Genomic DNA, 72,089 nt, shown 5'->3' with positions numbered 1-72,089 from the left:
CGATCGAACGATCAAAACCCTAAGTGGCCATTTGGTGTTTCTTGTTACTGAAGCTCACCAGGCTTGGTTTGAGCTTGGCAACGGCATCGGGGAAGTGCAACATGCATTCCCCAACCCCAATAGAGTTTGTACACTAAAATCTCATCCAACCCTAGCCCTACTTAGGTCAAAATGATGGGAGAGAGTTGTATGGGAGGTTGTACTTACCTCCGGCAACGATTTCGGCAACAAGACGGCAGCCGATACCAAGGTAGGCCTCCAACCTTCTTTTTTTTCCTTTTCTTCTTCCTTCCTCTCCTCTTTCTCTCCTCTCTTACATTGAGCACAAGGAAAATGAGGAAATGAATCCTCATTTCCCAACTTATAACTTAAGTGGACCTTTGGGTCTATTTGGGTTGGACCCTTTTTAGACCAATTGGGTTAAAATGAATTTCGGGGTACGAGAACCTGACCATTTAGGTTCGTAAAGGGCTCACATCATAAGGAAGGTGTGGAGGATGATTTGGGATCATCCAAAACCATTTATAAAGCTAGTAGCGGGACACACGGGCATCAAAACCCTGACAGTAGCCTGTTAACCCACCGAAAATAGGCACCAGATACAGGCCCAAGCTGCTTCTGGTGGCATATTTTTGGCGGTCTGCTTACTGCCCTCTAGTTGGCCTCGTACGGTAAGCTGCCTTCGGCCATGCTCGTGGTCTTTCAATAATTTTAATGAGTGCCAAAATTCAAGTGTGGGGAGTCCGGTCACTTACCATCTGGAATTGGAAGGTATGAATCCCCTCAGTTAGATAGTCACGTAATGCACGAATATGTGGGGTCACCTCTACCCCTTCGGCAATGCGCAGCCGCGAGCCAAAACCCAATCGTAATTTTGATCTCCGATCTGAGGCCTGTCACAACAGTTCAAATTAAACCAGATTAGGGCACAGGTGTAACATTCCCCCCACCTTACAAGAATTTCGTCCTCGAAATTGAACATACCTAGTAAATCAAACAACCCAAGAAACTGCTTCATCAATTCATCTTCTTGCTCCTAGGAAGCTTCCTGTTGGGGTGGTTCATCCATTTCACCTTGACGAAGGAAATAGTGCAGTTACAAAGAACATGGTCCTTCCGATCAATAATCTTCTCTGGATACTCCACGTAGGTAAAATCATCGTCCAACTCATAGGGTATGTAAGTTAAGACGTGAGTCAGGTCGGGAATGTACTTCCTTGAAATAGATACATAGAAGACATCATGTGTACCTTCCAACTCTGCTGGTAAAGCTACCTGGTAAGCTACCAGTCCGATCCTCTCCAGTACCTCATATGGTCCCATAAACCTTGGACTAAGCTTTCCCTTCTTGTCGAACCGCATCACCCCTTTAACTGGAGAGATCCGTAAGAACACCTTATCTCCAACACCAAACTCCAGATGTTTCCTCCTAACATCCACATAGCTTTTTTGCTTGGACTGAGCTGCCTTGATCCTTTCTCTAATCACATTCACCTTCTCACTAGTAGCATGTATCATCTCTGGACCCAAAATATGCTGCTCACCAACCTCATCCCAATAGAGTAGAGTTCGGCCCTTCCTGCCATACTATGCCTCGAATAGGGACATTCCGATTGATGCCTGATAATTTTTGTTGTAGGAGAACTTGATAAAGGAAATGTGCTCATCCCAACTATAACTCATATCTAAGGCACATACTCGGAGTAGGTCCTCCAATGTCTGAATAGTCCTTTCCGACTGACCATTGGTCTGAGGGTGAAAGACAGTGCTGAAATCCAACTGTGTGCCCATAGCCTTTTACACATATGTCCAGAACTTGAAAGTGAACTTGGGATCTCGATCAGAGATGATACTAACTGACACATCATGCAATCTGATGATGTTATCGATAGACAACTTGGCCAACTTGTCCATAGAAAGTGTGATCTTGATTGGGACAAAGTGAGCTACCTTGGTCAAGCGATCCACAACTACCCAAATGGGATCCATACCCTTCTGTGTATGGGGTAGGCCTGTGATGAAGTCCATGGTAATATTCTCTCATTTCCACTCCAGAATAGGTAGGGACTATAATAACCTATGGGGCCTCTGTCTCTCAGCCTTGACTTGTTGGCATATGAGGCATCTCAACGCATACGTGGCTACATTATTCTTCATTCCTTTCCACTAGTAAGAGCCTTTGAGGTCCTTGTACATTTTAGTGCTTCCGGGGTGAATGGAGTATGGAGAGCTATGTACCTCTCTCAAAACTGTGTCTCTCAAATCACCATCACTGGGCACACACAACCTCCCTTTGAACTTGAGAATTTTGCTTTTAGTTACAGAGAAATCTAGGTCCTTTTGGGTTCCTTCCTGGCATTCTGCAATTACCTTCTGTAACTTTGCATCAGTAACCTAAGCTGCAGTGATGCTATCCACTGGACTAGGTTGTACCACCAATGCCGATAGTGACAAAGTGACACCCTCCACTAATAGTTCCAAGTCTATTTTCCTGGCCTCCTCTAGGAGGTACTCATTGGTGGTCAGTGATGCAAGAGTCAGTGATTGGGATTTCTGACTAAGTGCATCAACTACCACATTGGCCTTTCCTGGGTGATAGTGGATAGTACAATCATAATCCTTCATTAGATCTAACCAACGCCTCTATCTCATATTGAGATCTTTTTGGGTGAAGAAGTACTTAGGGTTCTTACGGTCACTGAAGATCTCACTCTTTTCACCGTAGAGGTAGTGTTACCAGATTTTTAGTGCAAAAATCACAGCTGCGAACTCCAAATCATAGGTAGAGTAATTCTTCTCATAATCCTTCAACTGATTGGGTTGCATAAGCAATGACTTTCCCGTGCTACATCAATACACAATCCAATCCCATCTTGGAGGCATCACTATACACAACCATACCACCTGTACCGGTCGGAATAGTTAAAACTGGAGTTGATACTAACCTTTGCCTTAGCTACTAGAAGCTCTTCTCACAAGCATCAGACCACTCAAATTTTACACCCTTTTGTGTGAGTTAGTTGATCGGAGTAGCAATGCAAGAGAAGTTTTCGATAAACCTCCTGTAGGATCTGGCCAATCTCAGAAAACTATGTATGTCTGCTACACTCTTGGGAGTCTCCCATTCTAGAACTGCCTTCACCTTTCCTAGGTCAACCTCTATACCCTTATTCTAAACAATGTGGCCTAGGAATGCCACCTGTGATAGCCAAAACTCGCACTTGCTAAATTTGGCATAGAGTTACTTCTCCCTCAACCGTTGCAGTACTAACCTCAGGTGAACAGCATGTTCCTCTGCACTCTTAGAGTAGACCAAAATGTCATCAATGAATACTATCACAAACTTATCTAGGACATCCTAAAAAACCCGGTTCTCATCAAATCCATAAATACAGTCGGTGCATTGGTCAACCCAAATGACATTACCAAGAATTCATAATGTCCATACCTTGATCTGAAGGCTTTCTTACTAACATCACTATCCTTAATCCTAAGCTGGTAGTAGCCCGATCTAAGGTCAATCTTAGAGAATACCTTCGCACCATGCAACTGATCAAATAAATCATCTATCCTTGGCAAAGAATACCGGTTCTTGATGGTTAACTTATTAAGCTCTCGGTAATCAATGCACAATCTCATACTTCCATTTTTCTTCTAAACGAACAATATTGGTGCTCCCCATGGAGACACACTAGGTCCAATGAATCCTTTCATTAGACGGTCTTGAAGTTGGACCTGGAATTCCTTCAACTTTGTGGGGGCCATGTGGTAAGGGGCCTTTGACACTAGTGCCGAGCAGGGGAGTAGGTCTATAGCAAACTCTGTCTCTCGGTCTGGGGGCAAACCTGTCAAGTCATTTGGGAAAACATCAAGAAATTTTCTCACCACATCAAGCACGGTCAATGGCCTAATCTCTATCTCGATATCCATCATCGATGCTAAGTGACCTTGACATCCCTTATCCAGTAGCTTCTTCATCTGGAGGTCTGAAAGTGATAGTATTCTTTGCACATAGCACACTGCTCTGTATGCGGACAACAACTCCATTCCTAAAATCAAGTCGAAGTTAGTCATATCCAACTCGATCAAGTGAGCATTCAACTCATGTTCACCTATGGTCACTGGACAAGGCTCATAAACATAGTTCAAACCCACTACACTTCCTGTAGGGGTGCTCACAACCAAACATTGAGTCCGTCTCTTAGGTGGAATGCTCATCTTCTTCACAAATGTCGGTGACAAAAATGAATGCCAGGCTCCTGAGTCAAATAACACATGTGTAGGTAATAATGATATCAATAATATACCTGTCACTACACTGGGTCTAGCCTTGGCATCTTCTCTAGTCATAGCAAACATTCTGCCCTGTGGTCTCTGCCCTTGTAGGGGTTGCACTGGTCTAGGGGCTGAATATATCTGCTAGGGCCTAGGTGGCATAGTGAAGGGTGCATCATCTGGCCTTCGGTGGGGGCATGTCCTCCCCATGTGGCCCGACTAATCACAATGAAAGCATATCAGGCTAATCCCAAAGACTGAGATACAACACTAGATCGGGAGGACTGGAAAATCAGATTAGCATTAGGCTTCCTAAATTGCACTGAAGTTGGGTTGACATAGGGCACTCGAAAAGGTTTGCTGCCTCCCCTAGAATCATTAGATCCCATTGGCCTCTTTCTCGTCCCTTGCTGGGCCGTGAAGTTGTCTCTATGTCGATCTTCAATAGATTTGGCCACTTGGACTACCTCAGCATAGGTCTGCAGTTTCAACCCCACAATAGTTGACCTAATACTTGGCCTCAACCCTTTCTCAAACTTCTTCGCTTTAGCTCTATCACGTTTGAGATGCTCAAGAGTAAAATGGAATAGCTCCTCGAAGCATTGCTGATACTCGAGCACAGACTGGGAACCTTGAACCAACTGAGAGAACTCACTCTCTCTCCTATCCCGGAAGCTTTCCAGGAAATAGTTCTCAAAGAAGGCCTCTTTGAAGTCGACCCAAGTGGGGTTCGGGTTACTAGCCCTCAAAATAGACTCGGTGGTACTCCACCAATCATCTGCTTTATTCTATAAGTGATAGCTTGCACACAAAATTTTCTGCTCATCAGTGCAGTCCATCAGTCTAAAAACCTTTTCCATTCCACCAAACCATCTTGATGGATACAACAGGTCTTGACCCACCTTTGAGAAGCATGGGGGCCTAAGCCATTGAAACTTCTCCATCATTTTTGTCAAGTCTGTCCAACACTCTACATGGGCCTGGGCTTAATCTGACATCGGGTCTTGCACCTGCCCATGCACATTTGGATGCCCTTGCCCATACACATGTGGATGCCCTCGCCCATGCACTTGTGTCCCACCAGACGTTTGAAGGGTAGCCAATCCAGTAGGTATTGAAATAGGTGCCGATGGAGTAGGAGGTGCGGGCGGTGCATTACGGGCTTCCATGGTCGCCTAGATCCTATCATCGATCTCGGCCATAAATTAGTTTTTCCTTTCCTCAACTCCCCGCATCATGTCATCCATGATGGATGCCACATCCTGGGTTGTAAGTACAGGTGGAGCCAGAGGTGCATGGTCTACCCTGATTCAGTGTAGGGGAAGTGGGAGGTGACGGGCGTGATCAAGATTGGGATAGAGTGTTCTTGCGTGACATGACTCCTGTGGAGGAATCCAATTAGTGCACATGCATATACAAGGTTGCATGTAATTGGAACACATGCATGTATAGTGGGTCCCACACATATACGATAGGAGAAATTACGGTTAGGGTATGCATAGGGGGGTCTGCACATATTTGGATCTGATCGCCCGCATATCAAGTCAGGGCACACAATTAGGGCAACAAAATAATAATTTAGATTTGAAAAATAAAATAAGTTATTTCCAATTTAGTCCACCGAAAATATGGCTTAATCCAGAGAAAATATCAGTGTTATTTCCAGTGGAAAAATAGAGAGCAATTTGGGATTTTCCACTTCACCAAAAATAGGCATCAGAAGCATGCCCACTGTCTTCAGTGAGTTGTTTCCGGTGGCTCCAAAATGGCTATAAATAGGCTCGGGTTTGGGTTTCATTGTACAAAACCCTATTTTGACTCATAGAAAAGGTGTGAAAATGGCCAAGGAGGACTTTGCAACCCATTCCCTACCTTCCTCTCACTATTTCGTGATCAATCGGTGCCGCATTCGCACCAAAGGTATGTTCCTCCTCTCTGTAACCTAGTTTTGTGATTTTATTCTCTGTGAGGTTTACATTCAGCCATTGAACCTGGTTTTTCATTCTTAAACCTTAGGAATCATATTACAATGATGTCTGGATGCCATGTGCGTACCCGACGTGCCGTTGAACAAGAGAAGCAAGATGCCGCACTCAGTTCAACCCAATCTTGTTCCACTCTATGGCTGAGCGAGACCATTGGAAACTCTTCGAGCGTCGCAATGTGGACCCGGGAGTCTATGTGAGGACCAATGACTTCCGTGCATTGTGCCTCAGTCAATGATTTAACGATGTTGGATGGTACTACATCTTAAAACCCAACAAGTACTACTACCCTACATTGGTCAGGTTATTCTACTCCACCCTGCAATGCATGAACCAGGGTACTGAAGAGATGCGGATCACCTCCTATGTGAAGGGGGTGGAGATATCCTTTGACATGGGGCAGTTGATCAATATTTTGATAGTCAACAATGCCGGTGACATGGTGTACTGCCCACCTCGGACTCCAACTTATGATTTCTAGAGTCCCGATACTTTTCAGGAGATAAATAACATGTTGACTAAGGAATAACATGTTGACTAAGGAGGGCAAGGGGTAGAACCACTAAGTCAACTACTTTGCTACTCCCAAGGTCGTTTGTCATACGATTCAGTTGAATGTTCTTTCCACTTCTGGACACTACGATGAGGTGTCCGCACTGCAAGCCTATGTGACCTACTGCGTGCACATGAGGGCACAGATTTTTCTTCCTTAGCTCCTTATGTGGACTATGGTACTTCAATCCGAAGGAGAGGATCACCGAGCGGGAAGCCTATGATATGGAAGAATACTTACTGACATCTTTCGCAACTTTGGGGTGGACTTGGAGGAGAGGCACACTTGGGTGAAGAGGTCAAAGACTTCAACCAAGATTCTCTGAGGAAGATGACCATAGATCTACAGGAGGTGACACCTATTCCAGGAGAGGGCCAGAAACCAATGAAGGTAGAGGGTGGCAGTGCTGGTGATGTTGGTGGAGGTGTTGGTGGTGCAGGAGGAGAAGCTACTGGGGTTGGTGGGACTCCACCACCAGATCCCCACACTATGGGTTCTATGGCTGCTTCTACTTCTCGGGGCACTAGGGGTGCAAGGCCTTACGGTCTCAATGATGTTATGGCCCGCCTAGACACCACCACATCTCTAATGAGGAGTATAGATGGCCGCCTCAAAAGCGTAGACAAGACCTATTATCTTATGGACAATAGAGTGGCCTCCCTAGAGGCACAGATGCAGGAGATGGTCTTCCATCTTGGCATTCCGATGCCTCCTCCCAGAACGCATAGTCCGAATCAAGCCCAGGGCCAGGCTCAGAACTAGCAACAGCAGTAGCAAGAGCAGCTAGAGTGGTGGCATGTTTGCCACTGTAGCTTCTAGGATTTTCCTTTCCATGTTTATTTGAGTTTGATGTTTTAGATTTAGTTGAATTTTCATTTTATGTCATTTGTTTCTGTCATTTACATTCTTAGTCCTTAGGCTAGTTAGGATTTCCTGTTTTTTGTACTTTAATTTTATAAAAAGTGTAAGCTATGTAATCAAGTTCTTCTTTATAATGAAACGGCTTTAACACCTATACTTGTCTCCTAATTGTGCAATTTCTATTATTATTTGTCTTGAGATTTTTATTTAATCTTAATTTCTCCAAAACCATAGTTTAGCTGAGATTGTGAGTTACGGCAGTGCATCGCACTCTGATACCATAGCTGTCACACATTAATTCCAGTAGACCCAACTTACCATTAGGAATACCGACTGTATGAGTAAGACACGTACCTATCTTACAAACCTATCAGGATCTCTAATAGTAGTACCTTAATATTTTCACAATCTCACAAACCAACATAAGCAACGGAATCAGAGTAAAGTAGCGGAATCATAATTAAAATGGGAAAATGTCTAATGATAATATAATATCAATAACCAAGTTATTCTATTGCATTCATCAATGATATATAATATAATCTCAAAAAAAAAAAAAATACAATCCACAGTTACACCCAAAAATATCAAATTATGATGTCCAATCTCATGGTGCAGTGTAAGCACAGTGGTCGCAAGCATAGTCCTAATCGTTCTCTCCTGCTTTTGGCATCCGCCAATCGCTCACACCATACTCTGAGCCAGAAGATACCTGGTCAACCGCCATTCACACCATGGTACCTACATCATCATCTAAAAAAAAAGGGTGTATGCATGGGGTGAGCTTTCTAACTTGCTTAGTGAGTGGTGGGGTCAAGCACATCCAAGAAAGACAATAGCAGTAATAATTTTTGATGCATGATTATGAAAATTAAACACATAGTCCATGATGCTCGTGATGCAATTCTTTTATTTATTATCCACCTAACAATACAAACTAAGTCTGGTAAATGCTACTACGACGCATTAGGCTGTATCCTTCGTGTCGAAACCGCCATCGAATACGTAAGTATACAAACCCTAACCGTGAATAGAAGCCTACCGATCCCTCCTGGCAGTCATGGCACTGGTACATCATCGGTCACACCAGACAGGTTCCCACCTCTAGTAACAATCACATCGTACCGGGAGTGTGGCATTCTGGAAAGACACATCGAACATACCACAATGGGTTATCCAACACCTCAACCCCTGTTGGCAAGGGTTCATAGTATAGGGATTGATACCTAATCACATATATGCTTTATGCCTTCATAGTGATACAGTTAGTATGAATTACACGATACCGATAAGACCTCGCCCACAAAGTGTAATCCATCTCCAAATACAGTCCCGAGTACACGATACCAGTGAGACCTTGGCCACAAAGTGAATCTCGAGATCGTTTACCTAATCTAGCACACATATCATAGTTAAGTATGGACTACATGACACCAGTACCAATCATCGACCACGAAGTGCATCCATTTCCAAATGCAATCCCGGGATACAAGATACCAATGAGACCTTGGCCACAAAGTGTAATCCGTGACTATAACTAACTCTAATGCACCTAATCAATGCATGAATGAAATATACATACGACAATCACGGCACTGGTACCATTATGGCCACATCGGTTTCTGTCTCGCACACACAACCAAACACACGGCGATCATGGTACTAGCATCACCTCAGCCACACCGGATCCCGTCATACATCTCCTTACAATTCATATCATAATCATAAAATGACAAATGTAACATATCACCATCGAATTTGAGAAATTACAATTAAACATATACTTCTAAGCATGTGAGTAATCTAATAATAATAAACATTCCAAAAATAATCACAGTCCATCCCTCACCTGGTTTATGATCAGGTGTATTCGGGTTCAAGTACGACCATCGATCGATCAAATCAATTCCAGCTTTAGGGCATGCGCATGTCACTATCCTAGACACAAAGGGAATCGTACATCAGTATGTGTTGGGAACATCGGGAGGGACCCACATAGGTCACCCCCAAAGGGTACAGACACTGTCCCCAAGTGACAGTATTGTCACCGAAAACAGGGCATTTCCACCAAAAAAATCAGTCTTGTTTCCGGTGGAGAAGACAGAGGGCACTTAAGGCTCATTTGTCCACCGAAAATAGCTATAGTGTTTCCTATGCCATATTTCTCGTGGTAATATAGAAAGGTCCAACTCGAATTAGGGCTTTCCAACTTAGGCCCGATCATCATGATTTGTTCTGTGGACTTTGTAGGGGATGTTCCTAGTGTCATTTGAAGCCAAAAAAATCCCAATTCCACTGAGCCATTAGGGAGATAAGTCGATCGAACGATCGAAATCCTAGTTGGTCTTTTAGCAAAACATGTTGTCGGAGCTCACTAGGCTTTGTTCGAGCTCGGCAACCCTGGGAGGGTAGAACATGCATTCTATGACCTTAACATGATTTTTACACTAAGATTCCATCCACACCAAGCTTTGACTAGGTCGAAATGAAGAAAGAGAGTGGTATGGGAGGTTATACTTACCTTCGGAAACAAGGCGGTAGCCGACACCAAGGTAGGCCTCTAACCTTGTCCTTCTTCCTCTTCTTCTTCCTTCCTCTCCTCTTTCTCTCCTCTCCTGCATTGATCACAAGGTAAATGAGGAAATGAATCCTCATTTCCCAACTTATAACTTAAGTGGACCTTAGGGTCTGTTTGGGTCGGACCCCTTTTGGACTAATCGGGTTAAAATGAATTTTGGGGCACGAGGACCCAACCATTTAGGTCCATAAAGTGCTTACATCATGAGGAAGGTGTGGAGGATGATTTGGGATCATCCAGAACCATTCACAATGCGAGTGGCAGGAACAACGGGCATCGAAACCCGATAGCAGCCTATCAACCCACCAAAAATAGGCACCAGATCCAAGCCCAGGCTGCTTCTAGTGGCTTGTTTTCGGTGGTCAAGATAGCTTGCTATCTTGACATCTTGCTATCCTATGGTTGGTCTCGCATGGGTGGTTGCCCTCGGACATACTCAAGGCCTTTCAGTAATTTTTTATGCCTGTCGAAATTCAAGTGTGGGGAGTTGGGTCACTTACTGTCTGGGATCAGAAGGTATGAATCCCCTCTAGTTAGATAGGCACGCAATGCATGAACATGTGGGGTCATTTCTACCCCTTCGGTGATGCATAGTTGTAAGTCAAAACCTGGTTGTACTTTCGATCTCCGATCCGAGGCTTATCACAACAGTTCAAATTAGACTGGATTAGGGCACGGGTGTAACATTCCCCCTACCTTACAAGAATTTCATCCTCAAAATTGAACGTACTTGGCAAATCAAACAATCCAGGATACTGCTTCAATATCTTATCTTCCCGCTCCTAGGATGCTTCCTGTTCGGGGTGGTTCATTAATTTCACCTTGACAAAGGAAACGGTGCGCTAGCAGAGAACATGCTCTTTTCAGTCAACATTCTTCTCTGAAAACTCCACGTAGGAAAAATCCTCGTCTAAATCATGGGGTATGTAAGTTAAGACATGAGTAGGGTCGGGAATGTAATTCCTCAACATAGATACATGGAAGATATCATGTGTACCTTCCAACTCTGGCAGTAAAGCTATTCGATAAGCTACCAGTCCGATCCTCTCCAGTATATAGTCCCATAAACCTTGGACTAAGCTTTCCCTTCTTGTCAAACCCCATCACCCCTTTAACTAGGGAAATCTGTAAGAACACCTAGTCTCTAACACCAAACTCCAGATGTTTCCTCCTAACATCCGCGTAGCTTTTCTACCTGGACTGAGCTACCTTGATCCTTTCTCTGATCAAATTCACCTTCTCACTAGTAGCATGTATCATCTCTGGACCCAAAATATGCCACTTACCAACCACATCCTAATAGAGTGGAGTTCGGCACTCCTGCCATATTGTGTCTCGAATAGGAACATTCCGATGGTGGCCTAATAATTGTTGTTATAGGAGAACTCAATAAGGAAAATGTGCTCATCCCAACTATAACTCATATCCAAGGCACATGCTCGAAGTAGGTTCTCCAATGTCTGAATAGTCCTCTCCGATTAACCATCAGTCTGAGGGTGAAAGGCAGTGCTGAAAACCAACTGTGTGCCCATAACCTTCTGCACACATGTCCAGAACTTAGAATTGAACCTGGGATCTCGATCAGAGATGATACTAACTGGCACACCATGCAACCTAATGATGTTATCGATATACAACTTGGCCAGCTTGTCCATAGAAAATGTGATCTTGATTGGGATAAAGTGAGTTGCCTTGGTCAAGTGGTCCACAACTATCCAAATGGCATCCATACACTTCTGTGTATAGGATAGGTCTGTGATGAAGTCTATAGTAATATTCTCCCATTTCCATTCTAGAATAGGTAGAGACTGTAATAACCCATAAGGCTTTTGTCTCTTAGCCTTGACTTGCTAGCATGTGAGGCATCTAGACACATGCGTGGCCACATGTTTCTTCATTCCTTTCCACTAGTAAGAGCCTTTGAGGTCCTTGTACATTTTAGTGCTGCTAGGGTGAATGGAGTATAAAAAGCTATGTGCCTCTCTCAAAACTATGTCTCTCAAATCACCATCACTGGGCACACAAAGCCTCCCTTTGAACTTAAGAATTACGTTTTCAGTTACAGAGAAATCTGAGTCCTTTTGGGTTCTTTCCTGGTATTCTTCTATCAGCTTCTGCAACTCTGCATCAGTAACCTAATCTACAGTGATCCTATCCAACAGACTAGGTTGTACCACTAATGCTGATAGTAACAAAGTTACACCCTCTACTAATAGTTCCAAGTCTAGTTTCTTGGCCTCCTCTACGAGATACTCATTGGTGGTTAGTGATGCAAGAGTCAGTGACTGGGATTTTCGACTAAGGGCATTAGCTACCACATTGGCCTTTCCTGGGTGATTGTGGATAGTACAATCATAATCCTTAATCACCTCTAATCAACGGTTTTGTCTCATGTTAAGCTCTTTTTGGGTGAAGAAGTACTTGAGGCTCTTATGGTCACTGAAGATCTCACTCTTCTCACCATACAGATAGTGTCTCCAGATTTTTAGTGCAAAAATCATAGCTGCCAACTCCAAATCATGGATGGGGTAGTTCTTCTCATAATCCTTCAACTAACAGGATGCATAAGCACCTTCCCGTGTTGCATCAATGCACAACCCAATCCCAGCTTGGAGGCATCACTAGACACAACCATACTACCTGTACCGGTCAGAATAGTCAAAACTGGAACTGATACCAACCTTTTCCTTAGCTCCTTGAAGCACTTCTCACAAGCCTCAGACCACTCAAATCTTACAACCTTTCGTGTGAGTCAGGTCATCAAAGTAGCAATGTGAGAGAAGTTCTCGATAAACCTCCTGTAGTATCTGGCCAATCCTAGAAAACTATGTATATCTGCTACACACTTGGGAGTCTCCCATTCTAGAACTGCCTTCACCTTGCCTAGGTCCACCCCTATACCCTTGTCTGAAACAATGTGGCCTAGGCACCTGTGACAGCCAAACTTGCACTTGTTGAATTTGGCACAAAGTTGCTTCTCCCTCAGCCGTTGCAGTACTAACCTTAGGTGAACAGCATGTTCCTCTACACTCTTGGAGTAGACCAAAATGTCATCAATGAATACTATCACAAACTTATTTAGGACATCCTGGAATACCCGGTTCATCAAATCCAAAAATGTTGCAGGTGCATTGGTCAACCCAAATGACATTACCAAGAATTCATAATTTCCATACCTTAATTTGAAGGTTTTCCTACTGACATCACTATCTTTGATCCTAAGCTGGTAGTAACTCGATCTAAGTTCGATCTTGGAGAACACCTTGGCACCCTACAACTGATCAAATAAATCATCTATCCTTGGCAAAGGATATAGGTTCTTGATGGTTAGCATATTAAGCTCCCGGTAATCAATGTACAATCTCATACTTCCATCTTTCTTTTTTACGAACAATACCAGTGCTCCCCAAGGAGACACACTAGGTCTAATGGATCCCTTTTTTAGAATATTTTGAAGTTGCACCTGCAATTCCTTCAACTCTGTGGGGGCCATGCAGTAAGGGGCCTTTGACACTGGTGCCGAGCTGAGGAGTAGGTCTATAGAAAATTCTGTCTCTTGGTCTGGGGACAAACCTATTAAGTCATCTGGGAATACATCGGGAAATTCCTTCACCACATCTAGCTTGGTCAATGGCCTAATCTCTATCTCAGTATCCATCACAGATGCTAAGTAGCCTTGACATCCCTTATCCAGTAGCCTTAACATCCCTTATCTTGGGTTTCTTAGGCTTATCCCCTTGGAACACAAACTCATCATCATCACGAGGTCTGAAAAGGATAGTCTTCTCTGCAAATAGCACACTAGCTGTGTATGTGGACAACCAGTCTATTCCTAAAATCACATCAAAGTCGGTCATATCCAACTCGATCAAGTGAGCATTCAACTCATGATCATCTATGGTCACTGGACAAAGCTCATAAATATAGTTCAAGACCACTACCCTTCCTATAGGGGTGCTCATAGCCAAACACTAAGTCAGTCCCTTAGGTGGAGTGCTTATCTTCTTCACAAATGCCGGTGACACGAACGAATGCGAGGCTCCTGAGTCAACTAACACATGTGCAAGCAATAATGATATCAATAATGTACCTGTCACTACAACGGGTTCAGCCTCGGCATCTTCTACAATTATAACAAACACTTTGCCTTATGGTCTCTAGCCTTGTGGGGGCTGCGCTGGCCTAGGGGCTGAATATGTCTGCTAGGGCCTAGGTGGCATAGTGTATGGTGCATCACCTGGCCTTCTGTGGGGGCATGTCCTCGCCATGTGGCCCGGCTGATCACAATGAAAGCACCTCGGGCTTGATCCCGAAGACTGAGATATAGCACTAGATTGGGAGGACTGGGAAGTCTGACTAGCTTCAGGCTTCCTGAATTGCACTGAAGTTGGGTTGACATAGGATACTCAGAAAGGTTTGCTGCCTCCCCTAGAATTAGTAGATCCCATTGGCCTCTTTCCCATTCCCTGCTGGGCCATGAAGCTGTTCCTATGCTGATCTTCAATAGATTTGGCCACTTGGACCGCCTCAGCATAGGTCTGCAATTTCAATCCCACAATGGTTGACCTAATACCTGGCCTCAACCCTTTCTCAAACTTCTTCACTTTAGCTCTGTCACATCTGAGATGTTCAAGTGCAAAATGGAATAGCTCCTCGAAGTGTTTCTGATACTCGAGCATAGACTGGGAACTTTGAACCAACTGAGAGAACTCACTCTCTCTCTTATCCGAGAAGCTTTCCAAAAAATAGTTCTCAAAGAATGCCCCTTTAAAGTCTGCCTAAGTGGGGTTCGGGTTACTAGCCCTCAGAATAGGCTAGGTGGCACTCCACCAATCATCCGCTTCATTCTATAACTGATAGCCCGTACATAAAATCTTTTTCTCATCAGTGCAGCCCATCATCTAAAAACTTTCTCCATTCCACCAATCCATCTTGATGGATACAATGGGTCTTAGCCCACCTTTGAGAAGCATAGGGCCTAACCTGTTGAAACTTCTCCATCATTTTTGTCAAGTCTGTCCAGCCCTCTACATGGGCCTGGTCTTGATTTGGCATCGGGTCTTGCACCTGCCCAAGCACTTGTGTCCCACCAGATGTTTGAAGGGTAGCCGATCCAGTGGGTATTGAAATGAGTGCCGATGGAGTAAGAGGTGCGGGCAATGCATTGCAGGCTTCCATTACCGCTTGGATTCTATTATCGATCCCAGTCATAAACTGGTTTTGCCTTTCTTCAACTCCCCGCATCATATTATTTATGATGGATGCCACATCCTGGGCTATAAGTACAGGTAGACCTGGAGGTGCATTGTGGGGTCTACCCTGATTCTGTGTAGGGGAAGCAGGAGGTGATGGGTGTGATCGGGATCGAGATCGAGTATTCCTATATGACATTACTCCTGTGGAGGAATCCGATTAGTGCATATGCATATACAAGGTCTCATGTAATTAGATTACATGCATGCATAGTGGGTGCCACACATATACGATAGGCGAAATTAGGGTTAGGGTATGCATAGGTGAGGTCCGCACATATTTGGATCTGATCACCCGCATATCAAGTCGAGGCACACAATTAGGGCTACAAAATAATAATTTAGATTTGAAAAATAAAATAATTAATTTTCCAATTTATTCCACCGGAAACAGGGAGAATTCTCACCGAGAATATGGTTTAATCTACCAGAAATATTTATGTTATTTTCGATGGGTAAAACAGAGAAAAAATTGGGAATTTTCACTTCACTGAAAACAGGCACTGGAAACATGCCCAGTGTTTCCGGTGGGCTCTCCAAAACGACCATAAATAGGCTCCAGTTTGGGTTCATTGTATAAAATCCTATTTTAAATTGTGGAAAAGGTGTGGAAACAGCCAAGGAGAACTTTTCAACCCATTCCCTACCTTCCTCTCGCTATTTTGCAATCGATCGGTGTCGCATTCACACCAAAGTTATGTTCCTCCTCTCTGTAACCTAGTTTTGTGATTTTATTTTCTATGAGCTTTAAATTCAGCCATTGAATCTGGTTTTTCATCCTAAATCCTTAGGAATTAGATTGCAACGATGTCTAGACGCCATGTATGTATCCGACGTGCCATTGACAAGAGGAGCAAGATGCCGCCACTTAGTTTAACCCAATCTTGTTCCGCTTTGTGGCTAAGCGAGACCATTGGGAACTCTTTGAGCACTGCAATGTGGACCCAGAAGTCTATATGAGGACCAATGAATTCCGTGCATTCCTTCTCCATCAACGGTTTGACACGGTTGGATGGTACCGTATCTTAAAACCCAACAAGTACTACTACCCTATATTGGTCAGGTTATTCTACTCCAACCTGCAATGCATGAACCAGGGTGCTGAAGAGATGTGGATCACCTCCTATGTGAAAGGGGTTGAGATCTCCTTTGACATGGGGCATTTGGCCAATATCCTGATGGTTAGCAATGCTGGTAACCTAGTGTACTACCTGCCTCAAACTCCAGCATATGAATTCCAGAGTCCTAATACTTTTCAGGAAATAAAGGACATATTAACTAAGGAGGCCAAGGGATGGAACCGCTCAGTCAACTACTTTGTTACTCCAAAGGTCATTTGTCGTGCGATTCAGTTGAATGTTCTTCCCACTTATGGACACTATGTTGAGGTATCCGCACTGCAAGCCTATGTGACCTACTACGTGTATATGGGGGTACAGATATGTCTTCCTTACCTCTTTATGTGGACCATAGTACTTCAGTTTGAAGGAGTGGATCATCGAGCGAAAATCCCACTGCTATGGAGAATACTTAATGACATCTTCTGCCGCTTTGGGGTGGACTTGGAGGGAGAGGCACGCTCGGGTGAAGAGGCCACAGACTTCAACCAAGGTTCTCTAAGGAAGATGATCATAGATCTACGGGAGGTGACACCTATTCCAGGAGAGGGTCAGCAGCCTATGGAGATAGAGGGTGGTGATGCCGGTAATGTTGGCAGCAATGCCGATGATGTTAGTGGAGGTATTGGTGGTGCAGAAGGAGAAGCTACTGGGGTTGGTGGGGCTCCACCACCTCATCCCCAGACTATGGGTTCTATGGGTACTTCTACTTCTCGAGGCACTAGGGGTGTGAGGCCTTACGAACTCAATGATGTTATGGCCCGCCTCAACAGCATAGATAGAACCTATTGTCTTATAGACAATAGAGTGGCCTCCCTAAAGGCACAGATGCAGGCAATGGTCTTTCATCTTGGTATTTCGGTGCCTCCTCTAGGAATGCATAGTCCGAACTAGGCTCAGGGCCAAGGGCAGAACCAGCAGCAGCAAGAGTAGTGGCATGTTTGCCACTGTAGTTTTTAGGATTTTTCCTTTCCATGTTTGATTTGAGTTTGATGTTTTAGGTTCAGCTGAAATTTTTACATTCTGTCATTTGCTTCAGTTGTTTAATTTCTTAGACTTAGGCTAGTTAGGATTTTTTGCTTTTAGTACTTTGTGTTTCTTATGAAAACTGTAAGTTGTGTATTCAAGTTCTCTATTATAATGAAACAGCTTTAACACCTATGCTTGTCTCCGAATTGTGTAATTTCTATTATTGTTGTCTTGAGATTTTTATTTAATCCTAACTTCCCCAAGTTATGGTTTGGCTAAGATTGTGAGTTAAGGCAGAGCATCGCGCTCTGATACCATAGCTATCACACCCCAATTCCAGTAGACCCAACTTACCATTAAGAATATCGACGGAGTGAGTAAGACACGTACCTGTCTTACAAACCTGCCAGGATCTCTGATAACAGTACCTTAACATTTTCACAATCTGACATCACAAACCAACATAAGCAGAGGAATCAGAGTACAGTAGAAGAATCATAAATGAAATGGAGAACATCTAATGATAATATAATAGCAATAACCGAGTTATTCTATTACATTCATCCACGACATATAATATAATCTCAAAAAAAATATACAATCCATAGTTATACTCAAAAATATCAAAGTATGATGTACAATCTCACAGTGCGTCGTAAGCACAATGGTCGCAAGCCCAGTCCTGTTCATGCTTCTTTGCTTCTGGCATCCACCAGTCGCTCACACCATACTTTGACCCAGAGGATACTGGGTCACCTGCCATTGGCACCATGGTACCTGCATCATCATCTAAAAAGGGGTGTATACGTGGGGTGAGCTTTCCAACTTGCTCAATGAGCGGTGGGGTCAAGCACATCCAAGCAAGACAATAGCAGTAATAATTTATGACGCATGATTACAGAAATTAAACACATAGTCTATGATGCTCGTGATGTAGTTCATTTATTTATTATCCACCTAACAATACAAACTAAGTCTGGTAAATGCTACTACAGCACATTAGGTGGTATCCTTCATCTCAGAACTGCCATCGACTATGCAAGGATACAAACCCTAGTCGTGAATAGAAGTCTACCGGTCCCCATATGCGTCTATGGGTCACTTAGAAAACCCCTGATAACCCCCTCCTAGCAGTCACTGTACCCGTACATCATCGGCCACACCAGACAGGTTCTTGCCTCTGGCTACAATTACATCATACCGCGAGTGTGGCATTCCGGAAAGGCACATCGAACATACCACAATGGGTTATCCAACGCCTCAACCCCTGTTGGTAAGGGTTCGCAGCATAGGGAGTGATACCTAACCACATATACGCTATATGCCTTCATAGTTATATAGTTAGTATGAATTACATGATACCGGTAAAAACTCGGCTAAAAAGTGTAATCCATCTCCAAATATAGTCTCGGGTACATGATACCAATGAGACCTTAGCCACAAAGTAAAACCCGAGACCATTTACCTAATCTAGCATACATATCACAGTTGAGTACGGACTATGCAACACCGGTATCAATACTAGCGAGACCTTAGCCACAAAGTGTAACCTGCGACTACAACTCTAATGCACATAATCAATGTATGAATGCAACATACATACGGAAATTATAGCATCAGTACCGCTTCGACCACACCAGATTTCGTCTCACACACAACCAAACACACGGTGATCATGGTACTGGTACGACTTCAGCCACACGGATCCCATCATACATCTCTATACAGTTCATATCATGATCGTAAAATGACAAATGTAACATATCATCATCATATTAGAGCAATTACAATTAAATCATATACTTCTTAGCATGTGAGTAATTTAATAATAATAAACATTCCAAAAATAATCATAGTCCATCCCTCGCTTGGTTTACGATCGGGTGTGTTTGGGTTCAAGTATGACCACCGTTCGATGAAATCAATTCTGGCTTTGGGGCACGTGTGCATCACTGTCCTGGACACAAAGGGAATCGTACATCAGAACACATCGAAAACATCAGGAGGGACCCACACAGGTCACCCCAAAGGGTATAGACATTGTCCCCAAGTGACAGTATTGTCACTGGAAATAGGGCATTTCCACAAGAAATATCAGTCTTGTTTTCGGTGGAGAAGACAGAGAACACTTAAGGCTCATTTTTCCACCGGAAACAATCCATCAGAAATAGCTACAGTGTTTCCTGTGCCATATTTCTAGTGGTAATACAGAAAGGTCCGACTCGAATCAAGGCTTTCTGGCTCGGGCCCGATCATCGGGATTTATTCTATGAAGTTTGTAGGGGATGTTCCTAGTGTCATTTGAAGCCAAGAAAATCCCAATTCCACTGATCTGTTAGGGAGATACGTCGATCGAATAATCAAAATCTTAATTGGTCTTTTAGCAATACATGTTACCGAAGCTCACCCTCGACAACAACACCGGGAGGGTAGAACATGCAGTCTACGACCTTAAAATGGTTTATACACCAAGATTCCATCCACACCTAGCTTTGTCTAGGTAGAGATGAAGTGAGAGAGTGGTATGGGAGGTTGTACTTACCTTTGGCAACGATTCCAGTAACAAGGCGGCAGCTGGCACCAAGGTAGGCCTCTAACCTTCTCCTTCTTCCTCTTCTTCTTTCTTCCTCTCCTCTTTCTCTCCTTTCATACGTTGAGCACAAGGAAAATGAGGAAATGAATCCTCATTTCCCAACTTATAACTTAAGTGGACCTTAGGGTCTGTTTGGGTTGGACCCCTTTTGGACCAATCGGGTTAAAATGAATTTTGGGGCACAAGGACCCAACTATATTGGTTCATAAAGTGCTCATGTTATGAGGAAGGTGTGGAGGATGATTTGGGATCATCCAGAACCATTTACGATGCGAGTGGTGGGAACCACGGGCATCGGAACCCCGACAGCAGCCTGTTAACCCACCAAAAATAGGCACCAAATCCAGGCCCAAGGTACTTCCGATGGCTTATTTCCGATGGTCAAGATAGCTTGTTATCCCATGGCTGGTCTCACATGGGTGGTTGCCCTCAGACATGCTCGAGGCCTTTCTATAATTTTTTATGCGTGTCAAAATTTAAGTGTGGAGAGTCGGGTCACTCACCGTCTGGGATCAAAAGGTATGAATCCCCTCCAGTTAGATAGGCACGCAATGCACGAACATGTGGTGTCATCTCTACCCTTTCGACAATGCACAGCTACGAGCCAAAATCCAATCGTACTTCTGATCTCCGATCTGAGGCCTATCACAGTAGTTCAAATTAGACCGGATTAGGGCTTAGTGTAACAAGGGCACTGTAGGAACTTCCTTAGCCAAACGGCCTCCTAAACAGCCATCGAGCACATGATGTGCTCGAACTATGTCATGGATAGGGCGATGCAAGTCTGCTTCTTGCTATTCCAAGATACAACCCACCTCTTAGGACAAATGTATATCCCAAAATAGATTTGCGCTCATCTCTGTCACTAGCCTAGTCAGCATCATTGTAGTCTCTCAATCTCAAATCCAAACCACTGTAGATGAGGGTGAGATCAGTGATCCCACAAAGATATCAAAAGATTCTTTTCATTCCCTGCCAATGACGTGGTCCTGAGTTACTTTGGTAACGACTAACCATGTCAACTGCGAAGTATATATCATAACACGTGCACATCATCGCATACATCAGACTGCCAATCACTGCTGCATAGGGTACTTTGGACATTTGATTCTTCTCCTTATCAGTCTTAAGGCACTGACCAAGGCTCAAAGCATAAGCCTTGTCTATGGGAGTGTCAATGGGTTTAGACTTGTCTATGTGGAATCATTCAAGGATCTTTTTTTTTTGTAAGTCTTTTGAGACAAACTAAGAAAATTCTTAATGATCTTAATGCCTAACACAAAGTTGGCTTCATCCATGTCCTTCATCTTAGAAGTAGAGGACAACCACTCTTTAGTGATGACAATCATCTCCATGTCATTCCCAACCAATAGAATGTCATCAACATATGAGGATAAAATAAGAAAACTTCCCTTGTGCCGTTTTACATACACACAGTGATCCACTTCAATCATTTCAAAATCAATAAAAGTAATAACATGATGAAATCTAAAGTACCACTGCCTAGATGATTGTTTAAGGCCATATATAGAATGTTTGAGACAAGAGACTTTGCGCTCTTATCCTTTGACCTCAAAATTCACTAGTTGATCCCATAAAGATCTCCTCATCTAGTTCTCTATTGAGAAATGCAGTTTTAACATCCATCTGAAAGAGTTTTAAATTTAATTTTACGACAATGGCTAGCATGAGGTGAATTGAGGAAATTCTCACCACAGAGAAGAAAGTCTCATCATAGTCTACACCATCCCTTTGGGAATAGCTTTTCGCCATAAAGCGTGCCTTATACTTATCAATTGAACTATCCACCTTGCATTTGACCTTTAAAACCCATTTGTTTCTAATGGTTTTATGCCAGGAGGTAGGTCAACTAATTCCCATACTTGGTTCTTACTCATAGAGCTCAATTCATCCTCCATAGCAACTTATCATTTATCCTTAGCAAGTGAGGAGAGTAACTCTTGCAAAGAAGCGGGCACATCTGCATCCATTGGGACACAAATGAGAGCTTTCCTTTCAATCTCAAAATGACGATGGAGAATGTGCCCACAAGTGCTCCTACACATAAGAGAATCTTAATGATCATCTAGTGATACACTCCCACTAGTTGGTACACTCCCACTAGGCTGATGATCAGTCTCACTTTCTCTGATGATTATATGATGAGTTAATTGTGACACTTATAAATACAATAAGTAGTAGACCTGCTTGGGAGATCGGTGAGGTGTCCGCACCAAGAATACAGCAAGTACCAGGGGATTTGAGAGATCGGTGAGAGTGTATAAACTTTAGTCCCATATCGCTTAGGGAGAGATTACTGAGCTAGTTGACAACATCAAGCCTCCTTAACATGGCACAACACGTTTTAAAGACATGGTTCCATAGGCCAAAGAGGACAATATTGTGCAATGCTAATTGGGCCGAGGTGCTATAAGAACAGGACTCTTACCCTTATCTTGGATTTGTGTCATCACATTAATTCGCCACCCTCGCCAAGAGTAGGTGAGATGCTTTCCTTGTCCCCTATCTCAAAGAGGTCGAGATCCCTTCTGGTGTCACTAATACTAGGAAAGCCTATATTAATAAAGTCGACATCCTGTGACTCTATCTCGGTCATTCCTTCGTCAAGGTGATCACCGTATATAATGTAACTCTTCAAGCTGTCGAAATGTCTTCTAAAGATGTGCTTCCTAACTCTAGGGCCAAGCTTCCCAAACTTATTGGAGGTACTGTGAACATAACCTACTAATCCCCATAGTCGCATATGCCCTAAATTTGGCTTTGTGCCCTTCCATAACTCATAGTGGGTCGAAGGAACTGACTGTGAAGGCACTTATTTAACGATGTAGGCACCAGTCAAAAGAGCATCCCCCCAAAAAGATATTGGGAGGTTATCTTGCACCATTATCGACCTAACCATATCCAAGAGTGTCATATTCCTCCTCTATGTTATGCCATTTTGTCGCGAAGTATGAGAAATGGTCAATTGCCTACAAATCCCCTTCTCCTCATATAGTTCTTTAAACTGGTCAGATAGATACTCATGTCCTCGGCCAGTGCAGAGAGTTTTTGAGTTCTTACTAGACTGATTCTCAGCCTCTGCCACGAACCGTGCGAAGCAATCTAATATATTGTAGCGGTAAACGATTAGATACACATAACCGTATCGCTAATAATCATCAATGAATGTGAGAAAATAAGAGGTGTTATGGCATGCCTTTACATTTATAGGTCCATAAATATCTAGGTGGACAAGTTATAGAGGTTGGGTAGCTCGGACTGTCTTTTCAAAAGGCTTCCAATGAGCCTTCCCGCTAGACAGAGCTCGCACATAGGAGGTTAACTTTAGAGAGTGAGCCTAAAAGGCCTCTGTAGCTAATCTAACCATCCTATCTCGCCCTATGTGTCAATCTAGCATGTCATATAATAGATTCAGAATTATCATATATATTAACTACATATGAAATAGATGAAGCAGAATCAATTAAATCTAATTTAAAAAATCCATCAATTAACGATCCACATCCAATAATGGTATCACTCAAATAAAACTCTAATATTTAACCATTAATATAGAAAGACTATGCTAAGATAATAATGTGGAAACTGAAAGTAGATTAGGCTGAATATTCAGTGCGTAAAGCACATCATGAAGAAGAAAGGTATGCCCAGTACGCATCTTGAGCTGGTAAGTACCAACTCCTCGAATTGCCTCACTAGTTCATTCCCCATAAACATGTTCTGGGATCCAGCCAGAACCCTACGATAATCTACAAAACCCCCTCGATCTCCTGCTAGCGTTGTATTTTTTGTTGCTCTGGTATCCAAAATCCAATTAGACTATGTATGGACAACCAAAACATGGGTACAAACAAATGTACAGAGAGATTAGGATAGAAATAATACATTCTTTGGCTTAGTGCAATCACAAGCGAAGTGCCCCATCTTCTAGCAATTGTAGCATTTGACCATGGATAAATCCTTCTTTCCACCATGCTTGCCTCTTTACACTTGGCGGGCTTGCCCTATTTTGGTGCCTGATTCTGAGTCATACCCTGATTCCCCAGGTTATCCTATCTTTTGCACTTGAATATGCGCTTGCCTCCTTAGGAGATTAAGGCAGCTACACGGTTCGCCTCTTGGTACTCCACCTCAAGTTCTACATGTTATGCAACGTCAGCAAAAAAATTTATGCTATCATTATGTGAGAGAATGAGCTTTATGGGGCTCCAAGAATCGGGTATTGTTCTAATGACCGCTTAAACCTACTACTCGTCAGTAAGGGTGGTCACAGCATCTTTCAGCTTCCGAATCATATTCTTGACCATCCTAAGGTGTTTAGGCATAGTGTACTTAGGGTCCATCTTGTACATCTCAAATTTCAAGGTCATACTCCTTAACCTTATAGTAGATGTACCTCCAAAGTCAATTTTCAACTAGTCCCACATGGACTTACTTGTGGTGTATTTCTTATAATCACCAATAAGTTCATCATGCATAGCGCTTAACATAATAAAGCATGTACATACTATGATCTTTATTTATCCATTGATTGTAAGCTTCCATATTACGATGATATTGAGCGGTAATACCTAAGCGGGTTTATCCATAGCAGTGGTCAAATACTTAAGGTAATTTTTCTCATTGAGAAAATACTAAATCTTTCGCTGCCACATATTGTAGTTGGGTCCCATCAGTTTATCAAACTTGGTGAGGTCCACAACAACATGATTAGTGGACATATCACTACACATAAGGATGTGCAAGGTAAACTCTTACCTTTGATACTAATGTAAAGCGGAAAGGGAATAGGTATGTAGAATTATCTTGATTTAGTTTTCCACGCCGCGTAATGGATCGGGTTACACCACATGTCGATCCACACGAACAATGATGAAAGAAAGATTGCGGCAATCTCGCTAGGAAAAGTTTCACCCTCCAAATTCAAAGATTGCAATGAAGATCCTTGGAGACACAAATACTCAATTAGGAGAGACAAAAGAAAATAGGGTGAGAGAGAGAGATCTTGAGATTAGGTCAAAAACCTTGTTTTGCTTTGTAGTTAAACCCTCTTATTCATAGAGAACTAGCCAGCTTGGGTTCTTAATCCTACTGGGTCTATGATTACCCCAAGAGGATGACCCATGAAGGAACCGGGTCAAAACACAGTCCGACCCAGTTCAATTAACAGCTCGAAACTTGACTTTTAACAACTAAAATTCAAATCTGACATCTAGTACCTTGCTATTTTTCAAAATCTCTTCCTGGAATTGATTTCTTGGAATCCTATTTTAGTCTGATTTCACTAATTCTATTTCAAGTTCTGATCTTGTTTGCTGCTACAGATTCTAATCATTGTTCATACATTAAATCAATTCACTGTCATTGTTGCCTCAAATATCATAAAAAAAGGGTTTTAGTTACTGTTTTGAAACTAGTTTATAGTCCTACCTGCCAAGGATTAACGTATAACTTCAGATCTGTACATTATACTTGAACCAGATTTTAGAAAACCATTCTTCTCCATACAATTGACCTTCAACCATCTTTTGAATTAAATCAGAACCCTGTATTATCAATTATTAGAACATTCTTGAATTCTGGTTTCTAAACCTGTCACTAAGATTCTGGTTTCAATTGAGTTTCTATTCAAGTCATCTAGGCTTTTAGATGATAGAACAATAAATGCAGAAACGATTCATGGGGATCGATGAGCATGTATAATAAACATTACAAAGACATGTTTTAGGCATACATGAATCCATGGCTGAAGAATAAGAACTTTTCAATATCTTCTTGTATGCTCCTCGTACAACACGATCAATGTTGGTCTGGTCTACCCTCTTTCCTTTTTGCTTTTAGTCATTAGCATCACTTAATTGGTCAGTGATAACTATATATAGGGGTGAAGGTAGGGACCAACCCTGCAATAAAATTAGGGTTTCCTCCCCATTAAGGAAACAATACCTTAGGTCCACACATAGTAATAAATATTTCATACCATTAAGGTGTGCTAATAGAATCCAATATCTCCATAGAGATCACTTACCAATAATATTGGATTCTTTCTGCTTACTCCATCTTTAGTCAACACCACTAAACCGGTTTTGGAAACAAATCTTTGACTATGCTAGCCCACCTAATAGGAAATCTTACAATCTCCCACTTGGGCAGCATATGTCACAAGTTTTAGATTTTAAAATTTATTTAAAACGACTTTCCGGTTTAGATAAACTGAATGTGGCCACAAACAAAACAGTGTCGAATGGAGTGCACCTTATACCAAATGCCTTGGTCTGAATGAGAATTACAAACACCCAACCGTATTGATCATCAAATCTAAAGCGATATGAGACCACACACGTCAAAGTGCTCATAACATCACCGACTTGGGCTGAACAGTATGAAAGTGTGGTATGGAAATAACATGCAATAGTGATCATCATGTCTATTTCCAAATTGGTCCTGGCTCGAAAACCAAATGAGCCTTATGAGACAGATACCGAAGGTCTCATTAACTATAAGCGTCTCCCAAACGCTTAAGCTTTAATCAAAGAAGCTCATTGGGACTGGGTCCGGATGTCCCACAACACTAGCACTAGACCTCAATCAAACGAGGCTTTGCTAGCTACTGGATGTGTATGTATTGACTGAAACCTCAGATACCGAATGAGGTAAATACACCACATATAACCTCAATTTTCTGTAGGAGGCAAATAGATAAGTGTATACACATAAACAAATGGCCATAAAAAAAATGCATATATATATTCTTGAGAACAATAATAATGCAATAAAACTGAAAGTTAAATGCAAACATATTGAGCAAAACTCCCACTAATAAAATGCATCAAAAGAACTAACAAGTCCCATATTAGTGACATGCACTTGAAAGACTTTTGGAGTCAAGCCCTCAGTAAGAGGATCTGCAATCATGTCTTCTGTAACAATCTGTTCCATTGTAATCTGTGACTCTTGAACTTTCTCTCTGACAAAAAATTACTTAATGTCAATGTGTTTAGAATCTGAAGTACTTTTACTGTTATGAGAGAAATGAACCGTAGCAGAGTGTCACAGAACATCCTCAATGGTTTAGATATAGAGTCAACAATTTGTAATAATATAGTTCTACAGAAATTTATGATTCATGAGCTTACTCCCACTGATCTTTAGATAAACCTATTTGATTTCATCCATTTTCATAAAGAACCTTAGCTTGAACATAATTAACAACCACTGGCTTAGGAGGCTCATCAATTAAGATTAAAATTTATTATCATAATAGCCAGAGAAATATTAAAGGATTAGTTCCATTCCTTAAAATTGGAACCATTCAAACTTTTTTTTTTTTAACAGAAAATAGCTGAGAAGTCAAAGATGACAAATATAATCATACATATTTATCAAAATATATATAATATGCAAGAACAGAAGGCATATTAAACTTCCCAATAATATAATTAAATCTGACTAATTGGGCTATTAATTAGATTTATCCCAGTATTGTTTTCAATAACTGTAGGAAAACAGAAACTGGGGAAAGATTCGACGTCATCGGGGTCACACCTGTGGTGGCAAGATCGCCCAACACGCAGTGAAATCTTTCACATGCAAGGTGAGACGCTCGAAACAACACCACTTTGAAGATTCCGTCACCTGTGGTGGCAAGACAAGAACCTCCAAAGCTATGAAGCACAAAATGTCACCCTCACACTATCAAGCAAAACCGACCAAATGATGACTCACCTGTGGTGGCAAGAGCACATCATTCGTCATATGGTCTCCTTGACTGCAACCCATCCTGAATAGTCAATAGTAATTTCACAATCTCAGTAACTAGCCCACTAAGTGGAAGCGTAATCACTGAAATTATGAAAACCTATAGACTTGGATTGCTACCAAATGCCCGTGGGTTTAGATTTTGGGTGCAAACAACAAGATGAGCTATTTCAGTATTTAATTGATAAAATATTCAACATAAGTCCACAAAAGCAACCCATTATAAACCCTAATAATCAATATGGTAATACCATAATTTAACAGTTATCAAAGTGAGTACATTCTTAGTATGACAGTTTTGTACTTCCAGCCATTACCATTAATAAATAAAAATCTAAATATGGTATTTTCTATAATGACAACATGCTAAATATGAAAGTTCATAACATTTATTCATGATAACAAAAAACACATGAAATATGTTACTTTATCCATAATTCATTAGATATACAAAGTTGTATACAAATATGAACTTTCAACCCAAATGACTTTAATATCCAACATAAATATTAGCCCATAAACTTTAAAGTCAATCATAATAAAGCCCCATAATTTCTTCAAGTCAAAAGAAAATTAGCTAATAGGGCACATGAACCGAATAACTTATAGGCTAAAAACAACAATAAGTCTTTAATAAATAAAAGTAATGTTTGGCTTAGATCCATAGTAAGTATAAAAAACTCCATAAGCTTTATACCAATACACCACTAAAACTTCAATGAGTTCATTTAAATTATTCAAATATAATATATCTGTTTTATCTCGATGAATTTTCAATAAAATTGAACTTTATCATAAGTACAAATATGACATATAAATTCGAAGAAATATTACTTAAACAATGCACTTGTGATATTTTGAATCATAAATGGGTGTCAAAACTCATAATTATGTGTCTCGTGACGAAACCTGATGTCACGGATGATAAATATAATATCGAAGAAAATATCAAAATACCCCAGATTGATTTAAAATTCATGAAACGACAAGTGTAGTATACATAATAAAACATATATAATACATCTATTACCCTCAATAGGATAATAATTTATTCTCCCACTAATATAACAGAGTGAAAACCAGATGACCCATTAAATAATTCAGTTATATGAGTCAAAATCAGTTCATATTAGAACTAGATCTAATTGTTGGCTTGAATAAACAATGCCAAAATAGTCAACAGTATAAATAGATTTCAGAAGTCATTTCAATAAATCAAAATTAAATAATTTCTGATTTCATTTGCATAAACTATTTATGGTCTATACAATTATTAGACTAAAAAACTGGATTTCATTGAAACTATGCTGAAAATAGTTAATAAACCATCAACATGTAGAAGCAACCTAGAATGATCTTGTGTCATAACATCTCAAATGTGAGTATAGGTATCATCATTAATATTAATCTTTAAGATGCCAACTCTAGCCACAAGAATCTTCACAAAAATCGATTTAAATAGACCACACTAATAAGAAAGCTTAACTTGGTGAGATTCATGTGCATTCACTGTAATGACTATATCACTCAAGAGTTATAGCTGAAACTGTATCCTTATCCTTTAAGATAAGAATACACTGGTCCTCTCATTTTCTTGCATTAACTGTGGAAAGAACAATAACTTTTGAGATCCCCTTACCTTTGGGATCAGGATCTTTGGGTTACTGTCATTTTCTTTAACTTTGGTGACATCATCTTTAGACAAATGTCACCTACTATGCTGTCCTAGGGAAAACCATGAAAGAACAAGATACGTCACTTTGGTGGAATCCACATCACCATTTCATGGTTCCCTAGAAATGCGTTTTGCAGCTAAACATGTGTGAAAGCTTACACCCAACTTAACTCTAATATATTTATTCATCATAGAGTATTCTAAATATGACATGCAAACATAAAATGCCATTAATTTTCTCCCTATGTCATTCATAAATGACCTTTTTTTAATATCATAGTAATGATAAACCAGTGCAAAAAAATGCATAAACAGAAATACAATTCTGAAGCCACTATAAAATAAAGACAAAACACTATAGCTGTTCCAAAACAGTTATGGAACACAAAATATAGGTCTCATTTTTCTTGTTTTAAAATTCAACCCAGTATATTGAACATACATCCACTGGTCGAACTATAAACAATATTTCAAAATATATAATTACATCCTCCCACTGGTTTGACCAGTTAAGTAATTATCCACAACATCCCAAGTACATGATAAAGTGACATCATGAAAATCAACGGTATTTTATTATTCACAAGGCCTTGGGACTCTCAAAATAATTATTTTAAATCTAAAAAAAACTTCATTAGACATTATGTGAAAATTGATCATTACCATATAAGACAATTTCAAACGATAAAATCCTTCACAATCAAATTAGAGAAGGGCATATATAAAATAGAAAAAACATGAAACTAATTAGAAAATTGGAAAAGACCAATTTCAAACAAACAAGCAACAGTTTCCGATTGGAAACCAGAAGCACAATATTTAAATGTCCCGTTAGTCAATCCTCCACAACCAATGTGGAGGAACACATAATATCAGAATTTATCAACACGTAACCTGCAGGTTATCCATGATTTGAAATTATTTTCTTGGAAAAAGCAGAACTTAATTCTTTCCAACAAAAAGAAAATTGGCTTATGAAGAGGAAACTTTTAGTCCCAAACCTAGCAGTTAGGAGGCCAGAAGGGTCCTGACGTTCTCAACCAGCTGCTATAAAGTGCCAGTTCCCTGCATCCCAGCACATGATTAGTTCCCCAAACCAGAACAACCACAAAAGGCAGAGCCAGGGGAAAGAAGCCTAGCAATCAAGGGACAATATGCAATTCATTAACAATTCTGAGGCAGAAAAAAGAGGAAGCGGGAAGAAGGTACTCAGATCTGGGGTCAGCTACAGAATATGGAGAACCTAAAGAACAAACAGTCATAATTCTGAGATAAAAAAATATATATAAAGAAAACAAAAGAATTGAAGAAATTATCAAGAAATAAGAGAACAAGAATTGAAGAAATTATCAAGTAATAGTTCGATAGATAAAGGAGATGCAGAGGAGCACCGCCATCAATAAGATGCGCTTCTGCTGATTGAAAGAGCACAAGGACAAATTAGATCTGAGAGTTACAAACAGAAACTCACAAGAAAACGTGATAAACCAGAAAATCCAAAAAAAAAATCTGCGAGTGTGCGTGTGTGTATTCGTGAGAGCGTGAGACACAGGCCCGGAGAAAAAGAGAAGAACCTATTGGATCTAGAACACAAAAACCTGTATCTTCTAATGCCTTCCAAGATTTGACCCCTTAAAGAACACAAGGTGGATGAATCCACGGCCTTCATACCGAGGAACGGTGCGAATAGTTCACTAATTTTTTGAAATAAACCGTCTATTCCAGAATCGTGGCCATGTTCTTCTTCCACTCACCAAAATCGAAAGGTCAAAATCTCGCAATACTTAATGGCAACTAGGCATACACCACCAGAGAAACCCCCAGCAAATCCTCTGACTTGCGGAGATACTGGGCTCCGTAAAGAGCCCTAACTGACGCAAATATGCTCCTCGCGCTGTCGGAGGTGATGGTGATGCCGAAGAGCCCAAGGGTTATCAACAAAAAGCCTATTTTTCGATAGCAGATGTGGTTCAAAGCAATTATTGCCCCCCTCTGCCTTCTGCTCTGCGATTCCCGAAGGAAAGAAAGAGATGCCGGTGAGATTTAACAAATTAACATAACAAATACTAGCAAATCGCTAATAAAACCCACCTCGGATCAAATCAACCAAAAATACTACATCTTGCCACAGTTTTCCGACTCGTGCTAAAACCAGAAAAGAAAATCAAAAAACCTCTGTTTTTTTTTTTTTTTTTACCAGTTTTGTACTTTAGTAATAATATATAATATATTACTTTTCTGGTTTCTTCAAAACAAAACAAAACGGCTCGAGGAGAAGAAATTGATTTTTATTACTGATGGTACAGCCGATCGATTTTTCATGAACGAGGCTTTGATACCATTGAAAGAAAATAAATGCGGAACGATTCATGAAGATCGATAAGCATGCACGACAAATACTACAAAACAAGTTTTAGGCATACCTGAATCCATGGTTGAAGAATAAGAACTCCTTAATGTCTTCTTGTATGTTCGTCGTACAACAATATCAATGTTGGTCTGGTCTACCCTCTTTCCCTTTTGCTTTTGGTCGTTAGCCTCACTTAATGGGTCAGTGATAACTATATATAGGGGTGAGGATAGGGACCAACCCTACAATAAAATTAGGGTTTCCTCCCCGTTAAGGAAACAATACCTTAGGTCCACACATGGTCTACCCTCTTTCCCTTTTGCTTTTGGTCGTTAGCCTCACTTAATGGGTCAGTGATAACTATATATAAGGGTGAGGATAGGGACCAACCCTGCAATAAAATTAGGGTTTCCACCTCGTTAAGGAAACAATACCTTAGGTCCACACATAGTAATAAATATTTTATACCATTAAGATGTGCTAATAGAATCCAATATCTCCATAGAGATCACTTGCCAATAATATTGGATTCTTTCTGCTTACTCCATCTTTAGTCAACACCACTAAACCGGTTTTAGAAACAAATCTTTGACTATGCTAGCGCACCTAATAGGAAATCTTACAATTATAAGTCTCAATTTTCATTTATATCTTCTTAATTTCACTTATTCTTATAAATCACTAACCTCTTATACCATTTTAATTATTTTGCAGCTTTGTCTCTTCGTCTTCCTCTTCTTAATCCTTACTTGGAAAAGGATTCTGATTTCAGTCATGGCGTGAATTTTGCGGTGGCTGGTTGGACTGCACTCAATGCTTCCTTCCTTGCAGAGAACAATATTAATTCTCCAGTAACAAATAGTTCTCTCTATTCAACTCGATTGGTTCAAGTCCCACCTCAAATCAACTTGTTGCACAGAAAAGGTGATTCATAATGGCATATAACACATTTTTTTTTTTTTCGCTATAAGATCATTTGTATTAATATGAAAAACAAAATTGAAAAAGATGCAAACAAACTGACTAAAGACCAGATACAACTACAAAGAAAAGAAACTCCTAGAGAGACTAGCCCACCTTTGACGTTGCCATAAGCAGGCCAGATGGACCAAGAGAGACATTCCACTAACATGAAAAATAGCCATATAACACATTGTTTTATTAGCTGATCTACTTAATTTCATTAAAACATTTAATTATTTGGTTATTTACCATTACTTTGTGCTTTAAATAACTTCATAGAGTGTGAGGAAAAGCTTCAAAAATCAATCTTCTTTGTGGGGGAGATCGGTGGTAATGATTATAATTATGCTATCTTCCAAGGCAAAACCATGGAAGACCTACAACAGAGTTTGGTGCCTCATGTAATTCAATCCATCAAAACAACTGCCATGGTAAGTTTCCTCAACCATTGCTGCATATAATTAATCAGATTATTATTGTACTAATCACCATATTCTTATACTAAATTATTGTTAATTGGATATGCAAGAAGTTATAAAACTTGGTGCAACTCGAGTGGTAATTCCAGGGAATTTCCCAATTTATCTCACAGCATTCCAAACCAATGATACGGCAGCTTACGATGAATTCTAGTGTCTGAAAGGCTTCAATAACTTTTCAACGTTTCACAATGATCAGCTCCAACAAGCTTTGCAACAATTGAGAGATGAATACCCAAATGTTGATGTAGAATTGTAGATTATGCTGATTATTACAATGCCTTTAAATGGGTCTATGACAAAGCTTCTTTGCTTGGTTAGTACTTTTCTATCTTACAAGCATTAATAAATGGGTTTTTTAGAAACATGGATGGCTACTTAGTACTAATATTCTTTCTTTAGTTTCATCTCAATTTAATCTAGGGTTTGACATGAATGCTCTACAGAAAGCTTGTTGTGGAAGTGGAGGAGGGAAATATAATTTTGATCCAAATAATGTATGTGGAGTTCCAGAGGCTACAATATGTCCCATTCCTGATACACACATCATTTGGGATGGCATTCATTTGACAGAGGAGGCATACAGGAACATGGCAAATTGGCTAATTCAAAATCTTACACCTAAACTCAAATGTTTGTTTTAGGCTTTATTCTTTCATTTAAGGTTTAAATGTCTTATCTATGGATGTTAGATTTCTTTTTAGATATAAATGAATTCTTATGGCCTTTCTTTCCTGTTGATGAACACATGCTTCAAACAAGAATTTTTTTGGCTTAAATTGGATTCATTCTTTGCTCTCATGCTATGTACCTTTCATGTTGTTTCTATTCTTCCCACAGAGTTGTAAACATGTTTAAAAGCATTCTTCTGACCTATGGGACTGTAATTTAATCTACTGAGGAACCCCATCCCACACTTTGTGTAGACCAGGAAAACCCCGAGCCCATGTAGTGACCCCACAATTAACTTGAACTAAGAAAAAAAGGTGGATTTATTAAGGTTCCGATTTCCACGATCATGTATGCATACAAACACTTCTTCACTTTGTCTAATAAGGGAGACACAGATTGCTACATTTCTAAAGTGACCTATAGAGATGTCATTCAACAATCCCAAATAATATATATTTGAATTATTAATTAAAGACAAAGGTTTTGTGCATGATTGTGTATGTACATGGCCATCGGATGGGGAAAATAGGGAGGGTGTATAAATACCATTTTTATTTCCTCTATTTAAAAGGTCAAATTGTCGTGTACACGACTATGCACAAAACCAGACTTCTAATAAGTCCAATTTTTTTAATTATACTATCTATACCAATACACATATAATAAGAATGTTTATTAACTACTGGTACTAGTGTAGGGGGAATCTCCCACACCACATCAATGGTACAATGTGGGATAGTATCATTAGTAGCAAGCCACAATTGTCAAGGCTTGCCATGTCGGGTTCAGAAGCATCGTGGTATGTTATGATCCCATATCAGCTTATGGGGGCTTATGATGGTATGTCACGCACGGCTCTGTTTCAAAAGGGTTTTGGGCGTTACAAGCAAGCCTTGATCATGATCAACGGAAGCATGGTTCTGCAAAGAAGATGGATCTTGAACTGGATAAGCTATGGTTTCTAAATACATGTGTGGATTCTAAGCAAAGATTTCTGAAGACGATGGAAGTGCAGCTTGGGGCGATTGGGTGTGGTGTCCAAGGTTGAAGGAGGATCGGTTCCTCCTAGCCTCTCTCAAGAACTGCCTCCTTTTATACATGGGCAAGAATCATGTGATTCTCATCTAAGGTCTCCTAATCACTCCATGCGTAAAAAAGTGCAAACCAAGAATCACCATATTCTTTCTAAAATCTAATTCTTGGGTATCAAACACCATACTTTGACAAGAATCACAATTCTATAAAATCACTTTCTGTTGAGTCAAGCAATCAAACACGCCCTTAAGAAACCCTTTTGAAACAAAGCCGTGCACGAAAGTTGAGTCAATTTTTTGCAAATGGTTTTGGGAATGGAGAAAGAAGACATCGAGTAGGGAGGGAGGGAATGGATCACAACTTTAATGAGTGTGGTGCATATTGCTTGGGAGAGCATCTTGTCTGAGAAATGAAAAAGCAGCTTGTTTTGATTTACCGAAAAAGAGATGACGGCAGCTAAGTCACCAGGCGGCAATGAGAATATGCATATCTGTGTGGACACCGGAATTTGAGACAAAATTTTACATCGCAATCTTATTTACATATCTGTGTGGACTGTGGCGTCGGTACCCAAACACAGAGAGATGCAAATTGACAGCCGTCTCCCCCAACCCCCCATCTGAAATGTGAAAAATCCCACCAATGTTGATTCCCTTCACACCCACACAGCTTAAGAGGATTTTTTTTTTTCTGGTAATAAACCTCGGTCCAGGAACGTTGGCATATGCAACAGCAGAGGGGCATTGGAAAAAGAGCCGTCCCATGTGTATCTCTCTCACCCCTCCCCATGTGAAAAGAATTCTCTACCTCTTGTTTCGGGAAGAGGGAGATAGACATAAGGATCACTATTGACACTTCTGCACATGTTCCCATTGACCAAATGCTGGTGCAGGTGGCACACTTCTCTCTCCTCCAAGACAACTTGAAATCCATTTGCTACAACTGAAAATGGTGTTCACAACCATAATCCATCTCTAAATTAATACAGGAAAATATCATAAATGAGCTCTTACCCTACAGGATTGTAAGAGCTGGTAAGTTGGGTATCCTTACGGTAGTAGATAATAATATAGTACTTAAAATCAAATTAATCATATTTTAAATGGGAAAACAGTAAGTTATTAAACTTGGTGCAGTTAAATGGACGTTCCATAGATCTTCCCAATTGGTGTTTCCTGACAAATTTGTCTAATCAGACTTTCAGACAATAATACAGAGCATCTCATGATTAGTTCAAGTGTCTCAAAAATTTGAAAAAATTCTGAACTTAATCACACCTCTTAACAATAGAAAGAAGAGAACAATACCTTAAGGTTGTTATATATTACAATTCCTTCAAATTGGCCCTTTTAGAACGCTCCTCTGCATGGTGAGCCTTAGTAGTCAAACAAATATCAATGTTATAATATATATATATATATATATATATAATGAATGAAAGAACGTTATCCACTTGCGTGTGTCTACACCCTAGACACAGCATTGCGGAACGTGCTGCCCCCATGCTGAAGATGCTCCCGGGCACTGGCATGTACCTGCGGGGTAGTGTTCTCTTATCCTGTGTCTGTGTGTGTGTGTGTTGGGAGGGGGTGTGTGTGTGTGTGATACAAACCAATGTTTACTATTCACCTCTCAATGCCAGGGTGGGAATTGAGATCTCGCCAGAAATCCTATTGAGGAACTAGACAGTGAGTTCCAGAGGCTTCACTGTGTTCCATTTCCAAAGGAGACATTCTAGTTGGGAAGGGATTCATAAGTGACAAGCTATACAATCTCATGGCCAACTATCTAATTCAAGATATTAAGCCCAAAACTAGACATCTGCTTACTTAGAATTGATTATAAATAAAATAAATTGGCAGGTTAGCTAAGATTTTCTTAGATTTGATGTTGAAATTAATATTTTATTATATAGAGTCATCATCTAATTTAAAAGAATGTCATGGAAACTCTAGGGGCATATCTAGTAGTTAGTACTGAACAACGGTTAAATAAACACATATTAGCTATGTGCATGGGCATCACAAGTGCATGCCTTTGGAAAAATTACCATCATGAAAGATCTCCAGAGTAACTGAACAGTTGAATTAGTCTATATCTCAAATACCGACTTCAATGACATTGTCTATACCTGCCAATTCAGTATGGCATTGTCAACTTACACAAGGATATTGTAGTAAAAGCTCTACATATATATAACAAAATGAAACAGCTGCAGTAGCAGATAGAGCTACCGACAAACAATCTTAGTGTGACCAAAAATAAATAAAACATATACTTCCTTGAAACCTGTCTTTGCATATGTACCAAAACGAGACACTTGCAGGAGCTGATAGAGCAACAAAAAATTGGGACCATCTTACCAAGGAACGCGCATACGTCATTCAATCACCTGCCTTGGTCCCGGCCCAAGCAAAAAAGCTATCTTGTGATCCAAACTCCTACAAAAGAATTTGGTAGATCCATTACAAGGGAATGTCAACAGGCACTATCATCGAGAATTTCCAATATTAGAAAGAGAAAAATTGGGTGGAAAGCATCAGAAACATACAAGTTGGCTGAGTCTGAAATCTGAGGGTGTATCAAGTTCAATATCTCCGTGATCAAGTCCCAAATTTTGGCAATCTTCTAAATCCCTTTTTAGATCTTCTGGCCCTAAGTGAGCATACTCAGAAAGACAGGGTTTGGCCTTTCTTTCTTCACCATCTCCATCAGGATTCGAGGACTGACTCTGAAGGAGCTCATCACATAAAGACAGACCTTCCACAAGCTGCTGAGAATCTAAAATAAACTGTGATTCTCCTTCCCACCACTTTGGATCTTCCTCATTGTGACCATAATCATCCACCATGTGGTCATCTTGATTTACCACATCTCGGTTATCTTGATCATTGACCTTTTCCCATGCAACTTCCACCCCATCTTCAACATATGTAGTTTCAGGATGCTGAAGTAAAAGGACAGAGAAAAACTAATATTAGAGGAGCAAGCAACAGAAACCTAACACGGAAAGGTTAAAAATGGGGTTAAAACAGAAAAGGGTGGGGGAAGATCAATCAATTTAATCTTAGACCTTTAAGTGACTCAAAATCTATACCTGGGACGGTTTCATGCAACTAAATGTAGATTCTCGTGGAAGGTCAAGATTACAATACTGGGTATCATGATCTTCCATTACAAGGTGATCTTCTCCATTAAAATTTCCAATTGCAAGTTGCACCCCATCTTTAACATCTCGTATCTCAGGATGCTGAAGTAGCAGATCAATGAATAAAATAGTAGACATGAGAAATCTTCCAATTAATTGCTGAACGTTATGTAGTGTAAATTGTTTAAATTTGAAAGCTCTTGCTCACAAAAAGTGATAAAAAAATATGTTTCTGGGGTGCTAGATGAATCTTCTTCCATTACCAGGACAGAGAGTTTTACTGAAGTACTTGAAGTTGATTGTCCAACATTAAGGTCAGAATGTCGCTTTTCAGTACGACGAGGTTCAGGAGGCACAGATTTCGGAGTGAGTGGATCAACTTTTGCAATTGCAGCTTCAGGCACATCAGAAGGCACGTCTTGTTCAATCGTCTCACCCTGTTTTCCTTGTTGCTGATAAAATATTTTTGAAATGACAAATTCTCCATCCTTCTCATCCTCTCCTGTGCCAAGGTGATATTGGTGCATAACCCAATTAGTCTTCTCAGGTTTCCCACCCTTTGCCAAGCTCATATAGAGAACCATAATCTTCTTGCATCCTCTCTGTATCCCATCTAAGCATACAGGTTTGGTCCTGCCAGTTTTATGCCAACGGACATCACCAAGATCATCACCGAGTATTTTCCGACGCTTTCGTGATCCAGTGTTGTAAGCTTTGATTGCTCTATGGAAGAAATGGGACACACTTCCATCCTGCTTAACACCTAAAAGTGATTTTTGCAAAATTACTTAGTAAGATATAAAGCTCAAAGAATAAACCAAGTACCTTGACACATGATCACTGACCTGGTAGTCTCTGAGGATGGCTATAGCAAATTCCTTCATCTTTATCAACAGTTAAAATGAACTCATCGATAAAAGGATGGAGTTTCGCATCCCCCTCACCAACTTTTGCAAGTAGATGCCAAATAATCTCCTGATCAGATGGATCAAATTTCACACCTTTGGGTAAACCCGGCCACTCTTGAGTGATCTGAAAATAGACAGATTCGATATGCTCAAGATTTTAGTAGATGGCGAGTTTAGCTCTAAATATGGAATTGAACAAGGATCAAGGAAGCAAACTACAAAATTAATCGGCAACTCTTTCTCATTCCCTTTTAACAAGTAATGAACACAAATACACAATAAAGAATGACACTATCTAACATGCCAGGCAACACTCACGTCCAAACTGGAACTGGACTTGGTGTTATGAATACAAAATAAGAAACCTGATGGGAAAAGAAGGAATAAAAAAATAAAAATAAAATAAAAAAGACTCTTTTTGAACATTGAACCAACTAGTCAAGTTTATTATCAACTTTTTTTCAGCAACCGAAGCGAAAATGATGAACTTCAAATACAGATAAAGATTACTTAGACTGTTAGACAGAAAGCTCAATACCAGTTGATGAGGTCCTCTTTATAAGTGGTTTGATTCTCTATTTCTCTCAGCACTTTACGCATTAGACATCAGTGGGTGGGAATAGAAACTGGCTGTTGCCAATTATGGCCACTACCAATTTACAGAATTTTACAATTAAATTTTTTTAAGAAAAGTGCATGCTGTTTAGAAGGCAGTTCAAAGGACCTGAAAATTACTTTCTTTATGGTACTTCCTTTTGAAGGATTTCAATTGCATAAGCTATCATTGTTTCTGGTCCAACTAGATTTAATCATCAATCTATCTGGGAGCTTTTTTTGGCTCCCTTGCATAGTTTGGGTTGGGCAAGTTATTTTCTTATAACCTTCTACTTGTAGGAACTGTGAAGAGTTTGACACTGCCAAACGACAATTCTATTTATAGAGACACTTTTGTCTTTATGGATTCTCTCTCTGATCCTCCTACACAAGATGCGAGTTCCTGGATTGGCTAGTGAAGTTATGCTTGCTAATTGGGACAAAAAAGAAGATGAAATTTGCAGGAAAAAGTTGCACATATTATTCCAGGCCTTCCCTTATTCTTGTAATTCAACACAACCACTCATATCCCTTATAAACAATGTCTCAGCACATTATATAAGCAACTTGAAACACACATAAAATTTCCTGCTTAATCAAAATATAGTTCTCTCTGTTGCTTTGGTTTCATTTTTTTTTTCTTTCTCTATCCTTTCCCCTTATCCCTCTTCCTTCCTTTATCTTTTTCTTTGACTGATCCATGTAGCCAACCCCATTCAGTTGGGAAAAGGCTTAGTTGTTGTTGTTGTTGTTGTTGTATACAGGTCTCTCTACAATTTATTCTGGTACAAATTGTCATTTTATTACCTTATGGCAACCATTAATTACAAATTTTTATGTAATTTTCTTAATGGAGAAGCTAGTGAATTATCAGAAAACCTATAAAAGTTAAGGAATCATACATCACTGTTATCGATGATATGGTTGCACTCTGGACAAGCCTTTGTTGGATTGCTTTTCCATTTGACTTTGCTAGGATCAAATGCCTCAGATGCACTCTTGATTTTCGTTGCAAATCTCTTGCCATCAACTAACCACGACGCTCTGCATAGTTTAATTGAAAGAATAATGATCAGCAACAATAAACATGCAGTGGTGTCCAGTGCATTACGAAAATCAAATCTTCATCTCTCACACAAATGATTAATAAAAGGTAATATCCTAAAATAAGATACTTTTGCTACCAACCAAAAAAAGAAGAAGAAGAAGAAGAAGAATCAAAAGACATTGGGGGAAGACCCTGATCAACTAGGTTTTTCTTAACAAAAAATTGAATGTAAAATGAAAGTGGCAATCTTCCTTTTAATTTTCAAAGATTTTTCCCTTCAAGAACACTCATACAGAGGAAAAACTTACGGAGAAAGTTTTATCTTTAAAGGGGCTTTCTGAAAAGTACCAGAACCTTATTTTGCAGAACACATTTGAAATACAGGTCCTTTCGTCCTTCTCTCCAACACCAGTTCTTTAGAATTCCCTTCAAACACCCAGTCATTCAAGGAGGGAACCTTATTATTCTCATCCCTAAACTGCTCAAACCACTATGTCTTCTTAAAATTTGAAAAGTTCCAGATCCATGTTTATATAAAACTTAAGAAGGGTAGCAGCACTACTGATGATTGTGATCTGGCATCGAATGTGGTAAGACACATTATTTGCAAACGTGGAGGAGAAAAAAAAAATTCTTTGCCAGCAATCAGGAAAAAAAAAAAAGCAAACTAACTCCATAATTATTTGATTAGACAGTGTTATAAAAGGGACAAAGAAAGAGAATGAAGGCTTTTTGGTGTCCAAATTTTACGGTAAAAGATGTGATAAAGAGTTCAAAAAAGTCTAGACTACAATACATGCAGTTGTTACTCCTACTGTACACAGTTTTCATAGGATCAGATGATCTCTTTCTGTAGGGCCCATTCTTGTACCTTCTACTAGAAGGAGGGAGGGAATAGCAGTGTTGTCTAACAAAATTCTGGTTCCTTCAGGACCATGTTCCTTTCCTTAATTCTAATTGTATAATCCCTTCATTTAATATAAGCTTTTGATCATACTGAGCAAAAAATTATACATTAGTCAACAGTTTTGCAGACCTTTTGAGCCTCTTAATATCTGTTCTTAAGAAGCCCAAAGTTATGAAGGTAATCCACGAACATTTAAGAATTGCAAGAGCAGTATTCATGAAGTTAGTCAGAAATTCATTGCATTTCCCACAGTATTTGCGGTTTATTGAGTGGGTAATTGATAAAACATAGAGCTATTTAGCAAAATAAGCACAGTGAATTAGAGAACGCATAAAACCAAAGTCCTCCCTCAATGGATGAAAAAGCAGGTCAAGTAGAAGGAGTTCCCACCCCACCACCCAAAACCCACTCTAGTGAGAGAATTTTCACTCATCAAACACCAAAAGGACTACAAATAGTGGTTTCCATTGTGGGTGTATGACACAAGGCAACTGAATGCGCTTGAGGGTACTTATTAATACCCATACAAATTCAAAGGGTAAAGGCCTGTGACTGATTATTTCATTTCAAACATAAAACACAGGCATTTGAGAAGCAGACACTACCTTACAGGGAAAAAAAAAAGGAAGAGATTTTCTATAGTCTTGGGGAAAATGGGCGTTGAATATATACGGATCAGAGTATTTTCCCATTGTTCAACCAGAAAAAGCAGTAAAAGAAGAGTATCTCCTCATAAAATATGAACGATTAAAAGAAAAAATTTCCATTTAAGGATCAACGATCTAAGCATAGCATGGAGAAAACCCTATCAAGTTTACTGAAAATTAAGTCTTGCACTAAAAATGTATTGACAAAACGGGAAAAAAATAAAAAGGAAAGATGAAAGGGGGAATTTAAAGTTCCCACCTAACAATGCGATATTTAATCAACAGAGTACCCAGAGAGTAGGTTCTGCTATTATCACCAAAACTCTCTCTCTCTCTCTCTCTCTCTCTCTCTCTCTCTCTCTCTCTCTCTCTCTCTCTCACACACACACACACACACACAGTCAATCACGTACAGAGAGAGAGAGAGAGAACATACCCAGACATTCAGGAAAAGGGTGGGAAAATCAAGCGATGAAGAACACCAAATCGATCTTCTTCTTTGCCTCCTTGACCTCCTTGACCTCCTGCTTCTTCCGCTCGGATCAGAGAAGTTTTCCCTTTTTCCCACTTTTTTATTACTTTGGACTCGAATTCGAAAAAGAAGATGCTACGGTGACGCATACATAGGAGTATGAAATCTCATACTCTCAGTCTCACTCAACATGGTCAACTTTTCTAATCAAAAAATAAAATAAAATTGTGTCAATCGGTTGGTTTGGATCAATTTCAATATGAGAATGAATAAAATCGAATCATGAACCAATAACAATACATCGGTTTTGAATTGGTTTTGCCTATTTTTATCAAATTATTAGTGGTTTGGTCTTGGTTTGGTTTGGGTTTGTCATGTATCATAATTCAAGAGTAAGAAAAAAAAAAATGTCTTTTGATGAATTTTTGTTTAGTACCGAGTTAATATCATGTTATATCAATTTTGATTCTTTATTAAGTTCGATTCAATGTTTTATTGATTTCAATGCAGTCCGATTTGATTTTGATCTTTAAAACCTCAACTCAAAACATAATTCAAAATTTTCATATCAATTCTAATTTGTGTCAGAGGAAACATGACAAAAGACAAGAAGAGCCTACCGGAGCTTACTCACTTGGCAAGGAACAAATGGACTATAACCACACAATTAACCCATTGCTACGGTCTTGGGTTCAAGCTTCTTGTACACACCTCCCCCTCCTAGAGTAGGACCTATCAAAAAGAAAAACTCACAATTAAGGTCATGATTGGATGGCGGTTAAGTAGTGCGGTGGAATCAGGCTTTCCAAAGTAATTTGAGAGCGTTTAGATACATGGGGTGAGAAAGTACTCAAAAAGGTTCAAACAGTCCGAGCTTCTGTTTGCTTCTGCTTGTCTTCTCTACCTCACTTTCGTTTAAAGTCCTATCGATTTGGCAAGACTCTTGCATTGCTCATGGGAGAAAACTTCAATGGCTGTTTACTTTTCTTTTTCTCCTCATTTCTTCTATGTTCTAACAATTCGACAACTGCCATGGGAGGGATTCTAAGGGACATGGTAGGTGATGGTACTAGGATGCAAGGGAGGGATGGGATGCTGTGTTTGGACTTTGGACACAGGAGAGGTGGTGTTGTCTGGACCGTTATCAATAACATTGTTTACTTGCCCAAATGATCGAATTCTCAGTTCATAAAACACTCAACAAACAATCAGATGATCACAATATTACTAAACTAAGGTCAGGCCCACATCAGAGCAACCTATCGATTGATTCCGGAAAAAAAGGGAAGAGCAGGATGATTTAGTCCATGGATATTGATATTGGGTAGTAGCCACAAAAATTTTACCAAAAAAAAATAGGGGATGGGGTCTATGGTGGACCCCTTAATTCCATCCAATGATTGTGTGCAAAATTATGCATCACATATGAATGTGTACACAATCTTTTGTTTGAAAAAGAAAAAAATACAGTATCAAATTCTATAGGACAAATTTGTCCAATCTGGCTTGCTACTCATAAATCATCCACAAGTGGATCGGATTCGTCTACAATAATTGAAGCTTCAATTAGCGTCCAACGAATTCTCCAATTATGACACTTGTTCTCCTATGAATCCAACGATTCACATAATTTGATCCACATGCCTCTCACATCCTGCTGAAATTGCCTGGAGAGAGAAACTAAATCCTATCCATCCTTCTAAATCCTCTCAGACTCTCCCTCTATTTCCCTAATTTGATCGGCTCCGTCTCTAGTAGGGTATTAAAATACTAAAACTTAGAATGTGTTTGATAAGCAAGAGAAGAAAAGAAAAAAGAACTTAGAAAAGAGAAGAAAAGACTAAAAATGTTTTTATTTTCTTGTATTTTCTTATGTTTTAGGCAAAGCTTTTATTATTTTGACAATAAACGGAAACTTCACCATTCCCTAGTGAATTTTAAAATTTCAAAAAAAAAAAAATCTTATTTGGATTGAAGATATATCAAACACAATAGAATTTCTTAAACTAAGAGAATAGTATAATTTTTATTTTATTTTTTTCTCTTGATTACCAAACATAGGCTTAAGAAAATATTTGTGAATTCAAAGGGAAATATGAAAGATTATATTTCTTTGATTGTCAGCACAACCTGCATGGCACCAAATTTTTTTTTTTTTTTTATAAATTATGGAATATGGATGGTCAATCTGAGATTTTTTTTTCTTTTCAACTCCATCTTATTTTAGATATGCATCAAATAATGGGCACAAATAGTACTCCGACTTGCAGAATAAAAGGTGTGGAATGTGGAATGACTACTCTCTAGTTTAATTTGTCTTCGGTTGTTCCATAATTTCCATATTCCAACATCGCAGCATTATTATGATTATTATTATTTCCATGTGGTGGAAGAAGAATCTCTCACATCCTATTAATAGCATCATTAATGGCAGTGACAGTGTGACACTACCAAAAAAATCTTAAATGGCGGTGTGTGGGATAACATTGTCTTTAGAGAACCCCATGATGATTAAAATAAATTAAGGGAAATTGAAAAACATATAGAAAGTGTGGTTGAGTCCGAAAAAGCCTTTGGGGTTTTATTTATGGAAAATGTACTATCTCTCATTTACACTTGGCCTATATTTATTAAAACCTTTTTACTTTTCATTATGTTGTTAATACTCTCCTGTTTTTTTATTATATATCTCTTTCTCCCCAGCTCTTTTTAAATATCTAGATTATCCTCTCTTTTCACTTGTAATCTATTAATTACATTGTTCTTAAATTGATTGGTTCAAAACATGTTTTGAACCAAATCACTAACAAGTTTTATCTCATCCCATCTCATCATCAAGGATATTCTAAATTCAAAAAAAAAAAAAAAAAATCTGATCTATATCTATATCGTATCATATGTTCCAATTGAGTACCGCACATTTTTTAATTTTTTTTAATCTTTAGATTGGCTAAGATTGTTACCAATCTAATACCAATAAAAAAATTGCTAAATTTGTGATGATGGGTGGAATAAAAAATAATAATAATAATAGATAAATAAATAACATCCTGATGATTGGATGAGACAAAATAAAATAATTATAATTATAATAAATAAATAAATACATAATGTCTTTAAGGACACATTAGCTTGTCAATATCCTTGACGATTGGATGAGACAAAACTTGTAAGTGGTTTGGTTCAAACCATGTTTTAAACCAATTAATTTGAAAAAAAAGTGTAATTGGTTACAAATGAAAAGGAAGGGTAATCTGGGTATTTAAAAAGAACAAGTAAAAAAGAGATGTAAAAATAAAAAAAGCAAGCGAGTATCAATAAAAAAGTAAAAAAGCAAGGGAATTTAAGTAAATATATGCTAAGTGGAGGGGAGTGATAGTAAATTTCCCTTTTTATTTATTTATATATTTATTTTCAAAATTAAGCATCACTCTAAAAACAATTGGACCTATTACCCTTGCGAAAATATCACTCTTTTCCCCTTACAAGAAAAAGATGTTATCTAACCGCTCCAATCGTTAGATTTGACTATTAAGTCAAATTAATTTTTTTTTAATTTCTAAAATACCCTTATTTTGTGTAATACCAAAACCAACCTTATCTTATCTTAAATGAAAACCCCCAATCAAACAAAAACCCCAAGGAGCTTCCGTCGAACGAATTTGAAGGAAAACTAGTCGGAAGAATGACGAAAGCAAGTCCATCACCATTTTCCGGAAAAATCGAGAACGATAAGTTTGTGGAGAAAGACATTGATGGCTAATCTCCCCCGATTAATCTAATCGGTTTCTTGTAGATGAGCCTCCCAGCGCCTGAAACTGAAGGACGAGTGATCATAACCGAAGAATCTCCATCAACGATCTGAGCATCGCCGAGCAGAGCAATCTCGGAACTACAGTTTTGGTGTTTGTCGAATTTCTTGAGTGACAAAGAAAGCTCCAGACTCCAAACTTGGGTTACGAAAGAGAAAACGAGAAATGCAATGGAGAGAGAGTACCTGGAGATGGGGAAGGTCACCATTGTCGCAAGGATTTTGCTTCGATCTCTTCTGCTGCTCCTTCCAAACTAGGGTTTCTCTGGAGAAGTGGAGGAGAGTGTGGCATTAGTGAGTAGGGAATGGAATGGGGATTTCTACGAAGTCTCTCTGTAATGCGCTTTTCATAGTGGCTGCTGACAAAGGGAATTGAGTTGGACCAAAAGCAGGGGGCAATAAAGATTCTCTACAGAGATCATTAGTTGTTAATTAAAAGCAGTTCAAATGGGTTAAATCTTTCTTATCAAAATAATCATTCATCTGATCAGGGGTTTTCGTTTGAGTGGAAATGTTGGCCACTTTCAGCAGTACCAAAAGGGATATTACAGGGAAAATGTTGAAACTGTTGGACAATTGCAGCAGAATCCAAATGGGTACCAGAGTAGTAGCGTTGGACAATTTCTGCAGACTTCAAATGGATATTACAGGGAAAATGTTGGAACCGTCGGGCAATTTCATCAGAACACAAACGAACTTCAAAGAGAAATGGTTGGTTCTCAAGCAGCAAATAATGTGAGACCTGACACTGAGGCTGTTGAAACAGCTGACTATAGCCAGTTCACGGGCACTGTTGGTGAATTGGATGCTTTTTTTTTTTAATGGAGGGTTTTCATTTAAGATAAGATAAGGGTAGTTTTGATATTACACAAACAAAGGGTATTTTAAAAATTATAAAAAAAAAGTTTAACTTGATTTAATAATTAAATCTAAAAGTTGGAATTATTAAAAAACATTTTTTTATAGGAAAGGGGAGTGATATTTTCGCAAAGGTGGTGGATTTAGTTAATATTTCGTCTAAATTCAGGGGGGGAGGGTGATGTTTATCTTTTTTTTCAATTTAGTTTACTTTTAAAACTTTAAATAATTGAGAAAAAAATCAAGGGCAACGTTTGCTCTCACATCACCAAATACTATTGAAAAACAGGAAGAATGCAATGGCAAGGATACAGCGAATCATATGCTCCATTTGCTGGGGCCCACCAGAGGGTTAGGAGTAGGACCACCCAAAACGAAGAGGATGCCCACCCACGTCCCCATTGTCCACTTGTCCTGCATAGGCTGTGCTGCGGATATTTACTACTTGCCACCAAATTCCAATGCGGTGCAGAAGTGAAATCCCAATTTGGGTGAGGCTCAGGACTTGAGGGACGGCTCGGAGCACCTCGGGAATGCGCCCCCGTCTATGCACCTGAACTTGGATGGAGTTCTTCTACGGCACGGCAGAGGTGGGAGTGTACATTTGACAGTTTGAGATATCAGAGACTGTGCTTATGTATTAAGGCATGTGTCCAGGTGTTCCATCAAATGTGCGTTGCCACCCCTATCACATTGTAAGGGAGTTGGGTCCCCCAACACCTAGGTGCATATCTCAAAAGGCTGTTAATCATTGGATTTGCACTTGGCTCTCTTCTATGTTGGAGAAGATCTAAATCCATCAGACCCAAGCCAAGATGAATGTGATTGGTAGAAAGATATTGCCACAATCAATATCACTCTTCGATAACATTATACTCAGGAACAGTCATGAGATCGGTAAAGGATAATATCATTTTGATATTGATCCAAATCAACTTGAATCAGACAGTATCAGACATATCTACCCCAATTTTTCTTGTTTTTCTTAAACCAGTTTTTATTATGATTTTATCTTTGAATCATACATGTGTATTAGGATAAAAAAATATTAGGATCAAAAGGCCGATATTGACCAATTCAGTCCGAGTTTTAGAACCATGTTGAAGACATTTCCAACTATAATATGAAAAAATGGATCACAAGGGTTCTTAGGCAACAGCAATTGGAGTATTGATAGTTAGCCACATGTCACATGTCCCAAAAATCAGGTCCTATTATGCAAGCAAAGAGCTTATGACTTTAAGGAAGAAGAATGCTGCTTGGTCATGTGACTCTTGCATCAGCCCACAGACCAGTAAAGGAACAAACACAGGCATCTATAGGGATACATTCCACAGGTAGATTGTTAATTCACACCCTTCTCTATGTCTAGAGGTTGGTACCTCGCAACCCGGCAGGGATCTTTTTATCAAGAAAGATATTTTAGTGAGTGGATTAATGGATATCCACGACATAGGATGTACAAGAGAAGGCATCGAGAGGATATTTTAGGAGCACACTAAAAACCTATATGGTCGGTGAAAGAAAGCTTTCTCCTTTGTTTTTAAAAGTAGGGTATAATTCATGAAGAATCTTTTTTGTTCCCCACTACATTAGATTCCAAACCGATGGTTTTTGATCGGGTATACACAATGTCACCTTCAAACTCCCTAGTCCATCCCACCACGATTCATATACACCACCCACAAAGTTTACAACGACACAATTATACAGGCCACTTTACCAAAGAAAAAAAAAAAAGCCACAATGATAAAGGCCAGTCCCACACTGTTCTGCTCAGGCTTGCTCTTGCATATCAGAATCAGGGCAATTCTGGGCAAACTCAAGGGTTCATTTAGAATTCCTTGATTCCCAATAGGAGATGGGCAAGCAGGGACCAATGTAGAGGGAAACTTCCTTCTCTTTCAAAGTATTTGTTGGCATAACAGTGTTGGTTTGAATTCAGCATTCACCTTCAGAAGATTAAAAGTATAGAAGATGCAGGGTACTAACTCTGTTTCACAAAAAAAAAAATTTATCTAAGGTCAGTCTACATTGTTGAAACTTACAAATTGGGTGGAAAATGAATTTCATTGGACTTGAGATGCCTTTTAAGAAGGATATGTTGTTGATTGCCTCAAGGGTGCCCTGAAGAGCCGATTCATGGTTTTACAGGGCAATGTCGCTTGCACAACAATGAAGCCAAAGATCCAAAGAACTTGAAATACTAAATTTACTCTGAAACATGCTGCTCTTCCTGATCTTTCCTTCCTTGACCAAGCAATTTGCAGGTCAATTTGACATGAATATTCAGTGTCAATGCAGAGAGTATGTCTCACCACTCATAAAATGACGGGATCTCTTGCTTCTGTTACATGCAAAAGTATTAAAAAAGCAATGGCATGCCGCCATGGAGACCAAGCAGAAATCAGAGAAAAGCAGTGAAAGAGCATGCTGGTCCAACCTAAAAAAATTAGCTTGTTCCCAATCAGAGAAGCTACAGGCAAAGGAGAGGATGACAGACAAAAAATGACAGCAAGTTTCATGTTCCTTTCAGCAATATGACAACTTGTCTCTTCGTTGGAGCTCCCAGATGCCACTGACCAGACTAAGACCAAGTTTACCCAGGCGAGCTTGTAGAAATGGCCCCAAGTTGTATGGAAGGCCGCCCGGGTAGCTTTGTCAGTTCAAGGCTACCTTGTAGAAGGGCTGCCCTTTGTGGGTTGAAAAGAAGAAGCTGTTGCATGTCCTTGGGAAGCACATTGAATACTGTTTGCAGATCTCCCTTCAGTTTCTGGCAAGCTGCTGCAGAGTCTGCAGTCCCCCTTCCAGACTGCTGTAAAAAGAAGAAAGAATTGAATGGAAAGATAATATTAAGCTACAGTTATGAGACAAATGTATAGACAAATTTCTATAACAATCAATGAATCACATAAAACTAATATTTTCCTAGTCCATGCCTTAATTCAGTCTCACTTAATACCTTCTAGTCCTACAAGAAATTAATAAAAACATATTCCACAATATAATTCTACCTGAGCAAAACCTATATAGCCAAACAAAATAAAATAAAATAAAAAAGAAACATTGAAGTAATTTTGACTCTTGAGAACACTAGCAGCTTATAGATTTAGGGACTGCATTACACCTTATTAACAGTAAGGATCTGACTAAATCCCTATGACTGGAATATTTCAGAAAAAAAATCTCATAATGCATATAAATGTAGGAAATATATTCAGCAGCTCCTTACTAGAATGAGCCATTCCATGCTTTATTGTATTAGAAACTACTCATATTCTCCATTTATGCTTGTCTGATACTCTCCCACGAGATTTCCTCAATCTCTCAATAATTCATGTAATTCCATGCTTGCACAATAGATGAAATTCTAGGATAGCAGTCCATCAGGACCACTTGGCTGCATTATAGCTATACAATGGTTGCAATGTACAACAGAATGGTTAACATAACACCTAAAAGAATTCAAAACAAGTACTGAGCATCATACTACTAAAAAGCGATGTGCATGCAGTGATATACTAGTCATTTTAACCATAATTTCTCCAATCAACAGCCCCAGTATTACAGAAAAAATGATGGTAAGAATCTTGAATGTGCAATTTCAAACACCTCGGGCCCATTTGATAACGTTTCTTCCGTTTCTATTTCAAGAAACGGCAGAAGCATAAATTTCCGTTTCTAGAAACAGAAACGGAATTGAAGGTGTTTGATAAGTCATGTTTTTAGAAGTCGATAATAACCAGTGAAAAAATGGCCACAAGTCGTTTCCAGAAACGGCGAAACAAGTTGTAACTTGTTTCGCCTGGGTCGTTTCTTGAACCATAAATAAGTAGAAATTTCTATTTCTATTTCTGAAAATAAGTGAAACGAAACAGTTTTATCAAACGCTTTTTGCTCTGTTTCTGCTGTTTCTGGAAACAGAAACGGCAGAAATGCGTTTCTTGAAACGTTATCAGACGGGCCCCTCGTTTTCATTTATTTTCTCATAAGTGATTCCAGCCACCTCGCTCTTTTCATTCTCTTGGCTGATCAAGGACAAGGGAGAAGCAAGAGGAAGAACGAAAGATGACCCAAGTAGCCATGGGTCTCCAAAAATATGATCACCCATGGTCATCCTTCCCCATGCCTAGCACAATTGAATCCTTTTGCCAAAATAATTTGCTGCACCTCACACCATAGAAATCTGGGGACATCTCAATTCCATACAACACCATGCGTCCACCATTGATGAAGAGGACACATCGATGCACCGGCCTTAGCATGGTTGGACTGCAGGACCAGAACAACCCAGTAGGGAGACCCCAGCCGAGACACAACTGGCCCAACCCGGTTTTTGGTCAAAAGGGGGCTGGAAGTTTATATGGGAGCAATCTTTTATTTTATTTGGGTAGATTATGTAAGAGTTTTATTTGGTAGTTTCTTAATTTGAATTATTTCTAGTTGAGTAAGTTCCACACTGGGTAGGAGTTCTTCTTTATATTTACATGTACCAGAAGGAAATCACAGAATTTAATTGAATGAAAAGAAGATTGGGTGTGGGTTACCAGTGTTGCGCGAGTGCTGGCCATGTGGCCTTTCCCTCCTCCCCTGTAACTCAAAACTTACCTTCTCAGCCTCTCAGGCACTCCTAACCTTTTTCTTAGTTTCAATTTGCACTTTCTCTTCCTTCTTCCCTATTAGCTGCTGCTACTCACATTGGTCATTTTCAGTGTCCTGTTCTAATGGCACAACAATCCCATCAGTAGCAGGTTCGACCTCCTCTATTCCTTCTTCTTCTTCCAATTTTTTTTTTTTCTTTGGGGGGTGGGGGTGGAAGAACCTCTGGCATAGGCAATTAAAACCCTCGATTCTTACCTCTTAAGTCTCCCTCTATTGCGAGACCCTAACCAAAAGTCAGAAATGACCTGCGTCCTACAGTAGGTCTGGTTTCAGACCTTCATAGTCACTCTGTTGCTTGTTCTTCCAGCCAAGATTCCAGGTTTGGGGTTTTGACTAGATTTCAACCCTGGCCAAAACTGAAACCTGGGATTTTTCTGGGCCAAAATCAAAACCTAGGTTTCAAGGCCCAATAAAAGGATTTTTTACCCTTTAATTATTGTACTACCTATAATTACCATTTTACACCTATTGCATGAATTAGTTTTACCAAAAAACCAAAAAGGATGGTACTTGTGGTTTGAAACCAAGTTTGCTAGTGTACGCTAAATGATGTTGTACACTAGCCTTATTGTAAACACTGACTGCATATAATTTACCTACTATCCACCAAGATATAGATCAGCCAATGATATCTAACACATACTAATTTGTAGTCCATCCATCACATATTAACCCTTTTTTTTTCCCCAGAACACTGTTGCGGGAAAATCATATTTATAAATCCAAATAGAAAAATTCAACAAATTTAACAACATAAAAAATAATCTGGTTCCGTGAAATCATGGTGCAGGCCCGGTAGGGAAGAAGAGAAACCAGAGATAGTGAAGAAGTTGCAAGGGAAGAGGGGAAGAAATCACCGTCACACACTCACTAAGAGCAGAACCAAATATTGTCTATTCCATTCTCCTTTCAAGATGGGTACAAGCAACTATATAAAGGAAAATAACATAAAGCTTAATTAGACTCTAGGACTGACATTAACTTGTAAACCAACTCTCTAAATTACACAGAGTTCAAAATAAAACAAATAACCTATTACATACCCAAGCAACTAAAGAATAAAAATAACTAAATTACTTCCATCCCTTGTTAAACCAAAAACCCAGGTTGGGCCGGATCCATCTAGACTGGGGTTTCCAAAGTTTGACATATTTATCCAACCAAGTGCTACTATGTCAAGTCATTGATATACCAATCTATCTAACATAAAAAATTGAAACAAAACTACTAATTCTTCCAAAAATTAGATTTTGGGAAAAAAACATTATCTTCAAGCTTCAATCACGCAAATCAAAGTTGCAGGAGGGTTGAATGAGTAGAAGAATGCAATAAAATATATGGAAATGAAGTGACTTAGAAGAAAAATGCAAGTTCTTGCGAAAAAAAAACACCCTTTGGCAGGTCGAAATTGTCGAAACTCCCACTTCTCAGCCAAAAGCTATTGGAATATGACAAGTTTCGGTAAAAACCCGCGATTTTATAGCAACCAGTTGGACCAAGTTTTGCTTCGGTCAAAACTGGATGAAACAAGCAAAACTAGTTGAAACAATGTCAAAACCTGGTACAAAAGAATTTCGACCCTTGGTTTCGTCTCGAACAGGGTCAAAACCGAGTTGTCTTGGTCGAAACTTGAAATTGAAGTTTCGACCAAAACATAAAACCTTGCTTCCAGCTGGTAAGTTATTGCTTTGAAGGCCTTGCTTGGGGTTTGGTTCCTATTCACAAATTTTCAGAATGGAAGACCTTCAAATGAGAGTCTTGTCGAGAAAACTGAAGTCTGCTCCTCCACCCTGTTCTCCCCATCGTAAGGTTGAAGAACCACTTATTTGTCTAACAGACTGATTTAAATTTATTTACGATCAAGCCCTTACATTGTTTTGGTGAAAATTGGGGAGAGAGAGAGAGAGAGAGAGAGAGAGAGAGCAAAGTGACAATTTTAGATATTTAGGGTCAACCATAAATAACAAATGTGCCATAGAGGATGATGTTTTACAGAGAATTAAAGTGGGATGGATGAAATGGAAAGGTGTGTCCAGAGAATTGTGTGACCAACGTATCATTTTAAAGCTTAAGGGAAAATTCTATAGGACTGTTGCACAACCAGCTATAATGTATGAGGCCAAATGTTGGGCAACTAAGAAGTGTCATATATGGAAGTTATGTGTAGCAGAGATGAGGATGTTAAGCTGGATGAGCGGCAAAACTAGGAAGGAAAAAGTAATGAATGAACATATTAAAGCTGATTTGGGAGTTGTCCCGATCAATGACAAGCTCCAAGAGTCATTTGAAGTGGTACAACTATGTCCAACAAAGGCCTGCGGATGCTCTAGTAAGGAGGAGTGATCTGATTCCGATTGAAGGCGCTAAAAGAGTTAAGGGTAGGTCTATAACGACCATAGGAGAAGTAATGATGAATGACATGCATTATCTAGGTATTGTTCCAAGTATGACCTTAGATAGAGCCGACTGGAGGCCAAGGATTCATGTAACCGACCCCACTTAGCTGAGATTTTCCTCACTTACTAGTGTTGAGCCTCTTTCCTTTTACTTTCAAGTTACTTTCATTTTACTTTCATTTCTCCTATTTTGTTTTCGCATGGATCCATGTAGCCTACCCCATTAAGTTGAGATAAGGCTGAGTTTGTTGTTGTAAGCCCTTACATTCCCTAGTTTATCTTTGATTATTTCCCACCTCAAGTTAACTTCCAGAACTGTCCTACCTCTTCAAAACTAGTTTTTGACATGGTACTCATTATGTTAGTATTACTTTTAAGTGCTTTCCTGATCTCTTTAATTACAAAATTGTCACTGCCATTAGTAGTTGAACTGTTTAGCATTGGAGTGGGCCCATAAGTGATCTGAACTAGGTTTTTGGAACCCCAGATTGCACTACTCATTTTCACAAGAATCCTCAATTTCTTTTCCTTCCATCGACACCAACAAGCCGCAAAAGAGGTAACCTTTGGACCACTTTGGCTTTATTTCAAAGATAGGGGTGTAAATTGGTCTAGTTTTGGGCAATCGGTCTGGTTCCTTAATGGATCCGGCCCTAAGGAGTCAGGACCAAAACCTGACCAAGAAGCTAATCGGTTCCAAATTTGAGATCCATAACCATTTACTAATGGGTTCTAGGGACTATTATAGTGTCTAAAATTCAATAAATTCTATATACAAATAAAAAAATATCTTTTCCTAAGTATTCAAATAATTAAATAATCATTCATGGGCATAAAGATAACCAAATATGCCAAATCAATGTAAAGAAGAAATGGGTGTTATAGCTATAAAATTGGATAAATACATGTGGGTATAAAGAATATATGTAGAAGATAGATCAAAAGGATGGATGACAGCTGAATCATGGACTTTATGAGTTGGAGATGGGATTTTGTATTTTGCAACTGTAGTTCATTACTGATTATTACTATGTGCTGATATTCAGTAGGTTTATCAAGCCAATTCGATGAATATATTGGCCATTTGATAACTTCAGATAGGAAGCACTCATCCAATGCCATTGCATCTTTAAAGGCTCTGGCATTAGCGTAATATTTCTTAAGTTAGGGACACGTTTCCCGAAATTATTGTGCTCGTATATAATTTAGAGGAATACTAGATGTTTACAGCAATAAGAGAAGAAAGAATTATGCATTGGCAGTTTTGGGATCCTTTGATATTAGAGCTCACCACGAATACTGATGCAGTTGAAAGCACAGTGGTTTAGATATTATTCTAACACGGACGAACACTCAAATCCACAAGATAAATGAAACCCTAATTCCAGAGAGGAAGAAAAAGAGAACAATGGTTGTTTTTAATTCAAAATCGAAGTCCCCTTAGAGAAGCCCCAAAGAGACCTTATATTATAGTTAGGTCACTTCTAAGGAAGGGTAAAAACGTAAAAATAAATAACTAGGGTAAAACATAAACACAACAGGAATCTAGAAAAAAAAAAAACCCTAATTTTTGCAGCCAAACTAGGGTTACAGCTCCCATGATACTAGCCGAGTCAAAAGATAGGGTTCTAGCAGTATTGCTGAAAAATTCTGAAATTCGAGAACATCAGTTAGTATCTTCGGCCAGACCGTGTAGTCACATGCCAGTCCAAACGCTCTAAGAACTACTCCGAGGCTCCTTTACATCAGATACCTTTGTAGGTAGGTAGATTGAGACAGAAATTCATTTCACTTATGGAAGCAGCTGTTGGGAAATAAGGAAAGAGGGTGACATGTAGGCTACGGTGGATCAGTTCAAATATCCATCTGGCGGCTATCACATGTCAACTCAATGTATCAACAACACTTATTAACCTGTTGAATTTCCCCAGCAAACCTACACTCGATCACAACTGTCACTATTCTATCTGAAGCTTCAACAGAAATAGATTCCAAATCCAAGATTTCTGAACAATACATACTGGGTCTGGTGGTTTTGGTTCTGGTTCTGGTTCTGCTTCCGGTTCCAACAGTTTTTAACCGGTGTATCAGTGCTAAAACCATTGGGAGAACCGGACCAGAATCGGCCCAGACCAAAAAACTAATCAGTTCTAAGCAGGTCAGTCCCGAAATGGTTTTTGGTTCTAGTCCTAAATTGGCATCCTTATTGAAAGGGAGACTTGAAACATGCACACATCATCTGCTCCATATCTGCAGGCATTACCAATCTACTTTAAAGACTTGACATAGCTTACCTATAATAGAGCTCTAGCAAAGGAACAATGAAGAGAAATTCTTATGTCCCTGCACCCAGTAGCCTTGGTGCCACATGCACCTGCACCTGCACCTGCACCTGTAGGGAAGTGTTGATATACATTGATGTGTGCCCATCCTAATAAATCAAGGTTCTGGGATAAGCGGTTGTAACAGTTCTCATTGCAAAGTCCACTCAATAAGTTCTCAAACAGTACTAAAATAATACTAAGTGAACCAAGTTTTGACTTCCAAAATAGACCCAAAGAAAAGTGACAAAAAATACAAATACGATGGCTCAATACTAACTAAAAAAAAAAAACAATACGGTGCCCTACAATCATATAATGGCCAAGACGGGTCATTTTTCAAGATAATACGATTTTTTGAGGGGTTTTTGTTCCAAAGTTGCTGCCAGTCATTTTTCTCTCTAACTAAAGTAGAAATCAAGGTTGGGAACAAGGATTTTACATTTATGGGACAACTACAAACCTTGGATTCTTAGTGCGATACTCTAAATTTAGTGTTTATACATAATACATGTTATATATAGTTTTTTTTAACTATTTTTTTTTTTAATGCAAAAGTGTATAAAAAAGAGTTTCCTATCCATTTATATGTGTATCTTTAGCGTATTTTAGCGTATCTCCAATACTATACGATACCCTTCGATACGTATCTTAATTTTGGCTGGCCGATACAGCGACCAATACTAATACTTAATCCTTGCAGAAAAAAAAAACTAAATAAATAGATAAAAGGAATCATCTCCCATCATTGCAGAGATATGTGTACTTGCATATTCAATGAACGTCTCAAATTGATGGATGAATAGGTCTGGGAACTCAGCTAGCAGACTAGCAAGTCGAGAGTTTCACAACCCTCTACATATGTTAGATACTTATAACATGAGTTTCTAGTGTTGGGAAGGGGTCAACAATACTGCTGCATATACAGGAATGGCTTGTTTGTTATGTAGCATTTAGTACCTAAACATTTTCCTTCTAAATATAGTTTCTTAGACACTTTATTAGATGTAAGAAAGAATGGTACTATTAAAAGCCTTCAAAGACAACTAAATAATGGACAGCACTTCCTAAGATTTCAGCAAGGGACCACATAAAAAGATATAATATGATCTCATGAAGGATAAAACGAATGCCTTCTTGGCTGAAAAACTCCATTTGCTTTATCAACCATGACCTCAATGGCAGTCATAAGCTTCCACCACGACAATTAAATTATATGTGAACATGTTTCTAGTAATTTATCACATCACTACTCCTAAAAGAATCTTCCAGATAATTAGCAGCAGTAACTGTTAAAGCAATAAAATGGACAGCTAGGGGGACTCTGATTAACTTATCCAAAAGTATTTTCTAATCAAAATTCATGGGAACATCAAAACGAAATTAAAATTCAGAGGTAAAAAAAGAACCTGAACTGTAAATTTAGAATCGTCAGATCACTAAAGTTATTTTTGGTTGTCAAGACTCAAGACTCAAGACTCAAGAGAATGTAGGAAATTTAAAGTATAAAAGAGATTTCTCACTACCATAATTTTCCGAGCATTTGGTTGTTTGAGAATTAACCTCGAAATTTGCACCTTTCCACCACTCGTATTTTTCCCCAAAAGGCTTGTTTCAAAATCTGATCATTCTGGTCAGATTACTACTCTCCTAGAGTAAATTCTGAAGTATTGGTGACCCTATTGATTTTTTTCATCCACTTACATGTCCTTAACACAAACAAACATTGATTGGAAAGAATGTCTCATTTGCTTCACTCCCAGCTCACTTCACTTCAGTTCCCTACATCCACTATCTTCCACTTTCTAGACCTTTCAAGCCTCAGCAACCAAACCCAGCCTATGAAAGCGAAACAAGAGCTAAGAAGTCACAACTTGATGCTACTGCTACTCATCTGGAGGCTTTCAAGGTAAATGATAGACAATGTGATACATAAGATCATCCTTCAAATCTCAAGACTTCTGCCTAGAACTTTCTTCTGAAATGAAACTAATCAGATGCTTAAGTGAAGGAATTTTCTGTTCGGCTCCTAAGTATCCAACCAAATAGCGGATCCTAACTTCCAGAATGCCCCATTGATGCAGTTGTGCTTCCATGGACCAGCCCAAACTCTTTTGGAAACCCAGATGAGAAACAGGTCCAAATCTGATTTGGGTCTAGTAGGATAGTTAGGCATTAGTTTTGGTTGATACTGTTATATTTTATTTTAGTAGGAGTTAGCTACATAAGGGATTTATTATTATTATTATCATTTTTTTGAGTTAGTTTCCTTTCTAGTTTGTGTTATTTTTCTAGTTAAGTTCTATCTTTGTTTTGGAATGTAAGTTGGAGTGTTAACTTTATATAAGCATGGTGACTAGTGTAAGAACTGTAGGGGGTCTAGGTAGTGAATTCTCAATTACAATTGGATTACATCAAGGATCAACTTTAAGCCCCCTATTTGTTTGCGCTTATCATAGATGAATTAATTAGAGACATTCTACATGAGGTTCCTTGGTGTATGATTTTTGGTGATGATATTGTTTCGGTAAATGAGTCAAAAACAAGGATTAATGACAAGTTTGAGTTATGGAGATCGACCCTAGAATCAAAAAGTTTTAAGATAAGTAGAACAAAGGAGTATATGGTATGTAACTTTAGTTACACAAGGACAGATAATGAGCTGGTGAAAATTGATGAGAGGGAGGGTCTGCAAAGTGATTATTTTGGGTATTTGAGTTCAATCATAAATAATGAATGTGACATAGAGAATGATGTTTCACGAAGAATTAAAATAGGATGGATGAAGTGGAGAGGTGTGTCTGAAGTGTTGTGTAAACAATGTATTCCTCTGAAAACTTAAAGGAAATTTTTATAAGACAGTCATACAATCGTCTAGGATGTATGGTGTGGATTTTGGGCAATTAAGAAGCATCATGATCGCATGATATACTCGAAAGCAGACCCTGGTTCCATATCCAATATCATGTCCTCCCTCCACCTCTTTGAAGAGCTCTCGGGGCTTCAAATCATTCTCCTAAAATCCCATCTCTTCCTCTTCCGAATCTCTGACTCTTCCAAAGCCCGTCTCCTTGAGATCACTGGCTTCTCTTTAGGCCAACTCCCTGTAAAGTATCTCGGATTGCCTCTCATCACTGCTAGGTTGTCGGTCTACCACTACACTCCAATGTTGGACCTCATTAAAAAGAGGAAAGGAAACTCCTATCCTATGCGAGTCGCCTTGAGCTTGTCAGATTTGCTCTCCAATCAATGTACCTCTACTAGTCTAGTATTTTCTCTCCCCAGTGCCCCAATTAAGGCAATTGAGTTCCTTCTTTGCTCCTTCCTCCGGAAAGGAAGCGAATTCTCCAAATTCCTCCATCCTACCAAATGGGGAACTGTGTGTATCCCCAAATCGAAAGGGGGTCTGGGTCATATGAGAATTAAAGAATGTTAACACTGCTGGCATCCTAAAACTCATATGGAGGATTGCTTCAAAATAAAAAAAGCATTTGGGCTTCCTGGGTCTACTCCTTCCTCCTGAAATCGGACACCCTCTGGACTGCCTCCTCTTTGATGTAGATACAGTTGCACTTACCTGGTTGGACCAGCAGGACCGACTGTGGAAGCAAGGGCCAAGAAGAACAGGTCCAGCCCAGGTTTTTGGTCCAACAAGGGCTGGTAGTAGTTAGTTTTACATTATGTCTTTTATTTGTCTTTAAGTAGGATACATAAGAGGTAGAGAAGTAGGTTTATGTTTGGAGTCTAAGTAGGAGTTTATTTCAGTATTAGAGTTTAAGTAGGAGTAGTGTTTTATTTTCCTTTTATATACTTACATAACTTAATGTTTAATTTTTAGATTAGTGAATTTGTGCGTGGTGTGTGATCCCCTTCCCCCTTTTGTGCGATTTTCCCTCTTCTCCCTAAGGCTACTCTATCAATTTGGTATCAGAGCCGAAGGATCCCTTCCCTTGCTCTACTGAAGCACAACTTCATCCCACAACCCATCCCTGCGACTCCCACACTACTCCCTGTAACTCCCCATTCTCCCCCATTCCCACTCCCTGCAACCCCTTATTCTCTCCCTCATTCCCTGTTTCGACCCTACTGAGAACACCCCTCCATCTCTCTTCTCCATTCCCGTTCTCTATTCTATGTTCTCTATTCTTACAGGGACTGAGAAATCAACAAAAAAAAAAAAAGGAGCGGACCCAGTGCAACGATGAACTGGAGACTCGACAGAGATAGCAGGCAAAAACCTACCCCGCCTTGTTACTCATCGAGAATCTCTGCACGAGACAAAAAAAGGTAGTACCAGTAGTCGCCTAAAAAAAAAAGCAGTGCTGAGTGAGAAGAGACCGAGCATAGGTAGAGAAGGCGAGCAAAAAAAAAAAAAAAAAGAAGTCAGACGAAGAGGGGTAGCAACGAGAGCAACCAGAATCAGAAGAAGAGGAGAGAAGCAGAATCAGGGGAAGAAGAAGAAAAAAGAAAGAAAAAAAAAAGAAGAAGAGAAGACGGAAGGAGCAGAATAGAAGAAGGAACAGAAAATAGAAGAAAAAAAAAAGAGACGACAGAAATCAGAGAGGTAGAAGACAGAAGAAGAAGAACAACAAAAGAGAAACAGAAATCAGAAAAAAGAAGAAGATCCAGAGAAAAAGAAGAAAGAAGAAGAAGTAGAAGCAGAGAGAGAAGACGAAGGGACAGAGAGAGACGAAGAGGCATACCTGGTTTTCTGTCGCCGATTGCTCGCCTCAAATCCTGCCGCTAATTGCTCTCAATCTCCAATGTCCCCAAGGAGAGATATCTCCTGTTGTCAGTAATCCAAAACCCCAACCCCATCCTTTTTATTTCCTTTTTCCTCTTTTTCAAAATTACCCCTTTAATTCTGTTTATTTCCTCCAAACCCCTCCCATTATCCTTTATCCCTTTTTATCCCATATTCTTCTTTATTTCCAATTGGACCCTTTCTCCACACGTGTCTTCCTTTGTGACTTAAAGTGCACCCTCACTATTTACAGTTCTGCCATCCCTGCAAAAAAAAAAAAAGGAAAATTACCATTTTTCCATTCCTCTTTAAGTTTCTATCTAATTACTATATTGCCATTACTCTTTGAGTGTAATTTTGTTAATCATCATCATGATAGCCAATAGTGAAGTTGTTCAACAACTGAACTCCTATAAGGAAGAAACTGATGCAAAATTTGAAGCTATTACGGCAATGATGGAATCCATGCAAGCTTCTATTGCTCGTTTGGAAGCAACAGATAAAGGAAAGAGTCACATTCAATCTAGGGATTCTTCCAACACCGTTCCACAGGATCCACCACCACATCATACACCACCGCCACCACCTTCACCACCATATGGAACTGATAGATATGATGATGGAGCAAAAAGAGCAGCAAGATTGGATGCCCTTGATTTTTATGGAGACAATAATCCAGAACTGTACATTGACTGGATTCATAGCCTAGAGACATTCTTCAGATGGTACTAGTTGACTGAGGCCCGAAAGATCCTATTTGTAGAGGCTAAACTGAAAGGCACGGCCAGAATCTGGTGGATCAAGCAAGAGCAACAGCAACAGCAACAGCAACAAAACCGAACCCGAGGCGTTGGTTTAATCACTACTTGGGCTGAAATGCATGAAGCCATGAACTGGAGATTCTTGCCTTCTGATTACAAGCAACGCAAGCATCTCAGGTTTGCACAGTTGAAACAAGAGAATTTGACCGTGGAAGAATATGTTGCTAGGTACTATTATTTGGCTGCTCGTTCAGATTTTGAGTGGGATGAAGAACTATTGATGGCACAATTCCGTAATGGTTTGCACCCTCAACTTAGTGCCACCCTTGCCTCTAGCCGACTACCTACAATTAAAGACGTTGTCCAGGTAGCATATCAGGTTGAGGAGAGTCTGAAACGTCCATACAATCAGCGGTCATTTACAGATGCTTTCCCTAGGAGTTCTAATTCTATTCAGCCACAATCATCTCAACAGGAAAAGTCAATCAGTAAACCACAGGCTAGTGCTTCATCTATGGCATCTTCACGACCTATCCGACCGTATTCTCCACCTCGTCGTGATTCAGACACGTCGTCTTCACGACCTAATCAGCCATACTCCTCACCTCAGCGTGATTATGACAGGAACTTAGCATTTTCAAAAGAGGTTATTCAATATTTCTCATACAAGGGGTACGGGCATAGAGCTAATCAATGTCCTAACCAGTTGTTAGCCTACATCGACAAGGACAATTTTATACCCTATGCACCAAAAGAGCAACCAAAAATAGGAACAATAAATCTAGAGGCTGAATGTGATCATGATCCTAATGAGATTAATGATGATGATAGTGATGGTGAGCCTCTACCGTTCTATGTGATCCGTCCTCTTTTGACTACACAGAAGATTCCTGAGGAGGACGATTGAAGCTGTAACAGTATCTTTCAAACCAGGGTGCGATGCAATGACAGTTTGTGTAATATGATGATTGACCTCGGCAGTTGTATCAATGTTGATGCTGAAGATGCTGTTCCCTGAAAACTAAGCCTCATCCAAATTCCTACAAGGTTAGATGGGTGAACAACAATAATCTGAAAATTCATGAAAGGTGTTTGCTCACGTATTCCATTGGTGAACTGATTGATCAGGTTCAATGTGATGTTCTCCCTCTAAAAATTTGTCACATTCTACTGGGTCGCCCATGGTTGTTCGACAAGAAAGCCAAGCACTGTGGATATGAGAATACATACACTTTTCAGCATGGTGGCCTCGAGATTAAGTTCCTTCCAACAAAGGATCTTCCCCCTCTCAGGCTCAAGAAGACAATTGGTACTTTTTTCATCAAGCGCATCGACTCTGACGGCATTCTTGGACCTCATCCAAACTCGACGGAGTCGAGTTCTTTTCAGAAGGGGAGAGTTGATGTAGATATAGTTGCACTTACCTGGTTGGACCAGCAGGACCGACTGTGGAAGCCAAGGGGCAAGAAGAACCGGTCCAGCCCAGGTTTTTGGTCCAACAAGGGCTGGTAATAGTTAGTTTTACATTATGTGTTTCATTTGTCTTTAAGTAGGATACGTAGGAGGCAGAGAAGTAGGTTTATGTTTGGAGTCTAAGTAGGAGTTTATTTCAGTATTAGAGTTTAAGTAGGAGTAGTCTTTTATTTTCCCTTCATATACTTACATAACTCAATGTTTAATTTTTTCGAGTGAATTTAATTTTTAGATTAGTGAATTTGTGCGTGGTGTGTGATCCCCTTCCCCCTTTTGTGCGATTTTCCCTCTTCTCCCTAAGGCTATTCCATCACTCTTCCTCTATGCTTTTTGGGTCTGGCACAATATTCTCAGCAACAGACCAAAAGCCTTTGAGGCAATCTGCTACTCCATAGGGAATGACTCCTCAACCTCTCTCTGGCTTGACCCTTGGCATCCTCTTGGCATCCTCTCCTTTATCGTCAGCTCTATATCCATTTACTCCTCCAGTCTCACTCATTCTGCCATGGTCGACACTATCATCAGAAATGGCATCTGGGCCCCCTTCCTCCCCACCCTCTTGCAGACATATGGTCCTCTCTCCCTCCCTTCTCCCCGGGCCATCGTGGTAGGTAGGATTTAATTTCTTGGACCCCCTCCCCCTCTGGAACCTTCACCTCTACCTCGAATTGGAAATTTACTCGATCCAAACGCCCCCTCATTCCTTGGCATAAGCTCGTCTAGTTTAAAGATCACATCCCCATCATAGCTTCACTGTTTGGTGAGTTATGTCCAATTGCCTCACCACCCAGTCATTTCTGATCTCTTGCCACATCCAGGTTCCTCCCTCTTGCTGCCTTTGTTGGAATGGAACCGAAGATGTGGACCACATTTTCTTCTCTTACCCCTTCTCATCCTCAGTTTGGAGGAAAGTTTTTAGTCACTGCAAGCCTTCAAGAAGAAGTGTGTTCCCTCTGAGTAGAAAATGGATCTAGGTTGATATGATGTATGCCAATTCATCTGTTTGCATAAGTATTGGAAAGCTCGCATTCTGTGCCACCATCAACTATATCTGGATGGAAATGAATCTTCGTAGATGGATTTCCAATTCTCGTTCCTTCGAAAAGATTTGGAATGCCATCTACTTTGATGTTTCCACCAAGATTGCCTCTCTCTGCCACTACCCTGTCACTGATACCCCAAGGAACAGGCTCATTGTTGTATCCTGGGGCCTTGATACGCCTTTCCTCCCCCCCACCCACCCACCCACCCACCCACCCACCCATTTAGTCTTTTTGTCCCTTTTTGCTAGCTGTTTTTGTTGCTGCTTTCGTGCTTAGTCTTCTCGGCAGCCTTACTGTTTGAGTTTGTTCCTTTTGGTTCCCCCCCCCCCCAATTTTTCCCCCTTGTATATTCTTTCCTCTTAGTAATGAATCTATTTATACATCCAAAATGAAGAAGTATCATGTAGATAAACTCAATGTAGAGGAGATGAGGATATTGAGATTGATGAGCGGTAATACTAGGAAGGATAAAGGAACGATTATATTAGAGTTGGTTTGGGAGTATTGGTTTGGGAGTATCTCCAATACATTATAAGCTACAAGAAAGTCGTTTGAGGGCCATGTTCAATGGCGGCTGAGATGTTGATGTTGTAACCCTACGAAGAGATTATTAGAAAAGAATGAAATATTGAGTTTTTTTCTTTTAAGTGTGTTCTGTGTGGCCAACTACCAGAGACGATCGGTGCTCTTGGTTTCCTCTTCTCTCTCTCCTTCCCTGAATTTCCTTTGCCTTTCCTCTGATTCCTCACAGGTCAAGTGTTTATCTCTTTCCATCTCTCTTCTATTTTCCCCAACCCTTCTTTCTCTTTCTTTCTTATTCCTCTTTTTCTACCTCTTTCCATTGCTATTATTTCTGAACTCTGTTTTTGATCAACACCGACAACCCCACATAGTTGGATAGATCTCCTTTGATCCTTCTTTTTCCGTCTTACGTTTTGGGAGTAAGTTCCTTTCCTTCCTCTCCTTACGGAAACTCTATCTACTAAATCCCAACCCGAAAGCTTGCTAAAATAAAGAGTTACAAAAGCCAGAGAAGCTATTTCAATAGCTGTGTCCAAAATGCCCATACAAACCCAATTTGTTATTGCGGGATAGGGATGTGAAACCAAAAATTTAGTGAAAAAAAGATTGCTGCTTTATTTATTTTTAGACATAATATTTCTTTTTTTTTCTTTTTCACCCTTTGAATGAACAGATTCAAAAAAAATAATAATAATAATATGATTCAACCTCAGACCCATTTGAATGTAGCGGACAATAGCGGGGCTCGAGAATTGATGTGTACCAAAATCCATCATTGATTCCTTACTTTCCTCTAGATTTGAGTTGCAGAAATTATATTGTTGTTTCACCTAATTTTCTGGCATATTGTTGTTTGCTTTTGAGAGACCCATGAGTTAGAATCCTACCTCAGAATTCCAAATTGATTGATGCCCAAATGAGAGAGTTCTCTCCTTCGAAGTCGCTCCTGCTCTACCTCTGGTTGCTTGGTATCATAAGGTTGAAGAAGTTACTGTTCATCAAATTTACAAATAAGCCCTTAGCGGTGACATTACTATGATACCCTTCCTTTATTAAGTTGTTCCAACCTTATCATCAGCCATTTGAATTCCCAATATTGCCCTTCCCTTTTTGAACCAAATACCATGCTGTCCCACATTTGTTTCCTCCTCCAAAAAGACCTTAAATTGTTCCCAATAATAATAATTTTGCCATTAACCCCCTAATCGAGTAATTTTGTTTGTTCTTGTGGGCCCATAATCATGGTTACTGCCAGGGATCACATCACCTGCATATTCAAAAACTGTGACACGAATGGTTTAAAGTATCTCCGATACCGATACGATACCCTCCGATACGTATCTTAAATTTAGCCGACCGATACAATACACACCGATACGATACATGAAATTTTTAAAATCCTTTTGTATCGATATATATCCTACGATACATACCGATATGCATCAATACACCACCGATACACATCGATACGATACGATATGCACCGATACAACTCTATGGAAAATATAAAATCGAGGTGAAATGTACGTTTCGGTATGTATCGATCGGTACCTATCGGTGAGTATCAGTATGTATCGATCGGTACGTATCGATATGTACCGATACAATGCGCTACGGTCATATAATGGCCAAGATGGGTAATTTTTCAGAAAAACACAATTTTTTTAGGGGTTTTTGTTCCAAAGTTGCTGCCAGCCATATTTTTCTCTAACTAAAATGGAAATCAAGATTGGGAACAAGGATTTTACATTTATGGGACAACTACAAACCTTGAATTCTTAGTGCGATACCCTCAATTTAGTGTTTATACATAATACATGTTATCAATAGCTTTTTTTAACAAATTCTTTATGCAAAAGTGTTTAAAAAAATGTTTCCTATCCATTTACGTGTGTATCTTTAGCGTATCTTAGCGTATCTCCAATACGATACGATACCCTCCGATACGTATCTTAATTTTGGCTGACCGATACGGCGACCGATACTGATACTTTATTCCTTCACATGATAAATTAACAAAAATTGTGGTTATGCACAGAAAATTCAGCACTATACTATATAATCTATATGGTAATAATTATATCACCACCTTAGCATATAACAATGAAGCACAACCAGAAAACTTTGTACATGATCTGCTTTACTAATCAACTAATACACACATTAAGGAGTAGATTCATGCTTTTTTCCCCTGTTGGTGCAGAAGATTCAACTATTAGGAACAACAGAAGTAACTCTATAGTAACAATCACAGCATGCTGCACAACAGGGTAAAATGACCAAAATATCTAAATACAGGAAGAAGAGGGTACCTGTATCTCTCCACGTAAGTGTTTCTCAATGGAATTGAAAGAATCAATAATCTCCAGCTCAGACATTTTTGGTATAAATTGCTGAATGTCAGTCTTTATTCTAGCCTTCCTCCACAATCTGTGTTGTTCTTGTTCAGCAACAGCACGCCTTCTTTGGAACCATGGCATATAGTTCTGCCCCTTTAGAAAGCGCCTGAGTAGTGAAAATGAAAGAAAAAATCAGTGGTACGAATTCATTCCTGGAACCAATCACGAACATGTGATATTGATTGTAGATGGTAACATATGAAATTCCGAAGCCAGAATCAACATGAAACACAATGCTGGGGGAAACACAATATCGATCAACAACCAGTGGAGGTACTATGAAATACAATAGCATTTAGTATGCATTACCTGTATAGATCCAGCCAGTTAGCCCTCATCCTCTTTGATAAGAACTTCCCAGGTCCCCTTGCTGATAAGTTTGCAAGGAATTCTTCAGCATTAAATGGAGGGAGTGGAGGAGGATCTACAAAGGGAGAAGTTCCTTCTGAAGGAGTAGTAGCTCTCAAGTATGGACCAAAAGGAGCAAGGAAGTTTGTTGTAAGCTCCAAGAAATGCCGGCGTAATATCTCATTGTTAACAACTGACATAGATTCCTCAACCCTTGGGGACATCCCTGCATCAATAAGCCTATTCAAGATAGCAGTATCTGGCTTAGTTGTTGCAACATAGGTGCTCCAAAGGGCTTCTTTGTGTTCTGTCATCAGACAAAGAGGACCATCTCTCCTCAACTTCACGGCATTTAACAAGTTTGAAGGAGAAAAGTTCTTTAAAGAAAGCTGTTGACGAAATCCTTCTGGTCTACCAGAAACTTTTCCCGCAGGGGATTTACTAGAAAGGGGAACCCTGCTTGAGTTAGAAGGAGGACTACCCACTGAGACAATATGAGGGATATTTCGAAGAGCCTTCAAAAAGAAGAGGTTTGTCACACCCAAAACCATCGGAGGGAAAGGCTCCCCTTCACTGAGTGAGTTGAGACGGGCAAAATCCGGGCCATGGATGGTGAAGTAAGGCCTAAAGTCAACACTGCACAGGAGTGGTGCCACCAAACTTACAAGACTCGCAACAGCTTCACAACATTGAGGCGGCGTTGGTGCTATTATAAGAAGAGGCTCACCAATAATCAAGAGCTCCCACAGCACCCAAAGCTGCAAAAGGAGCCCACGGAATGTGCCAAAAATATCTGCATCATGGAACAGCCCTTGTGGAACCGACTGATTCGTAGGAAGAAAAGGCGCCATCGAGGAGGCAGACTCATCAGACAAAAAGACTCCACACTCCAATGGTAAGCTATGAGCTGGTGGCAGGTTCGCTTTCAGCGCAACATTCCCAATTGGGAGCTCCATTAACTTCCCAGGCACTGGGGCAGGCCACATTGAGATATAATGGGCTATGTGCTCCACAGCTGTCCTACCAATGTCAAAATACAAAGGACCCAAAATTTGTAACAAACGCCTGAAAATGCAGGAGTATGGACTGTACGATAAGATAACCACAGACTTTTGCTCTCCACCTCGCTTTAACCTCTCATCCTGCCTCTGCCTATTGAACACAAAACCATACAAATGCCCAGGAGGATTGGACCTGCGGCTACTGCTTGACCTTCTGATTACCCTATCGTCCAATAACCTCGGGGACCTTGGGGATCTTGGGGACCTGGGAGAACCCACTTTGTCTTCACCCTCAGTTATCTCAGATGAAGACAAATGGGCCAAGTAAGAATTCTCTCGCCTTCGTAATCGGAAAAAGAAGATACAATCATGGATGCTCGATCGATTGTGGTGCTGGGACACAGAATCTGGGAAAGAACTGAAGGCGATTTCAAGCTCCTCATCTTGGGTTATAGAATCAGGCGGGTAACACTCCTCAATGACCTGACCTTGTTCGAGATCGAACCTAATGATACAAAAGGCAACAACCCATCGCCTCAAAGCTTTTGGGTCAAGCTTAGAATTGGGCTCTGCCTTCAAAGAGAACGAAGGAGAGCGGCTCATTTCACTGCTTGAGAGCTTCAGAAGAATTTAATGAAAGGGCCTAATTTTATCATCTTCAGCTACAATTTCTACCAAACGTCATCTTTCTTTTCCTCTTTTCATCACAAATGTTAATAATACTGGGTCGAAAATCAATGACACCGAAGAGGGTCCGTAAGATTAAGTTCATTCAATGACAATAACTTGAAGAAGATCTACGGGGGCTGTAAGCTTTCTTACCTTAGTTCGTTCAACAGATCAGCGCTAAAGCTTCTAGAACAGAATCTTGGATCAGAATCGTAAAGGTCTGCAAATCGACCATAAAAGAATGCCCATTTGTTCCATGAAGATGGAGATCACTGGCTGATTCTTGACACAGACGAGGTATACACTTCCCTTCTCTCGTCCCTCCCTCTCTCTCCCTCTCTGCCCTTCTCGATTTCCAACTTCTTTTTAGTTGAGTTCTTTCTTCTGATTCTCTGACTTCTTGAGGTCGTAGCCATAGATTTCATAATTATCCAGACAAACTAAAAATCTACTCTTTCCCCAAGCGGCGATGGAAAACTTTGTCCGAAAATAAAAATTAAAAAAAAATAATCTCATGGGGTTTGCCTTTTGAAGTTCCTCCATTTGGGCTTTTTGGTGGTTCGATATCTGCTTCTCTGTTTTTGAATTTTTTTATGGAGAAAGGTTTTTTGTGGGGGTAGTGCGATTCTTTCCATGGGTTAGTAACAATGGAGACTTGAGAGAAGTAAGAGGTGTCATTTTTTCATTTCATAGGTAATGGATCGGTCATTTCATCCCCATGTGTCTAAAACAAAAGGGCCATACTCTCACACAAAAACCTTTCTCCCTTTTTAAGTGATGTGGTCCATTCAAATCTCTCATTTAAGGTAAATTACACTCGAGGTACCTAATGTTTGATAAAAGTACATCTCAAGTCTTAATAGGGACGTTTGGGATTCTTGTGAGCTATAAGTCCTACAATAAACTGAATAATTTTTTCAAAATTGCCCTTTTAATAATTCATCCACCCCCACATCCTTGTACCACTCTCCGCTCTCTCCGCCACCCCACGACCTGCAACACCTTCTCTCCTCCTTGTAACCACACTTCCTTCCCTACTTGCAACCCCACCCCTGTTATAATCTCACCACACCCCAATCCTAGTGCCCGTCCCAACTAATCCCATTGCCAATCCCATCGCAATCCCAACCCCCACTTCCCACCTCTCCCTCTCCCTCTCCCTCTCCCTCTCCCCTACGCCACCACTATTGTAATCCCCTTTATATGCCTGTCGCAATAGGACCTTACCTCGAGGAAATCCCAATTTTACTTTGTAAGCCAAGGGAACTAAAAACACAATCAAATTTAGAGAAGACCAACATGGTAACACCTTAATAGGTCAATAAGTGGTTGCATCGTGGGGTACAGAGGTATGAGTGGTTTCTTATTGTCATTGAAATACAAACCCTAGATGGCAACAAGTACAAGCGGAAATAAGTAGCAAATGAATCTCTCCATCAAACTACACATATGGGAAGTGAAGACAGAGCAGGTTAGGGGTATCAATTCGTGGCCCGACCCAACTAAATCGATCGGGATCGACCGTTTATAGACTGGCCCGGCCCGGCCCGGACCGTTTATTAAACGTGTCGGGCTTGAGCCCGGCCCATTTATAAATGGTCGGTCTCGATTTTGCTACTTGGACCGTTGGACGCCCGACCGAGACCGACCGAATAACTCCCGACCGACACCGGCCTATTGTGCACCGACTTGGCCCGACCCTTTAATGATTGTAGAATACCTATTTTACCCCCCCAAATTAAAGAATAAAAACTAAAAGATAAAGACATGTTCACATTTTAAATAATTGTTATATTTGGTATCATTTATTGATTTATTGTTATTTTTTTGGGCTTGCATGAGTGGGCGGGAATATAAGAGCACATTTTAAAGAGGGGCCGTTTAAAACCGGTTGAAGCCCGTTTAACATTAAACATGTTCGTAGCCCGGTTAAGGCCCAACTAAAGCCCGATTAAGGTAGCCCGATTATAGCCTGAGGCCAACCGATCGAATATAAAGTGTACCATGCCCTCAATAACTAAGCCCGATTAGTTAAATGGGCGGACACGGTGTAGCCTTTGAAAGTCTTCAAACCCGATTAAGCCCGACCGAAACCGAACCGGCCCGATCGGTTGACACCCCTAGAGCAGGTATAGTGGATGTCCAAGTTGCATTCCTTGCAGAGCACAAGATTGTCAATGGAGAAATGGGCAAAAGCAAGCTAAGAAGTATATTGTTTGT

The 72,089-nt window shown here is 39.8% G+C and overlaps 2 protein-coding genes, 1 long non-coding RNA gene and 1 pseudogene across 8 annotated transcripts; 1 reads left to right on the top strand and 3 right to left on the bottom strand.

The window, feature by feature from the left end:
* Positions 1–30,563: 30,563 nt before the first annotated feature.
* On the bottom strand, positions 30,564–31,802 carry LOC122080168. Its single transcript, XR_006140613.1, has 2 exons — positions 31,393–31,802; positions 30,564–30,703 (listed from the first exon to the last, which is right to left on the bottom strand). It is a non-coding gene; the product is annotated as an uncharacterized LOC122080168 (long non-coding RNA).
* A 531-nt stretch (positions 31,803–32,333) lies between these two features.
* Positions 32,334–34,074, top strand: LOC122077924 (annotated as a pseudogene).
* A 3,134-nt stretch (positions 34,075–37,208) lies between these two features.
* LOC122080381 (SUPPRESSOR OF GAMMA RESPONSE 1) lies at positions 37,209–47,045 on the bottom strand. 2 transcript variants are annotated; one of them, XM_042647340.1, is made up of 7 exons: positions 46,859–47,045; positions 40,690–40,831; positions 39,131–39,317; positions 38,549–39,048; positions 38,235–38,387; positions 37,689–38,084; positions 37,209–37,578 (listed from the first exon to the last, which is right to left on the bottom strand). In XM_042647340.1, exons 1-7 carry the CDS (start codon positions 46,879–46,881, stop codon positions 37,522–37,524), a joined length of 1,458 nt encoding a protein of 485 aa, XP_042503274.1. In that variant the 5' UTR covers positions 46,882–47,045; the 3' UTR covers positions 37,209–37,521. The 2 variants fall into 2 exon arrangements, with proteins under 2 accessions (XP_042503274.1, XP_042503275.1); XM_042647341.1 differs by lacking the exon at positions 46,859–47,045 and adding an exon at positions 42,826–42,999.
* A 2,447-nt stretch (positions 47,046–49,492) lies between these two features.
* Positions 49,493–70,498, bottom strand: LOC122079737 (protein DENND6B). 5 transcript variants are annotated; one of them, XR_006140528.1, is made up of 4 exons: positions 68,161–70,496; positions 67,765–67,957; positions 49,974–50,345; positions 49,493–49,877 (listed from the first exon to the last, which is right to left on the bottom strand). XR_006140528.1 is itself a non-coding variant. In XM_042646435.1 (4 exons), exons 2-4 carry the CDS (start codon positions 69,801–69,803, stop codon positions 50,130–50,132), a joined length of 2,052 nt encoding a protein of 683 aa, XP_042502369.1. In that variant the 5' UTR covers positions 69,804–69,922; positions 70,023–70,496; the 3' UTR covers positions 49,493–50,129. The 5 variants fall into 5 exon arrangements, 4 of the variants coding, with proteins under 4 accessions (XP_042502369.1, XP_042502370.1, XP_042502371.1 ...); XM_042646435.1 differs by having other exon boundaries at positions 49,493–50,345; positions 68,161–69,922; positions 70,023–70,496; XM_042646437.1 differs by lacking the exon at positions 49,493–49,877 and adding an exon at positions 56,883–56,980 and having other exon boundaries at positions 50,213–50,345; positions 68,161–70,498.
* Positions 70,499–72,089: the final 1,591 nt, after the last annotated feature.

The sequence above is a fragment of the Macadamia integrifolia genome, chromosome 5 (assembly GCF_013358625.1).
Source record: "Macadamia integrifolia cultivar HAES 741 chromosome 5, SCU_Mint_v3, whole genome shotgun sequence".
NCBI lineage: Eukaryota > Viridiplantae > Streptophyta > Magnoliopsida > Proteales > Proteaceae > Macadamia > Macadamia integrifolia.
The sequence above is the reverse complement of the archived record's forward strand: the minus strand, read 5'-3'. Positions and strand labels throughout refer to the sequence as shown.

What these genes read in the sequence shown, in the direction of transcription:
- LOC122079737 (XM_042646435.1), bottom strand. Translation starts at nt 69,803, where the DNA reads ATGAGCCGCTCTCCTTCGTTCTCTTTGAAGGCAGAGCCCAATTCTAAG. An exon ending in AACTGGCTGGATCTATACAG is followed by an intron (nt 67,958 to 68,160) that starts GTAATGCATACT and finishes TTCACTACTCAG; the next exon opens with GCGCTTTCTAAAGGGGCAGA. An exon ending in ACTTACGTGGAGAGATACAG is followed by an intron (nt 50,346 to 67,764) that starts GTACCCTCTTCT and finishes TTCTTTTTACAG; the next exon opens with CAGTCTGGAAGGGGGACTGC.
- LOC122080381 (XM_042647340.1), bottom strand. Translation starts at nt 46,881, where the DNA reads ATGGTGACCTTCCCCATCTCCAG. An exon ending in ATATCATCGATAACAGTGAT is followed by an intron (nt 39,318 to 40,689) that starts GTATGATTCCTT and finishes GTCTATTTTCAG; the next exon opens with ATCACTCAAGAGTGGCCGGG. An exon ending in CAGTAAAACTCTCTGTCCTG is followed by an intron (nt 38,388 to 38,548) that starts GTAATGGAAGAA and finishes CTGCTACTTCAG; the next exon opens with CATCCTGAGATACGAGATGT.